The sequence below is a fragment of the Brachionichthys hirsutus genome, chromosome 5 (genome assembly GCF_040956055.1).
Source record: "Brachionichthys hirsutus isolate HB-005 chromosome 5, CSIRO-AGI_Bhir_v1, whole genome shotgun sequence".
NCBI classification, from domain to species: Eukaryota; Metazoa; Chordata; class Actinopteri; order Lophiiformes; family Brachionichthyidae; genus Brachionichthys; species Brachionichthys hirsutus.
In genome coordinates, this window is record NC_090901.1 from 12,549,618 (window position 1) to 12,608,812 (window position 59,195).

Consider the following 59,195-nt stretch of genomic DNA (forward strand, 5'->3'; position numbering starts at 1 on the left):
AAAGAGCTTGTGAAGGAACTCACCTCGGAACCCTCTTCTCTCATCGGCAGGAAATGAAGCACCAAGGACCGACCGACTGGGTCCTTGGGCTGCTTTTGTAGCCACCTCTATTCTGTGTGTTTGTGCGTACGTGTGATTTGTGTGTGTGTGTGTTTGTCGACACTCAACTTCTCTCCTGGTGTTTCCTGGTCTTCTGCCAAAGCTAGAACTCTTGAAGATAAAGCTTTTGTGTTACAAAGACAGGAGGAAATGGAGCTGAGCTCTTTTGGGAAGCGACACTCAAAACTGTATTTCTAACATTTGGGAGGAGAGTCTGGCCACGCCAAACTCCGAGGGGGGGGGGGGGGGGTCTGCACGTGAAGTTGTCATTTGTTTTGAAGGCCTTCCCTAAAGGCATGAACCAAAAAAAAAATTGTGTTTGCCTCTTCAGCCAGCGACCTGCATTCAAGCGAAGTGTGGAGTGGACGACTTTGCTGCAGACCAGAGGAGAGGGGATGAAGGCTGAGACGAAGGCGATTCTGGCAGCATGGTGATAGAGAAGGAGACGAGGGGACATTGCTGAACAATGGACCTGGACAAACATTGTGGAACCAGGACACACAATTCATGCTACAATTGAGGCTGGTGTCAGCAGAAGTTAAGTCAGATTAGAATTCAGTGAAGGGTTCATCTTCCTTAATTATTTATTGATTTGTTGCACCATGCAGCAAGTTGCCGAGTGACCTCCAAGAGAAACACCAATGGGGATTTCAATGCTAAAAGCTAAAATGCTCCAGAGCTTCGGCCATAAATGAGTTGCATGAGGTCTCTGAACTGCATCCTATTACATGTTGGTGTTTATCATCCAGACAAAGTAGTTTCGGTACCGTAACCACAGGTTTAAGTTTTGGACCGCAACTGTGGAATATGTTTTTGACCCTCCAGTTAACCGTGACCTCCATTTCTCTCTTTTCTTTTAACCATGTCATGTTGTAAATTTGCTCAGACAGCGTAGCACTGTTGTGGTTGTGTTTGTATTGGAGGTACATTAAAGAACGATGTCATCTATCCTGTTCCATGTAAAATAAGCGTATGAACCAAGGGCTGCATGACCTCGGTGATCTCCTTCTTTTAATGCCACAAGTTAATGAAGTCAGTGGTTTTTTAAATGTTGGAACAAGATCCAAGTAATTAAGCCTGACTGCAGAAAAGGCAAGTGGATGAATTCAAAACCACATTCTTTTTGAAGGGAAACTTAGGAGTCTTCAGGTCAGATATTTTTTCTGAGAATTTGTTAGTGTTGCAGGAACACAGGTTTGTCAAATACCTTCAGTTATTTTAAAAGATGCACATTTTGTTTCAAGGATGGGATAGGATATGATATTATTGGATATGATATTATAGGATAGGATAGATTATTAGATGGAGCAATGACAGACTACCATGTATGCAACCTGCCTAGCATCAAGAGGCTGCTGGTGAATATAATGGAGCTGTTAACAGATGAAAAGGCATCTCAGGAGCCGAGGGAAATATCACACCAGAGAAAATTCAAGACTGAGTATCAGACCCAAATTCATCAGTTTGCCGACAAACACAACTTCAAATAAATGCTATTGCGCTGGGATTTGTGAATAAATAACTGTCCACTAATAAGTTTGGCATAATTAAATATGCCGGTGTTGACATCGTGGCTTTTTCTGCTGTTGCTTCCAAGTGGGACAAATTATCAGCTAAAAAGGCATGTGTTGCTCAGAAATCCACGCTGCATGTCCAGAAGTATTTTAGAGGAAAATGTCAAGCTTTCCTTAAGTGATCATTGCAGCTTTATATCTCCATCCACTCTGAGATGCCAAAATCTATTCAAAAGACATTTTTTAAACCTTATACGCTACACACCTCTGTGTTTGGCTCCCAGCTCAAAGGCTAGCTGTTATGTCACCAGTTGATCCCAAAGTGTTCAAACAAGGACAGGATGGATACTATTCCCTGAAGTGTCAAGTAGGTTTGCTGCAGGAGTACAAATGCATCTAACAGAGAGAAGTGCAGATGCATGGATGCACCAATCTGTTCAACGCTGTCTACCGAGGAAGAGGAGCGAGGAAGGACATTCACAGGTTACAAAACACATGGTTACATGTCTTCATGTCCCAGCTGTGACAATCCCCCCTGCTTCAGTCACAAGCCATCATGGAGTACAATACTTCAGGTTGTGTTGTGATCCGACGTGACGTCCGGGACTGGAATCTGTCATAAAGCACAGAAAGAAAAGTTGCATCAACAACAGCTTGACTGTATTCAACTAAAACTGTTTTGCGTTAGTCGACTCTGCTTGCAGACACAAGCAGTAAAAAAAATAATAGTAAAATACCGACATTCCTTTTATCAGTTCCTCATCTTGTGTTTATTTCAGACTGAAAAAAAAACTTTGCATCAATTTTCAATCCTCGCCTAATGATTTTAATGCAGCCAATCGGGTTTTAATATAATTCAGAGTTGCCATCCAGTTAATCTAATGCTCTATGTGCATGTTGGGATTAAAAGATGTGAACAACTTTCTTTTTTTAGGCAAGGCGGGGAGAAAAGAGTCTGGGTCACTCTCTACTTATTGGCTCACCACGAAAGAGTCGTCACCGTCAGGCGTGCAACACACTGGTGATCACATGACGATGTGTTGCTTGTTTTATTGGAGTGATTAAGTACATTGTCTGCAGTTGCACGAATATTTTGAACATGTTTTTGTCTTCCCTCTCACCATAGCAAGTGCTAGAATTCGGTTATACATCAACATGTTCAACATAAAGCGCTTCGCCATCCAGCCTTGAGTCAACACAGTATATGCATGAGAATGGAGTCCGTTCGTCATCGCTTGTTGCTTCTGGTCTGTGACCCATTCAGGAAAATGTTCTTACTTATTGACAGTCAGTAAGTTACATTTTGTCCATAACGAAGACCTTGCTCAATCACTGGCATGTTCACAAGTGTGGCACCAGGACACCCTTGGCCAGAGGTCGATGATCTTGGACACTCAGGGGAAGAGAGGGGCAGAGCTGTCAACTAATCACCACCTGGCTGGCAGGGAAGGAGGCCGGACAGCCTTGGCAGGCCCAAATGTGTTTTTAGGTTCTGTCGGGAACGTCTCCTGCAGGTCCGATGGCACCTCAGACCGGAGCAGTCATCTACTGGTGTGTGAAATTGTGAGTGAATGGGTGAATGTAAAGCACTTTGAGAACCATGGAGGTGTAGAAAGCTCAATATAAGTGCAGTCCATTTACTATTTGTTGAGCATTTCTGTCAGTGTGGTCTGTCAGCCGCTCTCGCCAGTGTCAAAACTCTGAGAAGCTTTCAGGCCATGCAGAGATTACAGACATCCAGCAGGCAGAGACAGATCCCCAGAATATAAAGAATATCAATGAAACCATGATAGATTCAATGCAATAAAACAAAAACATCAAGGGAGGCGTGGCAGCTCTAGAAAAACGCATATAATGCAACTTCACCAAAGATGAAATCATGATGGAGGTAATGCGAAACTTCAAGGCAGATATAGCGGCTCTACAAAAACAGACAATCTGAACAAAGATGTGAAAGATAGCAAAAGAACTGAGAAGCTTTCGGGCCATACAGAGATTACAGACATCAAGTAGACAGAGACAGATCCCCAGAATAAGAATATATCAATGTCGAGCAGTGCATGCAGCAAAATAAAAACGTGAAAGAAGCAAAGAAGGAAAGAAAGACTTCATTTGAAAATAGACAGATGGACGACAACCTGCAAGCCATGGAAGAAAACATGGATTCTAGCAGCCAAAGTGTGTCAACGGAGCCCAGAGTGACGCTAAGTGTTTGCTGACACACATTACTCGCTTATATACCTATCATTTTTCTTTCATCTGGTTTGCCTCTGCCATCGTCAGTCGTCGTTCGATGTGACGTGAGAGCTTCATACAACTTAAGCGTTTCCTTCACATTCTGTGTTGAGGATACTGATAAATGCCGATGGACGTAAGATGGAATAATTGGTCTCAACAATCACTGCTGCCTCCTGATTGGGTGGAAAATGACCAACTTTCCCGCGTGTCAGTGCTACAAGCGTTTCTAAAAATTATTACTTTAGTCTCAGAATCATGAATTGTTATCGTTTTTTATTTGTTTGCACTGGGAAGTGCAGATTGAAAGATAGCGTGGCGTTTAAAGTGGTTTATGTGCTGGTGGTGGTGACTTGAGACACATTCATTAATTACTTGATACCTTAATGTGAACACTTTTGTCAGAGTTGTGGCCAAATCAGGTTTTATTCTGACATCCCTTCCTCACAAAAACAAAAAAAAGAGCAGTAAGGAGGAATATAAGCAGATTTTATTTGATTGAGTAAACCCCCAACAGTTCTCGGCAGACTAACTATCCTTTCCCTAACCTATTTATCATTTGCTGAGATATACAATCCGAGAAGATAGATCACAAGTGGGACATATCTTCATTTTAAAAAGACGCTTGATGAAAGCCTTTCCGTGGGTTCACACCCCGCAGCGTGCGCCGTACCTGCCTGCCACTGGACTGGTCACGTAAAGCGCCTCTCGTTTTAGCATCTGCTGAACTTGTGGAGCTCTTTGAAATGCTAATTCCATTGCAGTGGTCATTAGCAGAGAGCCTTTCTCCGCTGCACATTCTGATCATTTAGTTATCGTTCACTACAAGTGCACAACAAGAAACACAACAAGAAGCTCGGATAGCTGCAAAAATCTAACAATGCATCTTACAGAAGGGGATATATTTACATTTCAATCAGGGATGTCTTCATTGCGTTTAAGGCCAGGTGGCGGCAGGTGGGTGGGTGTAAAACCACAATGAAGAGATGTGATTATAGCGTTGTGACTCTTATTGTGAGCCGCTGCTCTGAAGGCTCTGGCTTTGAACACATTACTGTTATTTCTGTCATTTCCCAGGTAGTTTCATGGATTAGCCACAACCAAAATAGAGACAGTCACTGGAATCGCCATCCATCATGTTGGGGTGGGTATTAAATCCTACTTAATTGCCCCTCTGCATCAACGTTCTGTCCATCCTCCTGCAGCTAATGAGGTGTTTCGGCCTTCCAATGAAAAGAAAACACACATTCTAATGCTCTTATTTTCCCCACATTCCTTTGATTCTTCAAGTTGTCTACCTGAGATGAATTAGACCAGACATGGGCAAACCCAGGCCCGGGGGCCATATGCGGCCCATTGGTCTTTTTAATCCGGCCCGCCAACTTGTCCAAATTATATCATTAAATATAATTGTATTATAATTAAACCTCATTCATTTGACCTTTTCTCTGTAATGCTACCTGTAAAAGGCCAAATCCTTTAATGCAATAGCTTTCATGTGTCATTTATATTAGCTCACACAAATACTCCATCCATCTGTTCTTGGTCCGGCCCCTCTGTCGAATTTTAGAACCTATTGTGGCCCGCGAGTCAAAAAGTTTGCCCACCCCTGAATTAGACGGTTGCATAGCAACAAGGTAATGCAAACAGACCTTGAAACCTCATTATCAGTGATAGCTGGTAGCTGTGCTTTGTGTTTGCACAGAAGTACTTAAAGCTCGCTAATATCACCATATTCACCCTCAGTGCACTGAACCAGCAGTTATGCTAATGAGGTCATTAGGTAGGATAATTATGCATATGTTTACAAAAAACACACCGTGATATTAATCATAATGACCCACCTTAAAACATTAAGAAGCTGCAGTTCATTGATAAACAAATGTATGCAGCTTGTAAAGAACTATGAACATTATGAACTCTGCATCGGATGCTTGTGATGCAACTACAACTTTATTTTGTGCAATGTGTGTGTCAGGGTTCCAATGAATGGGCCACCGTCGTGTCTCCATGTAGGCATGCATGGGCAATGGTTTAACATCCGGTGTTCTAGAACCTAAAGCATCCGTTTTTAGGAATAAGAATGACATTTGCAATGAGATTGCGTTGCTTTCAAAGGCACTGGTGGGCCTTCCGTGAGGAGTTTCCTTCTAAATACAGTCTGCACTATCCATTCATTCATTCATTCTCCAACCACTTTGTCCGTTATCGGGTCGCGGGCCAAGCTGGAGCCTATCTCAGCAGTCAATGGGCGGAGTACATCCTGGACAAGCCGCCAGTTCATCACAGAGACAGACAACTCACACCTGCGGGCGGTGGGAGGGTGAGGCCTTATGATCAAAGGCTGCTCAGCACCTCCTCACAGGTGAAGCCTTATGATCAAAGGCTGCTCAGCGCCTCCTCACAGGTGAGGCCTTATGATCAAAGGCTGCTCAGCACCTCCTCGCAGGTGAGGCCCTATGATCAAAGGCTGCTCAGCGCCTCCTCACAGGTGAAGCCCTAAGATCAAAGGCATGAGTAGGACTTGCAATGTGGCTCACACAATGATGCTTCTTTCCAGTCCCCACGGGCCCACAGGGATGAAGGGCATACGAGGACCGGTAGCTGGAAGCCTTTCCTCTGCACTAAACGTCCCAGATGCCGTGATGTGAGACAGCTGGATGTTGTGGCCCACAGGCCTGTTGGGATCTGAAGAGTCTCCAGTTTGGAGCTGATTGAGCCTGGGTTGCCATGACAACATTGTGGGAAGCATTGACGCTGAATGGTTAAGGGGAAAAGGGGCTGAAGTCTGAGACAGACATGGAACTGGAAGCTGGGATGCAGGCCCGCATGGATCCTGTATTCCAAGTCGTGATTCCACATTCAAACATTGCATCATTAATTCATGACTGTTTAAAAGGCTGTTGCACTGACTGGAAGCGATTCCCACAGGGACAAAGCAGCTGTAAGGTGGAGAGGGCAGATTGTTTTTCATCCACATAAAACGACAGTTTTCTTATTGGCCCTCTCGAATCGCTCTTTATAGTTGCTGGTTGGTTATTTTATGAAAAGAACTCATTTGAGGAATAAAAGTGCAGAATGGAGTGAATCACAGCCAGGAGACGTTTAATTCAAAGCTGTAATCTCATTTAAATGTGGGGAAGGTCCTGCACACAACAATTTAGCCAAACCATCCCTGTTTATTTCCCTGACACTTTTATTTGAGACACTACATTGGACTTTTACTTTTTTTTTCTTCCTTGTTTCCTCAGCAATTGATTAAATGACAAGATGAAAAAGAATTTAAGGAGAATTCCCAGTTAATTAGCTTGATTCTGTTTGTGGCTTTATTCTCTCACCTCTGCATGTGTGTAATGAGCCTGGGAATTATGTTGGATTAACTCTGGCTAATGAGATTGCAGTCAGAGTTTCAATTAGACTTCAGCTATTCAGTTTCGTTATTCCTGCCATGGTGTCGGTTCGATGTCTGAATTTGGCATTCGTGTTAATCTTCTCGTTCTCACTTCCTATCTCTAAAGTTGGGGAAGTTTTCTGTGAGGAGAGCATAATTGTTTACCCTATGCTTTGTTAAAGTGCTACCGAATTATCTGATCAAACAGGAGATATTAGCCCACAAACTCAAGGCTGCAAGTGGTACTGCAGGATTTAAGTAATGTTTATCAATGCATGGGGCATACAGAGGGGAATCTCTTTTCTCCTTTACTGTGAATGCTGCTATATGTAAGTCATATCTGTGTGTAGCAGCGCTCAAACACTCACAAAGAAAGGAAAAGATGCCGCAATTGGAAGTGATAGAAACATTTCTAATGTCACGGGCCAGATAAAATGACAATGGTGAGACTGAGCTTCATGTCCAAACTGTCAAAAAGCTACTAAAGAAAGCAAAAGACCCATATCTTGCACTTTTAGCTTACAGAGCTACCCCATTGGCCAACGGATATAGTCCAGCACATCTACTAATGGGACGGAGACTATGTAAGCCTGCATTCATTTCAAAGTAAGGGGTGTGTGGTATAACCTGTTTTAGATACACTATTGTTTTATTGTGAAAGGCCTAACAGTTGGGCCGGGTATGGCGTGGACGGGTTTGGATTGTGTTATCTTGAAGTTCCAAGATGCTGAATAAATGCGGTCCAGTTGCTCTAATGCATTTGTGGCCCCCCCGAGAGCTGTTTGTAGGCATCTGTTTTTGTAAAATGCTGCATCTGTCACATGTTCTTAACAGCCCACATGTGTTGGTTGTTCTGCAGTTCTGCCCCTCTCAACTGTGACAAAAGAGTTTTGAACAAAGTTAATGCCATAACTTGTGTTGGATGATATTTTTCTTTCTTTATTATTTAATATTATTTACTTGAATAAGTTTGATTATTGATCGATGGAGTTGTGTGGTTTTCTTAACCTGATCAATTGAAATGATTTTTGTTATAATAACAGCAATAATATATCCATATATTTTTACAACTATACAATTGAATATGCAATGTTTGTACCTTAAGTAGTGAACTGATCAAACGGAACAATTCAGCAACATGGCAATAACAATAGCAACACGCTGCAGTCAGGAATTAATAATCTGCTGGCAGTGACTATTGAAAGTTATTTGAACTTTTTTGTTTTTTCCAGCATGTGTTGATCCCGGCTACAAATGGAGGAGAATCAGGATCAGCACTGAACAGCTCCATAGGTAGTCGGCTACATATGGAGCTGTCCAGTGCTGATCCTGAAAGTGAAGTCTTTTCTGCAGCATTGACTCGGGGAATGTTCTTTATCTTGCCCACTTCAGTTGTTTTTTTTGGTTTGCGCATGTCCATGACAAGACAAGGTGGTGGCTTTTTGTTTTTGCATTGATTTTGTATTGATTATCTTTGTTCCTGCGTGATGATTGCATTTGAATGGAACTTTTCCACATTATTAGATGTGTTAATTTATTCCCATCACAAACTTTGGTTCATACTTATGATTTGTCTCATTTACAGTATGGCTTTATCTCTAATAATTTTTAAATTAGAACCTATTCATTTGCATTTAGTTAAATCTTTTAACTTGTTCAGAAGATGGCGCTAATGCGCTTCGTAAAGGTGGCCAGCCGCCGATTAACCCCACGAAGAAGAAAAGGCAGGGCAGTGTTACGCTACATGCTAGGCTATCTGGTCGATAGCTTTAGCTACAGTGTCGCTGCTGTTTTGTTTTGATTACGAAGACCATTCAGACTGGCAGATTACAGCGACGAATTATTTCATCCGAGGTTAGTATTCATTCGAGTGTTTTACTGCGTGTACTCTACATAGTTTTTAAAGACTACTTAATGTCGTATCTTGACAAGTTAGCGTTTACTAAAGAAGAGCTCTTGCTGTTTGGCTGCCAGCTAACATGCTGCTAACGTTAGCAAGCGGCGCCGCTAACTAGCTAAAGAGACTGATGCTTGGCTGGTTCTTGGCTTCTGGATCCGATACCAACACGTTCGAAAAGTCTTTATTCTTTTTGTTTTGGCACTGTGAGAAGGATCCAGTCAGCAGATGTACGGCACCAAGCCATGGTGCATTTCATACAAATGTGTTGTTAGATCGTTGACTAGCTCCTGATGGGTGGCGTCAGTGTTATTGACAGCTAAGATGAACGCGGTGTTCGTGACGGTTTAGCTCTTGATTCGTGCATTTACATGAACCAACATGTGCGCTAAAGGCAACCGGGACAATGTATTGTGGTAGCTTATTCAGTTGTGTAGAGGAATAACAAGTGTTTAAATCCCTTGCACAGAGTGATCTTATTCTGAAATGTATAGTTTGGAATAATGTTATTTAAATTGCCTAATGTGCCGTATTTTTTACTTTTATTTAGCATGTTTGTTAAATATTTAAACCATGAACTAACAAATTTTCTCCCATTGCATCTTGCATTCTCTCCATTTATTATAATAAAGGTTATGGTTTCATCCATCAGGGGGCGCTAAAGTACTCAATTTATTCCTCATGTTTGCTTTTTGTACATTTTCTTGCCTCGTCTTTGCATGGGAACTGTATTTTACAGGATTAGCAGAGAAACACAGAACCCAACTTGACCCACAAGAGCAAGAACTTCGGCAACGGAGGCAAGAAAAAACTTCCCTTTAACAGGCAGAAACCTTGGACAGAACCTGAGACTCATAGAGGGCATCCATCTGTCTTGACATGTTGGGTTGAGAAAGAGGGAGAGGGAGTGATAGAGAGAACAGGCGCAGACAAAAACATTCTGTTTACATCTGGTGTTTTACAATATATAAGCTTCTGAGCAAGCCACTGACTAAAGAGCTGCTGTATAAAACTATAATTGCACATAACAGCGCCCACCATTGTCCTCCAGGTGTCCCCTGCAGGCGTAGAAGTCATGGAGGAGCAGACCGGCTCACCTGGAGCCAACGCCGAAAACAACGGCCAGAGGAATGGCGACGAGGTGAGCGTGGAGGTTATTCGGTGACGTGTCTTCTCATGAAAGCAAACTCAGAATGTAAGGCTTGAATGAGGATTTTATCGCCAATATACTGAAAACCTCAGAAGCCTCGACGCGGCAGCTGGACCAAGGGGAGGAAGAGGAAGAAGCCGATGAAGGACAGCAATGCGCCCAAGGCCCCGCTGACGGGCTACGTTCGATTCATGAACGACAGGCGGGAGCAGCTACGGGCCGAGCGTCCCGACGTGCCCTTTCCAGAGATCACGAGGATGCTGGGCAACGAGTGGAGCAAGCTGCCCCCCGAGGAGAAGCAGGTGAGCCCAGACGCCATCCTGTTTGGCCCCGCTCGCATTTATTTCCTTGCCTCGCCTCGCAGCGATACTTGGACGAGGCGGAGCGGGATAAGGAGCGCTACATGCGGGAGCTGGAGAAGTACCAGAAGACCGAGGCCTACAAGCACTTCACCCGGAAGGTCCAGGAGAAGCAGAAGGGCCAGCGGCACAGGGGAGGTGAGGTGTGGAGAGACGTGAGCCGATCTGCAGCCTTTCGGGTGGTCGGGGTGTCGTGTTTGTTTCCTGCCCGGCTTGTGTGAACAAACGAATCGTACGCAGGGAGTTTGTAACGCGTCTGACCCAAAGGCTGGTCACAAAATGAGCCGTTACGTGCCTGAAACCAGACATTGTTCTATATTTAAAGCGCTAAAATGTTTCCCTGTGTGATTTATCAGTGATTTATCAGCTCATCATTTCTGCTGCTGGACTGAAGCGCATCCATTTCAGAGTTGGGCTGTCTTTGGTCTTCAGTTTATGATTTACTCGCGGCGACATCGCTGTCCTCCTCCTTTATGCTTTCCTTCCTTTCCAGATGGTGGAAACCAGGTAGCCAGTGAGACCCTGCACGAGGTCAGTAACCCTTTCCTGCCCTCAAGAGGAAAACAGATTACAAGCGCTCAATCTGTGTCTTCATGTAGGACAAACTAAATGGAGGATGTGGGAGAGGGAGCTAGCACGCTAACAGATGACTGTATACGTGCAGTATGACAAAACCTTATAATGCGTTATGACTACTTAGACTGGCCTGTACAATCAGCTGTAGTAGAAACACAAAGTATTCTGCAAAAACTCGTCTATTTCTTACGGGAAGAAATTGTTACCACCAGGTGTGACAGATTTTCAGAGCGTCACGTTATGCAGTAAGAATGAACTTTGATTCGGGTTCTCCTCGTCCACTAAACGGCGAGTCCGTATGGCTTTTGTCTCGAACCCGGGTCAATCCGTTCGTCTCTGCGTCTGTGTTCACGATGCAGAGACGTTTAGCTTTCACCAAGCGTGGGATTCCTTCTCGTTGGGCTTCGGGTGCAATCGAGAGATTTCTTTATTAGGTCCTGAACGGTTTCTGCAGAACTTGGCCCGAGGTGACTTTTATCGCGATCAGCATTCCGTCTTTAGGACTCAGCCAATGAGGAAGGGACGTTCGTCAGGGGGAACAAAGTTAAACCTGATGCTGCTGCAAACGTTTGTACTGCGAATGCTTCGCTAGATCTTTAATTGATGTTTTTAAATAGCCCTGCAGCGGCTTTGATGACTTCTCCTTCACCTCTTAAAACTGCATCCCTGTGAGAATCATTGAGCCCACCCACCTGCCGTCCGGGTGGATGAATGGAGCGCCTCTCGCTCTCGAGGCCAAGTGTCTCCACTCATCGTTCCTTTCCTTTTTCTGTCGACAGAAAGATGCGGAAGGGAAGGACAGAACTGTGTTTGACATCCCGATCTTCACAGAAGAATTCCTGAACCACAGCAAAGGTGAAGCGCGTCGACACCAACCAACCGGCCGTCCGGTTCAACCCCCATTTGTCCAAACGTTTCCAAAGGCAAAGGCTCCTTTCGTAGCGCTCCTCTGTCCCGGAATAGTCCCGCAGTCCATTCTGAGGTGGCGGCGATGTCCGAAAGTTTAAAAAGAGCTCTGAGCAGCCGTTGCGCTTCTCATCCGGTCACTTTCCTCGCCCAACAGCGCGGGAGGCTGAGATGCGGCAGCTGCGCAAGACCAACATGGAGTACGAGGAGCGCAACGCGGCGCTGCAGAAACACGTGGAGAGCATGAGGGGGGCGGTCGAGAGGCTGGAGGGGGACGTGATCCAGGAGCGGGGGCGCAACGGCCTCCTCCACCAGCACCTGGAGACCCTCCGCCAGGCGCTCACCTCCAGCTTCTCATCCTTGCCTCTACCAGGTGAGAATGAATCCTACGTGAGTTACTCGCCGCGTCAGAACGAGTCTCTCAGGCGCTTGCGTTGTCGTCGCGCAGCCAGCGGGGAGACGCCGTCTCTCGACACCATCGACTCCTACATGAAGAAGCTCCACGGCATCATCGCCGGGAACCCCCAGGAGCACGAGACGCTCATCAACACCGTGAGAGACGTGGTCAACCGCCTGGACAGGTGCGGCTCACGTAGGTTGTCGTTTGCTCCGGCGCCGAACGGCTTCTGAGAATCTCTCGCCGTCTTTCGTTTCAGATAAAACCCGGCGGACGTGTCGGATCGAGAGTCGCTGATGAATCTTTGTGGCCCAAACTGATTTCCTAACATCTTTTCTGCCTCTGCGGAGGTGAAGGTGTTGTCCCGTGATTATTTATTACTTTTTTTACATTCGAGAGTTCTGTTCACACTTTGTTGATCTAGCTGTAGTTTGTTTTATGAAATGACTTGGTGAGAAGACGTGAACGTTTTCTGTCGCTCCTGTTCGTGTCTTTGATGTCCGTTCATAGCAGCATCTGAACCAGCTTCTGATCAGCGGTTATCGTATCCAAGAGATGTCGATGAGATTTCCTTTTTTTTTTTGTCTGTTGAAGGAAAATGTTTGGGGTTTTTTTTCTACGAAGTCTTTGATATCAATAAATGTGTTCTCATTCTGGGAAAGTGATTGTTCTGAAATAAAAAGTTCCACACCTGAGGTACCGGTGTCTGAAATTGCTTCTTACATTTTATGACACAACCAGGGCCGTCCTAAAAATGTTGCCACATTTGTCAAAATACTGAAGGACAAACAGAATTAAATGTGGCACTGCGAGACAAACTGACTTTAAAACATTGCTTTTTCATTTTCCAGATATGTGTCTATTTCATATCATTTTTCAGTTTGCACATGGGTGTCCCACTATGATCTCAAATGAAGATTTATAATCGAAGGTGTAGCTTGTATAAACCTCCACAGGTTGGTGTTAATAACAAACACAGATCTGAGGTCAGTAACCAATGGCGCACGCCTCCGACTCCATTGAGGCGATCCCTCAGTTGATGGTGAGCACGTCGCTCTGGATCTCGTGGCTCAGCTGAGTCTGCAGATCGCTCAGCTTCTTCTTCAGAACCGCCAGCGCCGACATGACGATGGTCTCCGGCCGCAGAGAACCACACGACTCCACGTTGTAATAGAACCTGAGAAGGGAGCAAACGGGATTCGTGACGCGAGCATTGTTGCTTCGTCGTAGCTGAGAAATGTTGCAATAAGAAATATCCGGCATCGTGTTATTACAATGCAAGACTCAACCTGTGCAGTTCATTCTACCAGAGAAGCAATCATTCTATTCCTGGTGGCAAACATGTAAGAGTAGAGTGCAGCAAGTACATTCATCACCTCAAGTATCACCCGTCTCCAAAAGGTCAAAACAGAACAAAGACGATCAGATCTGATCAAATTAATTCATTTCTGTTAAAAAGAAATATTTCAAATTCTTAATTCCATGCCATCAACGCATCTAAGCAAGGAATCCCAGAATAAAAATAGCATTTGTTTATCCCGAGGCGGAACTGATCACCATTGTTGAGACATTTGGGTATAGGTTCTGGATTTGTTTTTATTGATCTTCTCCCCATTGAAAATACGTGGAGAACCAAATAGAACACCAGACACCGAAGTCGTGCATAAAACACAAGTGAGACAGAATTGTACTTTTTAAAGTAAAAAAAAAATAGACTGCTTTTAAAAGAAGATACCCAATTAACTATTTCAGTGCCAGCCATTTTCAGCTCAGCTATATGCATTGTGCCTCAGTTTTCACTCATTTCGCCCGATATTTCAAGCCCCACAGAATATTTCGTACTACGACTATGCAAACACTGAACCGACCAAATGGAAAGATTAAAATCTCTTCTTTCGTTCCGGAGTTATTGGCCTTTGAAGAGAGGCAGATTTCAATGCCAGGGTTGGCCGTAAATGTTTGGGTTTAGATAGACGTAATTGGCATTGAAAGAGTTATTGAAACATTTCTTGTCTTTGTACGTAAGCATTTTTGCTCAACAAGCTTCGCGAGCCTCTTTTCCTCACCTTTCTGGCTTTCCATTTGGGTCATAGGGAGCCTGAACCTCATCCTCCTCGATCTCTGAGTATTCGCTCTTTGGCCTGAGAACCAGCGACACAGAATTCAGTCGTTGTCTTTCATTGAACCTCCGTCTCTATGGCGACAACAACATACCACTCCTCCGGTCGCGGGAAGACCGTGTGCCTCAGCGCATTGTCCGGGTCGTACTCAAAGGACACCCCCGCTGTCGGGTTCCACTTGGCGTGTTCCTTGCCGAAGCCCTTCTTGGCGTAAGCCCTGAGACGCAGCTCCTGGCCTTTACGAAGCTTCACCAGCAAAATGTCTGGGTTATGTAGGGGGCAAAGTAGCAAAGGAGATGTTTCCAAAGCGGGATAAAGAGATGGAAAGACAGACACTTGTCATCGAGCTTACTTTCCTGTTCAGCGTAATCGTTGGGATCGCTGTCTCGACTCCTGGAAGTCACCTGAGAGGTCCAAAGGAAAGGCCGTCAAGCTTTAAGGTGCCCGTCTGAGGAGTTCAGCCACGTGAGGCGGGACTCACCGGGATGACCCTGGGGTCGGTGGACAAGAGGTCGTGCGAGGTGACTTGGCGGGTCTGGTCCTCTGTACAACGGACGTCCAGCGTCAACTCGACAGAACAGTCGCGACAAAAATCATCGCAGGTACAGTCCTGCAGTGGAATCAGGAGAGGAAACTCGTAACGGCCACGGGGAGCGGTCCATCGTTCCATCGCCGACGGCCGACTCACCCGGGAGTACTGCATTTTGTCCACGATGTCGTCACTCGTGAGCGGTATGAGACCTGACAACGCAAACACACACACACACGCACACACACGCACACACACACACACACACGCACACACACGTCACGGACGCCTTTACAACTCCGAGGTCTCCTCTGACCATAAAGCAACGACAAATACTTTCACGTGCACGCCGGCGGCACGTACCGACTCTGTGTGCGATGAACTCGTCATGCAGCACCGACGAATTGGCATCGATCTGAATCCAATCGATCGCTGCAAATCAAAACAATGCAAGGTGAAGTTCGTCATCGACGAAGGAAGAAAAAAATGACATTTTGAGATAAAAAAAGGATTTTAAAAAATAAATCTAGAGCTTTTTCCAGATAGTTTTTTCTCGAGTAACCATCAAACCAGTGCCCAATGTGATTGCAAAGCCTACATGCAGGTTTTCAAGGTTCGAACCCGGGACTGGACCTCGTGGTTCGTGTGACAAGTCAAACTAAAGTTCACTGTACCCATGGTGGCAACTTCTGACATGAAGACGCGGCGGATCGAGTTTGCAACCCTGAAAGGGCGAAAGATGAGCAGGATTAGACGCGAAGTTCATGATGAATAACACAAAAAGCAAAACATCAACCCTTCAATCGATATTTACGACCGACGATCACATCGCTGGGGAGGATCGGAGGGTTCGCGTCCAGTTCTTATGCCAGCTCACTTCCCTCTGTTTTTGGAGCTTATTGCTATGCTAACAGTTACTAGTGCGGCCATTGAACACTTTGTTCGAATATAGAAAATAAGAAGTTACTTACGCCAAATCAGTGTTTTCTATGACAAACTTGACATTTTCGTCCGTCAGTTCTGTGATCTTTACAGTCGGCTGATTAGCATAGGGCATTGTTTAAGGTGAAATAGCCAATATCTCAACGCTGTGAAGTGACGAGTTCGCTCCGCTAATGCTGCCCCGGCTAGGTGGCCTTTCCGGGAAAACACCATCCGCTGATTGGCCAGCTGATCAAAACCCGATCGCTAATTGGTCTCCATAGGACAAGAAGGGCGGGGTTTTTGTTCACATCCGGGTCAATGAAGCCCGGACGATTATTTTCAAAATAAAAGCCTTCATTCATAGAAGTATTCATTTATTCTCTACCGCGTTTCCGCTTCGCGGTTCACGGGAGTTGCTGGAGCCAATCCCGGCTTGCTATGGGCGAGAGGCGGGGTCAATTTCATGTTTTTGGAACCCGGGGGGAGGACACGGGGAGAACATACAATCACTCCCATTGCTTGGATGGTAGAGACAACTTAACTGATTGTTGAAGTCTAACAAAACCCAAAATGAAAAAGCAGTTTATGGTTTATTGTGATGTATTTTTCAAAAACCAGCCAAACGTAATATTGAACATTCAAACATCAAAACTACTTTTGGAGTTGTGCTTGCCTGAGCTCATCTTTGTAGGTGGACAAATGTCTTCATTTAACGCAACTAAAGAAACTCTAGCCAATCGCTACACACATAGCAAGAGTAAACACCATTTCATTAAAGACCAGAAACAAGTTTACAGATCTACGGGGGGAAATGGTCTGAACAGGCCAATTACATTTTTGTCCATGAAACAAAGAAGGATACTGGTCTTACTGGTGAACACAAAGACCCATCATAAATCATAGTTTGCTCTTTATGAATGAATGAGGTCAGCACTTTCAGTCTCAATACAGTTAATCAGAAATAAGAGAAGAAAGAAATTGATCTCCAGCCGGTAACAAGTCGAAGGCTCAGAATGAGGATCAGCACGAAGGAGGGCCGTTTGGCCTCATCGTCTCTGGTTCAGGCCGGTGAGGTTCTTCAGCTGAAAAGCACAAGACAAACGTCAGACTTCAACGTCTACAGTTTAACAATACACATTGTAAAAAGAGCATGCAGTAGTACTTTCTTCTGTTTAACCTGTGTATAAGATTACAAGGTGTGCTACAGACAAAACTCCAGAGGCCTAAATCCCAAAGTGAGAAGAGACCTACTGTGACAGCAGCTCCTAACAGCCCCTGCACCACCGCTTCACCCGTCGACTGCACCTAGAAACAAGTGAAATAAAGTCAAAACTAAGATCCTCTAAATAACATGTGTCAAACTCAAGGCCCGAGGGCCAAATGTAAAATGTTTTTGTAAAATGCTGCATCTGTTACACATGTTCTTAACAGCCCACATTTGTTGGCTGGACTGCAGTTCTGCCCCTCTCAACTGTCTCAAAAGTGTTTTGAACAAAGTTCTTGTAACTTGTGTTGGATGATATTTTGCTTTATTTTTTCTTTAATATTATTTACTTGAATACGTTTGATTATTGGTCGATTGAGTTGTGTGGTTTTCTTAACCTGATCAATTGAAAGGATTTATGTTATAATAACAGCAATAATCGAAACATATATTTTTACAACTATACAATTGAATATGCAATGTTTGTACCTTAAGTAGTGAACTGATCAAACGGAACAATTCAGCAAAATGTCAACAACAATAGCAACACGCTGCAGTCAGGAAATGAATAATCTGCTGGCGGTGACTATTGAAAGTTATTTGAACTTTTTTGTTTTGCGTGATGATTGCATTTGAATGGAACTTTTCCACATTATTAGATGTATTAATTTATTCCCATCACAAACTTTGGTTCATACTTATGATTTGTCTCATTTACAGTATGGCTTTATCTCTAACAATTTTTAAGTTACCTTTTCAAAAAGTGATTTCAAAACGGAATATTTTATTGCAATTACTAAAGAGTTTTAAAAAAATAGTTATTTAACAGCATGTTCAGGAGTAGTTACACTCATTTTACATTAAATTACATTAAGTTACATTTTTACTGTGTTAGTTTACATTTGGCCTTAGTTTGGAGGGCAAACATAATGCTAATGTGGCCCTTGGAGAACATGAGTTTGACGCCCCTGCTCTAAACGCTGGTAAACATGGAAGCCTTTATGTTCATTTCTCTGAACTCCTTGTATGGAACTTGTGTTTCATAAATCAAAGCGTTTTGACTTGACCCAATTTTCACGGCAATCGCTGAGAGCAGATTTAAATGTTTATTCACCCCCCCCCCCCCCCCCCCCCGCCCCGCCCAACCTGCTTAGCAGTGTCAGCCATGTTGACGACATCTTGTATGCGGTTGTCAAGGAAGTTCCAGGTGTCGTTAAAGTCTGGTGAGGAATCCTGAAGCATCACCAGCTCGGTGGTGTTATAGATACCAGTCAGGGCTGCCCGTTTGGTGTACCAGTTCATCTACCAAGGGGGGGGGGTATCACATTTTAATCAACAAACATGTAACGTGTGCAGAATTAAACATCAAACAGTAAGACAAGAGAAAACTAAAACACACACCAACAGCAGTAAAACATTCAACACCAAACGCAGCTGCAACAAAAGCTTTAGTTTTGCGCTCCTTGCTAGCAGGTACGAGACGTACAAATGATTGTACGAATGATTGTACGAATGATGCAGCCACTGATTTCTGCAGCGTGTGGTGCAGAGGACGGAGAGCGATATTGTATATCCTCCTGGGGAGGCCAAGCTGGCCCGTGCCTCACCGCACGTCTCTTCTCAGTATCTGAACGATTAATGTGAAAATTTAGATTTGAATTAAAATTAATATAAAACTGTTGCAGTTAAATAACATCTTAGTACAAATCACTGGACAAATACCTTTTATTTTTGGCCTGATCGCCGGTGAGGCACGGCATCACCCGCCTCCCCTGACTGCACGTCATTGGAGTAAATGTTTTAAACCCTTTAAATGCTGCCTAATGTGAGCCGAGCATGGCTTTAGACATATGATATAATAATTTACTTTGATAAGAATACATTTCCGAGAAGCAGCAGCCATCTTATCAGTCAGAGCAGGCAGGTGTTGGCGGGGGGGGGGGGGGGGGGGGGGGAGTAACCTGGGAGGTGGTAGGCCTGATATTTCGTGGGTGGTGATGAACAGGGGACAGGAACGTGTGGACGGGAGCAGAAACAGAAGGGTAGCGAGGGAGACGGGATCCACTCACGTCTGTGGATCGGTCTCCGGCGTAGTACCAGATGTCGTCCACCAGCGAGGAGAGGTGCTTCAGGCTGTCTGGGATGTTGTGAGGAAGGAGGAGAATGCTCATTGCCTGGAAACACACACACACACACACACACACAAAGTCAAATGTGGCTCCTGACCCGTCTGAGAATAAAACAGAGTTCCAGTCGACTGTACCGTGCGCTCATCATGCACTTCATACCTGCGGCCATGATTCGACGTATGGGATGTGCATCCTCAGTCTCGTCTCGACAGCATCTCTCAGGAAGTCCGCCGTCCGCTTCGGTCTGCAACGCAGTGGTTTAAAGCAGGCAATGAAATCAGAATATTCAGAGCGCTAACTTTATCAGAGATTATACATCTCATCAAAAGACAAGTTAATAAAAGGTATTCATTAAAGACAAGGAGATGGTGTTAAACGTCAGGCAGGAGCTCAGCAGCACGCCGGGCCTGGAGGTGTGTATACGTACTCGGCTTGGCCCAACTGGACCTGCTTCTGCTGTTCAGACAGGATCTCCGTCAGCTGTGAGTTGCACTGGGCGACGAAGTGCAGGACCAAGTCCCCAGCGCCATTTCCAAACATACCAGCGGAAGCGGAGGAGAGGCCCAGCGTCTGGCACCAGCATGGCAGCAAAAACAGGAGACAGACAGGAAGCGCAACATGAGTGAGAGCAACAGACAACGACCCTGAAGTCGCCCCCGCGTGTGGGTCATTCAGTATCCAAGTTGTTTTTCTTGTGTCTAAACGTGTTGAGGTGTTTCGTCGTCTTTCGGTGCGTTCTGAGCCAATGACGGCCTGACAGGTGCGAGTGGTTGGGCGCTAGATAAAACGCATCCCAGCATCACCCGTCCCCCGTGAATGGTGAATGGGGAGCTGGTCAGCCAGAAGAGGAGCAGACTGAAGCCTGCCAGGGTGCAACAAAAATGATATTTCAAAATAAAACCCTGCGAAGACAAATAACGTATAACGTAATAAACATTCCTCCTCGACCACAGAAGCCCCCCAAATGAAAAGACCTTAAAAACACGGAACAAAAAAGCAATCCGAGTTCAAACACCACGTTCATCGTCTTGTCTTGTCCTTGTGGGAGTGTCTGCATTTAGTTTCTTTCTTGTAATTATTTTAATTTTAATTGTGTAATTATTATTTAGAATGATGGAACGAAACATTCATTGCTGACATGGGACTGAAACTGCCGTGTTGGTGAGAGGCTGCTATGACTTCAGTTGTCCACCAGATGTCACTGAAGCTTCGAACCTTTTCTGTGCTTCACGCAGCTTCACCTGCCCCACCACTGGTTCTGGGTATTTTTCTGGCTTGTAATCCGAGAACAGGATCCGTTTCCTTTCCCGCTCACCTCAGCGCCGGCTGAAATGGCCTCCGGCGACCAGCCGTGAACCGGGACGAACTCCAGCGCAGCGGTCAGGATCCGAGCCTGAAGCTGGTCCTCCGTTTCGTATTCCTCCCCCTCCTCGCCGCCCTGATCCTGGTAACTAACCACAGGAACACAAAAGGTCGTGTTTCAGTAATCAGAGTGAGCATCCGACGCAGAGTGAAGCCCGAGAATAGCTCTCGCACGTTGGGGGGGTGGAATAAACCTTCCGTATCCAGTACAATCGTGTAATAAGGGTTCAGCAAGCAACACCGTTCTGGTGCCATCGACAGAACCCGCATCTCCAGCAGTGAAAAGGCTCAGATCGGTGAATCTACTATGAATTATGACGTCAACATGGATTACTTTACTTGTAGTCGACTGGCCTGGTGTTTGGCCTCGAGGCCTCCTCGGCTGCCGGCTCGGACGCAGAGGAGTCAGCCTGGTAGTGCTCGTGGTAGGCGGTGGAAGAGGAAGAGGAAGAGGAAGAGGAAGAATCGGGCGCGTCAGATTTGGATTTGTCCTGAAGCTTCAACGCAGCACGGTGGAAGCCTCTTCTTAGGCTGCTGAGCTGGGGGGTCGTCACCGTCGGTGCAGCCGCCACTGTTTGTGGGAAACAAGCGTGTTATTTCTGAAGGATGAAAAAGAAATAAATCTACAGTGAAGCATTAAAGCTTGAGCTCGCCAGGACACGGATACCCACAGACTAAACGTCCAGGACTTTGTTTCAAGGAAGTAAGAAAAAAAAAAAAAGAATCACATTTCGTGTGGAATGTTCTCGTTTGGGAAAGCAGATTTAATTAGCTCTCAAGGAGAGATTTCAATATTTTCCCTTCTTATGATCAGGCTTGGTTTCAGTCCCAGATGAATTCTAGAATCTCGAGTCTGTCGGCCCCCCGACTTTAAACCCAAAGAGACACCCTGGTGGGATTTGAATAAATCGGATGTAGCATGTAAACAGGAATATTACAGTCAGTGGCCTTTTCCGTGATGGGCTGTGATTCCTCGTGTCCAGTTCAAATGATTTGACGGAATCATTTAAAAGACGCAGCGATCGATAAAAGTAGCATTCGGTTTATACACCTTTGATATCTGAACTATTTAAACTCTCTGTGATAGCGTTGCATTAGCTGCAAACAAACGTCAACACCACATTCAACTATTGTTAGGCAGCCATTTCAAAGGATGTAATAAACAAATTGGAATGTTGGTACCAGAATCTAAAAATTATGAAAGAAATGTAAGTGTAGGAAATCTCTTCCATCTTGCATAACCCAGCTACGACTATCGAGCTAACAGTTTCCATGCTAGTCTGTCCTCCACATTCACCTTCCGTGGTGGATGACGTCAGCATGGGCTCGTTTTGACGTAACGTTGTTAAATAGATTATTTTCCTTAGCTGTTAATTTAAAATACGAGGCAACATCAACAACAACAACAGAAGCAGCGGGCCTCACTTACCGCTGCCCAGCCCCCGGAGTACCCTTCCTGCACGGAGCCCCCTCAACAGCGCCGCCATATTGAGCTGCACTGGCAGGTCGCTTTTTTCTCATCGGACGCATTACGTCACTTTTGCGCGACACGGCTGAAACGAACCACAACAGGCAAAAAGGACATGACGCAGCTTTTTCTAAATAGCATTCAAGAAACAACGTAAGTAAATAGCTGTGTCCGGTTTTTCTGTCAGAATTACTCAACAATTTGTCTATTAAAACTATATTGTGCTAAAGTTTCACCGACTATGGGCGAACGTAATAAGAAACATTTTATTTTGAAAACCTTAACCGGAAACCATTGGTCTTATTTTGTACAATTGTACATTAAAACTTCCGCCAAGATTACGTCTATCCTTGCGACACGACCGGTGGATTCGATTGAATTGTTGTCAATAAGCTCAATCATACAAAATAGTGAGTATATTTGTATTATTATTTTCTCTGTAGCTAATTCCCGTGGCCTAAGAAAGCAGCATGTATTTTATGTTGCCGGTTTCATCTGCGTTCTCTAAATCTAATCGAATGTTTTCACCTGTCAACTAACAAGCTAATGCTAACGTTAGCCGACAAACTCATTTAAGACAAGATCAAGCTCAAATATGTGGTTGACTGTGCAGTGACGTTTTAGATTGGGTTCGTAGGAACATGCTGAGTCACGACTAATATGGGTTTTCATAATAATAATAATAATAATGAGATTACGACATGGCTTGTCCCTTTGGATTATAATTATAATAAAATTGTATAATCTATTTGGTCTGACTCTATCATCTCCACCAACTGCATGTTTATTCACTTTAGGGATGACTCAGCAGAAATCTGAGTGTGTTCCGTACAGTAATTCTGCACATTTCCTCAGGACGCCATGACAAATCTCGGCATCAAAGGAGGAGACAAGGTGCTGCTGGTTTGGGCTCAGCCCTCAGCACCTGCCGCCCTGAAGCGGTACGCAGAAGAGCTGGGCGCCATTGTTGGTCCGGGCGGGAATCTATCGGTGGAGAACAGTGAAAGGTTGTTGCTGTGTGAGTGACTCTTCACCTGTTTGCCGTTGCGTCGTAGCAGCCTTGACGCATCGTGAACTGATCCTCTCTCCTCTTCGCAGCCTGCCGTCCCTCGTCCTCCTTTGACTGTGCGCTGTCCTGTCTTCTGCCTGACAGCTCCTCCGTCCACACTGCAGAGACGCTAGCAGAATTAGCCAGAGTGCTCAGACCTGGTGGGAAGCTGGTTCTGGATGAAGCCGTTGCAGGTGACGGAGAAATCTTTTTACTTGTGTCGAATGTCAGTCAGCAACTCGTTGAATGAATATATTTATTAGATAGAATGTTAGAGTACAAGTACAGTCACACAGTAGCATGTATTACAGTACAAATAAAGTCAAACATCCTGTCTAAGAGGAGCATTTCAAAAAAAGCCCTTGCAGTCTTGTTTCCGTTGAAAGTCCTTCGTACATAAATCATCCACAATTAACAATACAAATTTAACAATACAAATAAAAATAAAACCAATATTCAATAACTCAATTGATGCAACGTAACATTAGAAAAACAAAAATAAAATGATTTTACACCGCCGATGCAAACTAACAATTAATCTAAAATAAATTACACCACTGATGCAAAATGACAATGAATGACAATAAATTACATAAATTACAATAAATTCCTAAGGCAATTAATATGTGCAACGTTGCCGTCTTAAGATTGTGTTGCGTGTTTCTCCAGAAGCTGGAGTACCGAGTGTGAGAACGACTCAGAAGCTAGTGTCAGCCCTGAAGGTTTCTGGGTTTATATCAGTGTCTGAGGTGAGCAGGTTCATTCAGAGTGTGTGTGTGTGTGTTTAAAGCTCTTATACGCTGTACGTTAGTGGGCGGTGTCGCACTCAGAAAGTACAGACATGTTGTCAGCCACATATAAATGTAGTTTTTTGCTTTGTGTGTAAGTATGTGGACTGTAAATCATTTCTGACCCACCTGCTTCCTTCCCACCCAGGTCAGTAAAGCAGAGCTGAGTCCAGAGGCATTGAGCTGCCTCAGGGATGCCACAAGTTACCAAGGAAACGCTGCGGTTCGAGTCCGCGTGACTGCAAACAAACCCAACTTTGAGGTGGGATCGTCCAGCCAGATTAAGCTGTCATTCGGGAAGAAGCAGCCGGCGCCAGGTGATGTTGTTAAAGCTTTACAGCATCATTTACATGCCTGTCAGTTTTACAGAGATCAGCTTGTGTGTGAACGAACTTTAGATCAATCAATAATGTGTCTCATGGTCTGAAAAAAACCTGTTTAAACTTGGGATTTCTATCACTTTATTTTAATTAAGGCTCTACTAGTTGTGTGCTTTGTGGACATTGATCGTTGTGCCAATTGGAATTTTTTGATACATTTTAATCTCATTGTTTTGCAAAGTTTGTAAAACAATGTCATTTTTGTATTCCAGCATTTTATGATGGATATTTTCAATCTTTATGCAACAGAAATTAGAATTGTCCCCTTCACAGGCACTAAAACTGGAAATAAATGGTGTCCCTAAACATTTGTATGTTTAATCCAGGAGGTTCAAGGTGACGTGATCCGCCTCAGAATGAAGACCAACCGTTTAGCGTTTGATAAAACTATATTTCTGGATTTCAGAGGATCGACACCAACGAGGAAGAATGGTGGAGCGGTCCATAAAGGATCCAATTTTCACTAATCACTAATAAAATGTCTTACTTTAATATAAACATGTTGCTTTTTGCACTATGTACAGTGCAGAGATGTTGCATTTCCTGGTGAATCTATGATTTAGCTTGTCGACCTTGATGTTGAAGCTAACATTTTGAGAGGTGTGGTTTCAGTGGAGAAGCCGCCTCTGGATCCCAACGCGGCCAAAATGTGGGCGCTGTCAGCCAGTGACATCAACGACGACGATGTGGTGAGTTCTGGATTTTAATTCTTGTTTGAGTGTGTCATTCCACTTTGAACTTTTTGCATTTACATTCCCGTGCTTGTTTTGTTCTCGTCTAGGATCTGGTCGACTCTGATGACCTGCTGGATGAAGAAGACTTTAAGAAACCGGATCCAGCTTCTCTTAAAGCACCCAGCTGTGGACCAGGATCTGGCAAGAAGAAAGCCTGCAAAAACTGGTGAGGTCACCATGCAAGCATTTTGAAAGCACAAACTCAAGCATGTCGTGTGCTTTCAGAGTACTTCCATCCGGGCCTCGGGAGCATTTGCTCATTAAACGTTTGCCGTGTGTTTGTGAAGCTCTTGCGGTCTCGCTGAGGAGCTGGAAGAGAGAGGTTCTGGAAAACAAAAGTCCAACCTGCCAAAATCTGCCTGTGGAAGTGTGAGTTCATGTCAGAACTACGCTCCTGTTACACCAACCTGTAAACATACTGATTTTGATTTGTTTGCGGCAGTGTTACCTTGGCGATGCTTTCCGATGTGCCAGCTGCCCATATGCGGGAATGCCAGCGTTCAAACCAGGAGAGAAAATTGTTCTGGATAAGAAGACACTGACAGACGCCTGAAGGACTTGGATCATACCACTCAGGATTAATGTCACATGCCCTCCTTTTGTAACGATTGCAGTTCTTGAATGAAGAGTTTTGGTAATGCAGCTTTGAGGTGTGAAAGCAGTAAACTTTAAAAAATCCAATCTTAGTCTAACTCTTATTACCTCCACCAATGAGGTTATGTTTTTGCCGCCGTTTATCGGTCTATCTGTTACAGGATGACTCAAAAAGACGGACGGGAATGTTACCAGTAACGGATTATTCGATTTGTGGGAATTATTTATCCAGAAGAGATCCTGGATTCTCGATCGCTTTGAAATTTACTTTAGCATTGCAGTAAATGTTGCTTCAAAGTTTCTTCAGTATCTCGGTTGATTATTGACCGAATTTCATATTCACATTATAAAAAACAAAATACTGGGGCTGCACTTGCGTTTCGGCCTACTGTCCATTTGATAGAGGGATTTCTAACGAGCATCGTCCTAAAGTCTGCTGGATGAAGACGGGTCTTGGTCTGACTTAGATCCCATTACATCTTGAGAGTGATCCAGATACCCGTCTGGATACAAAGAAAATAGATGGATTTTTTCCATTTACTTACAAAGGAGGCTTTTTCAAAATCAAATCTTGTAGAATATGCATTCAATTCCCTCAACAAAAATCAGTCAAAGGGGTCCGATTCTTGATCTGATCCAGAATGAGGTCAGGAAAACTGGATTAAAAATGTTAAAAATACACTGATTCACTTTTACTTTTCATGGTTGGTGTATAAAGATACCAACAATTTAGAACCTTTTGATGATGATCCAGATCACCATGTGGACCGTGTACATCCAATCAGGAGGGGAACGAGCTGCTTGGTGGAGGTCTGCGCTCAGTGCTTTTCTAGTTTATATGCAAAAAGTGATTTGTCCTGTTTGTGTTTCATTTAAATCTAACGTACATTCTAAAGTAAAATGTACAGAACATTCATCAGTACAATTTCATCAAATAAGAGAACTGGAAGCATATTTATGTATTAAAAGCTGACGATAACTTTTATTACATTTTGAAATCACTCGTGTTTAGAGACTTTTCACTGAAGATGAAAATGAAGGATGGTACATTCACAGACTGTTCCTCGACAGTCCTGTCGCACATCTATGGATGACTGAAGGACACAAACTTAAAGCAGCCCTCAGTAACCACATTTTAAATAAGCAGCAACTGTCCTCCATGAAAGCTTGACCACCAATATAAAACCTTTGGCTTTGCTAGACTGGTTACCCCAAAAACAAATCTGTCCACAAACGAGTTTTGCTTTCAGTCCTGCAGTCATAACACTGAATTCTGCTCCGGTGCAGCGATACCGGATGCCTTCAGTCAGAAAAATAAAACATTTGTGGCGTTAAATACAAACCGCCACGTTTGTTGCAGCTCACTGAGGGTCAACGCTGAAGTCCATCTTAATGTCTCCTGAACTCGGCTCAAAGGTGAAGCTGTAAGACACGGCGGCTCTGCCGTCACCCGAGCTCTCCCACGGCGACCTCAGGAAATACACCCCCTGCTTCCTGTGCCGACTCCACTCGCACTCCCCCTGCAAACAAGGACATCGGTCAGAAGCCAGCACCAACCGTCCAGCCATCGGCCAGCCGCTCTGCGTTTACCGCTCCGACGTACGAGGACGCTGCGTCCTCATCCGAAACTGATCTGTGAGGATTTTCTCCTTTCCCGGTTTAAAATTGTTCGTATTTGTTTGCATTTATTCACGTTTAGAATTTTCAGACAAATGAGCAATAATTGACAAAATATCTGGAAGATCATTTTCTCATGAAATATTTTTTTTATTAACAGCCATAAGTTAAGATAGAGCAAGGCAGACACTCCGATGGCCAGTATGTAAATGAGAGGTGAAGGGCGTGGTACCTGGTCACCGACTGGTTGAACCAGACCAGCACTGACCGAGACGTCCTCGGTTAGCTGATATTCCATCCACAACACGACTCCGTGGCAACGGCCGATCCTGAGACAGACATTTCAACGGCGTGTTAACGAGAGAGCGTTGGGTCAAACCCTCCCTCTTCACTCAAGAAGCTCTGTCCAGCAATGAGGGACAGAGTTGCTGCTGTCGTAGGCTCATAGTCCTTTAAAACAAGGTTAACGCCGGAATAACAGATTTCTGAAACACATTCTCAAAAGTCACACAATCAGAAAATAAGATTTTTTTTTCTCATCTGCTGTGCGGTTCTTGATCTCGTGGGGAAAAAAATCCTACCTTGTCAACGGAAGCGAACCCTCACTGATGACGGGATTTTCAGGGACGCATTGCGTGAAGTCAAAGGTCATGGCGGCTGCGGACTGGGTCAGGGCGCGGCAGGGGTACTCCCAGAGAGGGTGTGGCTCAGCTTCACGGGACTCCTGGAACTCCAGGGATCGCTGAAGGGACAGGTAAGAGTCATGGAAACACATTTAAAAAAGGGACTTGACTCAATGAACAACCGACGTGGGCGGAGTCCTCCATTACGCCGTGCCGTTCCACGAAGAACCCTGGAAGTGTTTTTACCTGAACCATTTCATCCATGGGTGTGACATCAAATCCTTCACATGTCCCACATGGAGCTCGAATCCTCCACAAATCCTAACAAACACGAGACAAAAACATTCTATAATACTGGTACTATCAGCAACAACGCATTAAAGATCTCAACATGACATCCGAGTCTTTCCTTTTTAAATGTTTGCGATAATTACCGCGTACGTATGCAAACATTCACCTGGAACTCGACAGCCAGCGCGTGAAGCGTGGCTGAGCAGGGCAGAACGGTGACGTCGGGCCGGAGGAGGCCGGTCAGAGCGGTCCGACAGTACCAGAAGTAGAGCGAGTGCCAGGGCAAGAGGCTGGTGGTGAAGTATGGCTCCCCCATCAGGACCGAGATCTGGAGGAGAGACGCTTTCCTCTGACTCCGTATTCCAGCTGGTCCCTCTTTCCATATTTGTATTGTATGAATGTCGACATAAACGTTGTTCAAATCCCATTTCATTTACTGACTACACACAATAAATATACGAAAGCGCAGAACAAATCTGCTTCTAAAATGTAGACAAGTTAAATAGTACTGATAAGAAGTCTTTAATAAAACCGCCTCTGACCTTTAACCCATTCTTTACACACTGTAAACTACACTTTCCTTCCCTGAGGCCGAGGGTTTCCCACCAATCACATCACTAACGCCATCAGACAGTGTCCAGCGCTCGTCTCCTTCCAATGATACCTGTCGCCCTTCTAGATCTTCACTGGTCAGCTGCTCAGGCCTGGATTTCAGCAGCTCAACGCCTCCCGTCATGGAGTTGGCTTCCAATAACTGCAGACACAATTGTAGCATCAGCACTTCTTAAACCGCTTCCGGAGTTCATTTATCGTGTCCAAACCCGAGACGGACATCAGACATCATCTGGCAGTTCCCATTTACCTGCTCAAGAACCTCCTTCGACATTCTGGAGTTTTCCAAACTGTAGACCTGAGCAGGGAGTAAAAAAAAAAAAAAGGTCCATGAGATTGTGTGAAGGGATCTGTGACGGCGCCCCGTGGTGGCGATGCGAGTACCTTCTGGGCTCCGAGCATGTGAGCGAACACAGGAAGCAGACTTCCATCGCTGATGCCCAGACACACACTGTCCTCCCTTAGAACCTGGAGACAACGCAGCAGCAATAAGACAAACAGCGCTGCAGGTGAAGTCGCCGGCGGGCCCCGGGGGGGGGGGGGCGCCACTCACGCTGCGCAGGGCGCCGACGTAGCTCTCTGTGCGCCATCGGTCGTTGAGTTCCCCGAAGCGAGGCCGGTTCCAAACCAGGTGAGCCCGGCAGGTGCAAGAGGGCCGAGAGGGGGGGCCGACGGTCTGAGGGTCTCGCTGTCTGAGGACGTCAACACACCAGCCGAGTCAGCACGATTCAGCAACACCTGAACCGACCAATACTTTGACCGAGACAAAATATTCATATTCAAACACTGAAATACGTTTCCAAGTTTTAATTTACAAGCCATCAAAGGCTTTTCTTAACTTGAATTTGACGCTGGTAGGTTTTATAATCAACTCTCGCTCCACTGATTACACTTAAATCCACAAAGAGACAGAAACGGCGGGGACGGAGGACGGAATCGGGCGTAGCTTGAGAAAGTCCTCCCCCCTCGTCGGGCTTAGCAACACGTGCTGCCGCTTGTAGACCTACAGCAGGGCGTGCGTGCGAGGCGGTACCTGTGGGACCGGACGCTGTACCACAGACTGTAGTCATCACGGCAGACAGTCAGACTCAGCTCCTCTCCCTCCGTCACTCTGCCGTCCACGGGCAGAAAGTAAACACTCTGCATCCAGTGATCCCGCCACTACAACACACACACACACACACACACACAGGGATCGTCATGGAGATGACGGGAGCAGGACGTGTATCGCAGCGGCACCGAAGCCTCACCGGAGCCGTCTTTGGCTCTGGATACATCCAGCTCGGCGCCATGGAGCACACGATGCTGCCACTGGGATCCATTTCAAGGTCCCACCAGGACAGAACGACCTGAGCCCGCCCACCAGACTGAGCTGCAAACTGGTAGGAGTGGGACCGGAAGGCGCTGCTTACTGGTTCACTGAAAGCCACGCTGAGGGGGAGGGGCAGAGGCGAGTGTTAGATGTGGAACAGTGTGTTGAGGAGAATCTGGGAGGCGTTCAGACCTGAACATGGGACAAACGGGGCCCAGCGGGCTGAAGCTGCGAGGGGACACCTGACTCAGCTGGATGTCACACACTGAGTGGCTTCCAGCGCAGCGGGACACTTCCGGAGGCGGGACCAGGCGGGCCCCCTCCACCTCCACCGGCTGCAGCCGAGCCCAGTTCCACAGCAACTCCGACTCCACCAGCTGGGCGTAGACGGTGGCCCGGTGAGGGACCGCCTCGCATCCCTCCTGCAGGGGCACGAGGTCACGCCGAGGTCACGCCGAGGTCACGCCGAGGTCACGCGGTTTACTTTACCCAGGCTGACTCCATTCTCGCACCTGGACCAGATTGTGATGAGCGTGCTCGTAGCTGGGCAGCGCCCCTTCACCGATCAGCTCCGTGTCAAACAGCTCCGTGATCAGGACATTAGCCTTCGTCTGCATGTCTCCGCCTGAAACGGCACCGGCCCCCATCAGCACACGCGCACACACACGCACACACACACACACACAATGTCCCGCCCTCATCTGCCATTTGACTGTTTTCTGTCCCACCTGGTCCCACAGTGACATCAGTGGAGTGCTTGTTGATGATCTTGATCTTGTCAGAGAAGCCGTTCTTCTCCACAATGGACAGAGCAGCATCAGCCATGGGCTTAAAAACCTGCAGACACAAAGAGGACTGGCTAAGAGTTGAGACTTAAGTTAAGGAAGAGTTGCTTAAGTTTACAGATCTGAGTGTGAATGCAGATTAGGCGGGACTTTAAATATATTTCATTGATCTCGGAGATTCAAATGCACAATATTTAAAGGACATATATTATAGCCTTTTTCTACAAGTCAACGCAGTTCCCAGACACTCTTATGAAATATCTGTCTCAGACAGCTCTGTCAGAAAAGCCTCTGAAAATGAAACTGAAACTAAATTCATAGCGGGCACGCTACCATGGTAACCGGTGAGGGGACTTTTGGGAGAAGCATGGCTACCGAGATTCAACCCTACATGTTTGAACCAGTCCTACATCAATGAAAATGAGCTCCTCACCAGAGAGGAACACAAGATGTCTCTGAATGGTTAGTTATTAACTTTTTGTTATTTGCACATCTCTTTTTGTATGTTTTTACAACTTAGTGCGGTCTGGCTGGCAGTCTCACACGGACAGCTACTCACTCGGCATAATATGTGCGTTCATGTCCCGGTTTATTTATCAAAACCGACACTGATAGCGGTTAAGTGCAAGACAGAAATGCAAAAGAATTGAATCTACTCCTGTTATAACAATGATATAACAGTATCAAGCAAAGCAGTGTCGTGCAAATGATGGGGCGACTCATGCACGAGCCACAGGTAGAGCGCGGACACGGGGAGAGTGCACACACATCTTGTGAACGTCCCAGATGAAAAGGTGCTTCCCAGGATTGTCTGGATGGTTTAATTATAGGTTTTTGAGTCGGTAACTCAAAACCTCCAAAATCTTTGTGTACAAATATAGGAAACGTGATTTTTTTTCATAATAGATCCCCTTCAAAGGAGGCCAATATGCATAAAGACAAGTTGACATGAGACAGTATATAAATGCCATCATGGTGACAGTAACAATGGTTGTTGTTGCTTTATATATATAAAAGGTACATCCTGTTCACATTCACAGGTTTGCTCATTCCTTCTTTCAGATGTCGGAATGCTGATGGAAAATGCCAGAACTATCGTTTTGGTCGTTCCGATTGGAGCAACAATGTCGTGAGACAGGACAAGCTGTACGACGGAGTGCTCCTCATCTGTATCAGCCATTATACCGAGATGCTGCACATCCAGGAAGCGTCTCTACCTCCACAGCGTAGCAGACGTCAGCGCCGGCACTGACAGCCATCATGGACAGCAGGCCTGTTCCTGTCCCGATGTCCAAGACGATGACGTCCTCACCACGAGCCTTTACCCTGGCAACAGCAGCCTGGATACCCTGGCAGTACTTCTCATTCTGGAAGAAAGAAAACACATGTCAGTACTGAAGAAAGAGGCATCAGTAAGTACACAGGTGAGTTTCACAAAGTGTTCTTCAGAGGAATGGAGAGTAGAAAGGAAAAGAAACACAAAACCATGCTCACCCTATCGTGGTCATGGAGCATATCCGCATAACAGGACCTGAAAGAGACACGACAAATTGAACAAAGCATGGATTTTATGAGGATGGGGTTCTTTTATTAAATTACAAGATCATAGCCGCCATTGTTACATGTTAAATGTCCTGTCATTTTCAAATCCCGTTTGCTGAGAGAAAGAGAAAACCAAAGCGTCCCTCTCACACAGACAACAGAAAAAGCTTCTGAGGCCACTACACATTTATAAAAGTAATCTCTAATGACTAATTATATTACATTTTGCGAGTGGAGCAGTAATTTAAAGTAGCATTTGTGCTATACAGCATTTGGTATACTCTTGTCTGTTGTACTGAGCCACTAGAACCGCTTTAGTTTGATTTGGTTATTTGCATTTTGTTATTGATAAACAGTACATTCAACTTGGAAAATATTCACATAAAGACTTGCTTGTTGCCAAACGTACAGAATTATGTTTGGTCAAAGTACGTTATTATGTTTGTAAATTGAATTTCACGACGATTTTCCAGCGACACACTTTAAACATGAAAGAAATGTGGCTCCTCAACATGATGTGATGCTAGGGATGCTAAGCTACCTGGCTATCTCCTGGTGGTAGTCGTACTCCTCACTCTCCTCCACCCAGTCTAAAGCGCCTGTGGTCGTGTTGGCTCTTCCACAGAAGGTCTTCATCTCCGCCATCGGCGGTACAACACGACGGCCGGATAAGAGCCAGATAAAAGCTAATATTTAACACGCCAGAAGTCCAAAGGCAAAATGGGCTAAGAAAAAAAAAGCATTGAGCCTGAGGAAGCGGCCATCTTTGACCATGACGTCATCGTTTGTTGGGTCACGTGATTTATATATTCATGGGTAATATTTTTTGCCGTGAAATAGAAAGTGAATGACGAAAGAAAAATATATTTGCGACGTTAATAAATATTTTATGAGAGAAAATTAATTAAAAAAGATATATAATAATAATAATAATAATAATAATAATACGTGTTTATTTTTACAAAACATTTATTTAGGCATTGCATGGGACAGTTTACAAAGTGAATCAGACTTTGGCTTTAAGCCTAAACAACGGGAGTCTCCTTTGAAACACAACACAAAACACTACTCTAAAGGAAACAGAAGAAAATGAAATACTTAAATAGAATAAATACATTTTTAAAATCCGATGAAAAACACCCATTATCAACAATAATTCAAGACAGAATTGAAGAAAAAACAACACATGTATGAAGAGAAATTGACACACACAAAAAGGTGGTGTTACTGCATGAGCTAGCAGCTTGAGTTCCTCAGATTTGATGGTTCAACCGGTTAATAACATGTTTTATCTTTGGTCCAAACTGTAATATTTTGATGATTTAATCATGTAATAATTATCAATTGTATTCTGCAGCCTAACTGACAATTCTACTTTCATCTGCTACATACTACTGACATCCCTCATGAACTGCAGATTTTTGTTTTTCATGTTACAGATTTGATTTTTCATTGAACAGAAATTATTTAGATTTGATTTCAAGCCAGTGACTCCTTTCAGGCCTTCAGCATTGCATCATATGCACAAACCGATTCCATAAATTGCTGCACAGATGTTGAATATCTTACCCGCACATCCACTGTTGACTGGCAGATGTGTTTCAGGTGCTGGTCAGGATTCAGAGGTGATCAAGAATCACCAGTAGCTTCACTTATGTGACCTCACCAAATCACAAAATCTGTACGTGTTCCAAACTCTTATCAGGAACTGTCAATCTGTTATGATCAGGCCGGAATTTGAACCTCAAAAACTGCATCATCCATCCTCTGACAGTTTGGTCCACAGAGATATTGTGTCTACTGGCATTGTGTTAAAGGACTTCTGAGAGATGAAGAAATCTGTTGGAGCAGCAGAAAACTGCTTAGTGCAAGCTTTAATGTCAGCTCCGGTGAACTGCTCTGCTGCATTATACACGGACACACTTGTGAACAGAATAGGGCTTGCTGTTTTAACAAACATGTGCTAAAAAGCATCAAGTCAGCACAGAAATAGCAGGCGAGAGAGTTTAAAAGAAGTTGGACCTGAACCAGCAAGTCACCGTCTCAAATTCCTGGTAAACTGTTGAAGGAAAATTCAATGGAGGCGGCTGGGGGAGGAGGAGGGGGGGGGGGGGGCTTCAGCACGGCCTTGAACCTTCAATGTACTTTTTCGGACATCAGCGGCAAACAGTGATTTTTCACTGGGCAGCTCTCAGTTCGAATGTTCCTTCACATTGTGAGTGTGACGGAAAAAAGCAAGGAACTTTCTGAAAACCCGATCCAACCCGGTGTCTTTTGTGGTCCCAGTTCCAGGTCATGCACATTTGGCAGTGGGCAGACAGAAGGCCATGGTGGGGGGAGGCACCAGGATGTCGGTGAAGATGGGTCGGTACCCTGCGGGCAGAGGCGGGGCGCTCTGCTCCAGCAGATCCAACACGACCCCTCTGATGTCCCGGGACACATCACCGCGGATGTCCAGCAGCACCGACACGTGCTCTTCACTGAAAAGAAAATATGTACGACCCGATCATGAAGAGCCTCTGTCTTCAACTAAACGTTCAAGTTCTGCATGTTCTAAATGTATAACTCTGGGGTTTAAGTTTGCTATAAGGATTTAATATTATCTAGTCATTTAACAATGACAAGCCCTGCCAAAAGCGATGCATTCACCCGTCTTGAGGGTGTCCATTCAGTTTTTTTTATTTTATTTTGTAGAAAACAAAGTAGATCACGGACAGGCCACAAAACTGAAGTCATTCAAAACAAAATGGCAACTTTCTGGATCTAAGAAACACTAAAAGAAATCCAGGAGGGGGAAAAAAAAGTGCGGAAGGCAATAACAATTGCTTTTTTAGATCAAGCAGACGGGAAACATTTGTGGAATCACTCAATTCTGGAGGAAATAATGATGAAATCACCCTGTAAATTTCCATTTCCAAAAACAACACCTGCATCAGATTAAATCTGCTCATTAGTCTGCAGTTAAAAAGGAGTGACCACACCTTGGGGAGCAGTTCATCACGGCTCCAACACCAGAGATGCCAGTTGAAACAAAGGAGAGGATGATCAAACTTCTTAAAGAAGGCAAATCATCACGGAATGCTGCAAAAGATGTCGGTGGTTCACAGTCGGTTGTGTCGAGAATCTGGACCGAGTATAAACAACATGCGACGGTTCTAAAAGGCAAGCGGCAAGACCGAAAACGTAAAGCACAACGTCTGGAAAACAGAAACTGCACAGCAAAACAACAAGTGGAGTCAACGTCTGTGACCGAACTGGAAGAAACCGCCGAAAGGAAATGGAATTTACACAGAGAAGAGCTGAACGAAAGCCACCATTAACACCTAAACAGAAGGAAACAAGCTTACAATGGGCTCAGGATGGAAGTCATAGTCAGTGATGAATAACCAATCTGCAATGGGCGAGGTGTTTGATGCTGGAACTTTACTTTGGTGCCGTTCCAATGAGATCTATGAAGATGACTGCCTGAAGAAAACATGCACATTTCCACAGTCATTGATGCGATGGGGCTGCATGTCAGATAAAGGCAGTCATTACGTCGTTAATAAATGCACACCTTTATGCTGACACCTTGGACACGTTTCTTATCCCATCAGTTGAAAGGATGTTTGGGGATGATGACGTCGTTTTCAAAATGATGATGCAGCTTGCCATAGAGCATGTGTCAAACTCAAGGCCCGGGGGGGCCAAATGTGGCCCGCGAGAGCTGCAGACATTTGTTTTTGTAAAATGCTGCATCAGTCACATGTTCTTAAGTAGCTCACAATTGTTGGTTGTGGCAAAAGAGTTTTGAACAAAGTTGATGTCGTAACTTGTCCTCCACCAAGCAGCTCATTCCCCTCCCAATTAGATTTACACCGTCCACATGGTGATCTGGATCATCACCGAAAGGTTCTACATTGTTCTTGGTATATTTTATGCATCAAACATAAAAAGTAAACGTGAATCAGAGTTGATGTGTATTTTTAACTGACTGTTATTGCCTACCGCAATTTTCTTTCTTTCTGGATTTCTTTGAGTGTTTCTTAGAGACAGAAAGTTGCCATTTTACGTGACTTCAGTTTTGTAGTTTTGTGGCCTATCTTGTGTTCTGCTTTTTTCCTTCTTCTCCAAAATTAAACAACTGAATGGACGCCCTCCAAGACTTGTGATTGCATCATTTATGCCAGGGGTTGTATTCTCCAGCAGGCAGGGAGGTCTGCTCACCTGATGTCGGGGTATTTAGCTGCGAGTCCGGACACCTCCAGCGTGAGCATACCGGGGTCTTTCAGTTGGACAAAGTCAGCCAGGACGGAGAGCAAGGCCAGCGGATTCACTTCAGGTACGGACCCTTCACCCTCCTACACGCACGGGTTTGACATGAGACTAGATGAAATGCAGGCCTCTGCCACCATAGTGGCGTAAACCATGAATCCTAAAGGTGTTCACGCGTAATCCAGTAAAGAACCAGCCAGAGAAATGGCTCTCGCCAACCGCTCGGATGGATCACTGCAACGTCTGAAATGCATCAAGGAAGGCCATTCTCACCAGGCCGTGGAAGATTTCCCTGAACTGCTGGTCATCCTGAACCATCTGCTGCGCCAGCTGCCTCCGCTCCTCAGCACTGCGACACACCAGCTTCTTCTGCATCAGCGCCCGGACATACTCCACCACCATCAGCCACTGCGCCTCCTCCTGCAGGCGCTGTGGACACCAAAGTAAGATCCCCAGCCTCACAGCTACATTCAGAGCCTGTATTCAACAAGTATAGGGTGCTTTCGCTGCCGTTTTGGAGGACGGACTACAGGACAGACCTTGCGGCAGGGTGGTCGGACACGGCCGTACAGCTCCAGGTTCTGCTCCAGGATGTGGCAGAGTTTGGGGGTGGGCTCTCCCTGGACCAGCCAGGGTCGTGTCAGCAGGCCAGGGAAGAAAGGCTTGAGGTCCATCAAGAGGTGATCCATCACCAGGCGGCACGCCCGTCTCACCGCCCGGTCCAGAGCGGCTAGAGGGTTGGGAGGAGTCCGAGAGAACCGACCCGCCGATTGGGAGGAGTGCTGCTGCTGCAGGCTCTCTGTGGACTTCCTGCATCAAACACGTGGAACACATGGACGCTATACAGCTGGTACTATACTGTAATACTGAAAGGGTCGCTTCACCAACTCTCTGCCATGATCTCACTTGAGGATGATGCAGTTGCTGATGGAGGCCAGCAGGTAGTGGAGGTAGAACTTGTTTTTGTCGTTGGTCGGATTCTTTCGGTGATCCTTCCCGGATTCCACCAGAGCTTCTCGAAACCTGTCATTTGGAAGAATGGAGGAGTGAAGACATGACGGTGAGTTCAAGTACCTCGGGGTCTTGTTCACGAGCGAGGGAAGGATGGAGCGGGAGATGGACAGACGGATCGGTGGAGCGTCTGCAGTGATGCGGACTCTGCACAGATCCGTTATAGTGAAGAGGAAGCTGAGCCGAAAGGCGAACCCCCCGATTTACCGGTTCCTATCCTCACCTGTGGTCACAAGCTTTGGGGAGTGACCGAAAGAACAAGGTCGGGGGGTATAAGCGGCTGAAATTGGCTTCCTCTGTAGGGTGGCTGGGCTAGAGATTGGGTGAGAAGCTCAGTCTGGGCTTCCCTGCTTAGGCTGCTGCCCCCGCGACCCGGCCCCGGATAAGCGGTTGAGAGGATGGATGGATGGATGGATGGATGGTGAGCATTGTATGAGCCCTCACTTGTTCAGGAGGTTTTCCATCTCATACAGTCCCATCTGGATGGTCTGATCTCGTAGGGATTCTCCGATCATCAGAGCCACCTGGACATTCTCCTCCAGCATCTGCCACAGACCCACAAACATGACAAATCCACAATCAGCTGGATGATGACACACGCCAAGACATGAAAAGCACACTATTTTACTAACATCCCTCTTCTGTGACCACAGACAGGCGACCACAGACAGGCGACCGCAGACAGGTGAGCAGACGGCACCGAGCATGCTTTGTTTACCTGCGTGATGATGGTGGGCAGGCTGGTTTGGTAGAAACCTTCGTGGTCTGTATCCGGCTCCTGGTCTCTCTGCCAGTCTTGCAGCTCCACCTGCAGAGCCTTGTGCATCCACTGTGATACACTTTTCTATAACACACACACACACACACACACACACACACACACACGTGCAGAGTATTCAAACATTTCCACAGCTATTCAAGCATGAAGCAGCAGGAGTGCCGTCGTTTAAACGATCACCTCCAAGCGGCTCTTGATTCTCAGTCCCAGTTCTACTGCTGATACTAAACTCTGCAGGGCCTCTTCATTATATGCTCATCAGTATGAAGGTCACAATCCTTCAGCGTTGAAAAAGACAAGAACTGACCCGAACACTCTGCACATATTTGTTCTGCAGCTGCTCCAGCCCGTCGGTGGACAGGAGGCGTCCCAGGTCTTCCTTCTTCATCTCAGCCAGCAGCTCTGGATGACCCATCATGTCCGGGCTGCCAAATCAAGGCTGTCAGACTCTGAGCTTTTAATACTTAGCACTGTTCAAATTGGGCTTCTCAATAAAGCTCAACAAGTCCGATTAAAAAACCCAAAACGCATTGCCTTCACTGAAATTGGTGAGCAATAAGGTGACGGGAGTCTTTGTAGCCGAACAATGGCCTCTTGTGGCACTCTTTATATCATTTCACACGTGATGTTTTCCATTTCTTATCTTCTAAGATACTCACATAGAAAGAAATACCGGATAGTATAATCTTAATTTAAGATGAGACTCCCATTGTCCCGAGTGAAATGTTAAGAGGTCACTTGGGCCACAACCTAAAAACGTGGACCTATAAGATGCCTTCAGCCTCCTCCACCTTGACAGATCATGCTATTTTTTTTTAACCAAAACTTCGATTTCCCTTAAGTTACAATTAATTACATATCACATAAAGTAATGTAGAGTAAGCGCACATGGACAGAGGAAGAAATGATCATGTCAGAATCTGCAGGTCATGGACCTCACCTGTTGTAGACGTGCAGCACCCAGTTGAGCACAGCAAAGATTTCCCCGCTCTCCAGGTCCCAGCTGCTCACCTAGACACAGGTATCATGATGAAGTCATCACCCGTTGGGAAAACGACCGATTAAAAGGATCCTAAGGCTACAAACTCCGGATTTCAAAATAAAAGCGGGGCCCATGAATGAAAGATGTAGAGCAGAGGTAATGATGAGAGCTCTGCTACTGCAGCAACGCTGGTCCACGTCTCTGACATCACTGACCTGCGTCAGGTGGGCGTGTAAACAGTGGTGGCTGGCCCTCAGGTAGGCTCCGGTCAGCTGGTAGTGTGGCGGGACGCAATGCTCTAGCAGGTGGCGTACGGTGGCCAGGTCTCCCATGATGCTGTGCTGCAGGGCGGAGAGATGCCCTGCCAGACCTGGACCACGCGTGTGCAGATAGGACACGCTACGAAACCTGGCAGAAACCGCCGCCTCTAGTACCTGATGGAGTGGGAGGGTCACAGAGGGCACGCTGCCAGACATGGCGACGCCGTAAGAAGTCGTCTCTGCTGACCTGGAAGAAGCGCGCTCTCCAGCAGCGAGGGCGTCCTGGAGGCAGGGGCCTGCTTCTGCCTCTGCTGCCCCCTCTTTCTTCCAGCAAGGCTCGGTCCACGGCCTCCTCCCGCTCCACGATGCGCACCGCCGATACGAATGGTGTGGGGTTTTGTCTGGCCAGGGCCAGAGCGCTGCTCACCACCGCCCACAGCTCTTTACCTGAAACGACCGGCAGAGACATGGAGTGGACATCCTACAGCTGGTGATCACAGAGAGGCAGACTGATAGGACGAGCAGTTACAGAGAGCGGATGGATACGAGCTAATATGGCACAAACGTTTCTGAAAGTCAGGAAATTCATTTGAAATAAAATTAAAATCACTGAATTCAATTTAATAAAAAAAGAAATTATATAGCGCCAGATCATAACAGAAAGTTATCTCAAGGTACTTTACAGGAGTAGCAGGGAAAGACAGAACCCAACTTGACCCACAAGAGCAAGCACTTTGGCAACAGAGGCAAGGAAAAACTTCCCTTTAACAGGCAGAAACCTTGGACAGAACCTAAGACTCATAGTGGACGGACATCTGTCTGACCGGTTGGGTTGAGAAGGAGAGATTGAGAGAGAGAGAGAGAAACAAAGGGAGAGAGAGCACAAGACTACGGGGAAGAGAGAGATTACTCACATATATTTATAACATGAGTATTCCGATAGAGAGGGAGGAGCTCAGTGTGTCTTAGGAGGTTAAGCCACCAGTGCTGGCCTATGACAGCATATTGATTATTGTATTGATTAACTATAAGCTTTATTAAAAAGGAAAGTCTTTAGTCTACTCTTGAACATAGAGATGGTGTCTGTCTCACAAACCAAATCAGGGAGCTGATTTCAGAATAAAGGAGCTTGATAACTGAAAGCTCCGCCCCCCCGCCCCGCCCAGGAAGCGACCAGGAACTATTTTCACCCCAAGCATGAGAAAATGATCCACCCCCTAACATTTTAGCACATGACTCATGAGAGAGCATCGATCTGTTATCACACATGGAAAGTCTGCTTCTGCTGATTTGACTGATTGACCTGTGACCTCCGTCCTCACCCAGGGCGTCCGCCAGCTTCCCCACACCAGAGAAATACTTGGCCACCAGTTCCTGGTCTTCTGTTGGGAGTGCACTTCCTGCTATCCCAGCGGTCCTGTGGATCTGCCAGAGGATGTCGTCCTGCCAGTGCTCCAGGTCCATCAGCCGGGCGTGGGCCTCGAGGAGCCGCCGGGACTCCACCAGACGCTCAGTCTCCGACACCAAGGCTCGCACTGCAAAGGCGAAGGAAGGGAGGGGGGGGGGGGGGGGGCGTTCATGCAACCTTGAGGCTCCTGACATAGACACAAGACTGACTGAAGCCAGATTTAATTATATCATCTCCAGTGTGAACGATTGCAGGGGGGGGGGGGGTCCCACCAGAGTGAAGGCGAGGCAGGTTGCTGACGGCGGCGAGGAGCTGGCTGTGGGTGACCGACGCCTCTCTCAGCTTCTCCAGAGACTTCACCCCCTCCGCGTTTAGGCTGGACTCCAGGCCGGCTCGCTTTAAGTCATGCGACACCTCCCTCAGCTCGGCCCTGGCCTCCCGGAGCTGCTCCAGACCCCATCCCACCCCCTCCAGGTAGGACTGGACCATGGACTGGAAGGGAAGCAGCAGCACATTGGCTTCCAGTGACTCCCACTCGTGACTAACAGAAACACTTTCCTCTTAAATACTCAGCTGCAAACATTTAGGCATTCAATAAACTGAGGTCATTGTGTGTGTGTGTGCGTGTGTGCGTGCATGATGTCACCTTGAGTCTGGTGTGTATGGAGATGGTCCTCTGACTCTCTCTCTTCCTGTACTGGCTCAGACGCTCCAGATGCTCAGGTCGACAGAACACCCCCGAAGCCCACTTCAGGGCGGCGCCGCGGGCCAACCGTTCAGCCCTCTCTACCTCTGGCCACGCCTCCACCACGGGCATCACGTCTGAAGGAGAAAACAAATAGATGAAGCAGGTATATAAGAACTACAATAACACCAATGCAATGCTGAGAACATTAGATTCGTGATCCCTCCTCACCGCTGTGACACGGGAGGAGGTTGGAGGTCTTCACCTGCATATCAGTACATGCTTCAGTGGCTTGGGTGTTTCATCACCTGTGTTCTGTTTGATCAGAACCATTCAGGCACGAGGGCTTTAAAATATTTAGCTTTTTAAAATCTCCAGCCCTAAAGCCGAAGGAAGAGGATATTGATTTTTGCAGCCGCGGACAAATTAGCTTCAACTTTCTCATCAATTATTTCTGCTTCTGCTGCAGCTCAGCCTCCGAGAAACGTTTGCAGAAAGGAGACCGGCATGTTGCTGAGGTTTGCTCTCAGATGGAGCATTTTCCCATCAGGAATGATTCTATAATGCCTAATTTAATATATTTTAAAATCTGTTTCCCATTTTTCCAGCACAAGAGAAGTACATCAGGATTTTGTTAGAGCTAAAAAATATTGTCCTCAAACGGCCCCCGTGTTCTCCGGCGCAGTCGCTGCTCACTGTTGGGCTGCCTCGCACGCTAAAGAGAGATGATGGGGAGCGTGCCACGTATCAGCGTTATTGATTTTTTTTTAGGGAATGCGAGAGGCTGCACAGTTTGTCTGCAGCATAATGGAGACATGAGGTCATTCAGGTGAGCAGGATACCCATTGCTCATCCCTGAGCCGTGCAGGCAGCCATCAGAGTCACGTGACTGCACTTCTGGTTGAATGACGCGTCCTAATTGGCCCTAACTGAATAGAGTTCTTGCTGGTGACTCAACAGAGAGGATCCTGCTGTGCTTTGTGAGAAACATTCTGTTTGACATCTGGATTGAAAGTTTATTGTGTCACGGGTCAGGCATATATCATCAAAGTATAGCTATCAGGTATGTGTGTGTGTGTTTAGGACGCCCCAACAACACACACAGGGCTCGCTCTGTCTCAGCAGAGATCACGGGACACTCGCCATCTACCCCAGCTAAGTCTAAATCTGAGTGCTAAAATGCCGCCATCAGCAAAAGAAGCGGAGAGCTCACGTTCAGGAGCGCATTACGTGAGACGCAGCAGCAGAGCGGCTGACGCAGAAGTTCCTCGTCGCTCTACAATGCTGCTGTAGGGATGGGTTGGCATGGAAACCAGCATCACCTCTGGTCATGATGCTGGGGAAGCATTCGTGTCTATTTACTGATCGCCCGTGTGGAATGATGTCATCGCTGAAAGTCGGGGACACATCTGTTTCTGCTGTCCCCTGACATTAGGCCCCTTTTATTCAAATGCTGAAACACATTCTTATCAGCCCAGACAGATGTTGGAACCGTTCTCTAAAGCCGACACAGAGTTCATTCAGCAGCGGCGGGTGGGTGTGCATCTGGGGGGGGGGGGGGGGGGGGGTTATCCATGCGATGCATTTAAAGGATGCACACAGAACAGAAAGCTGCGTCTGGACCTCCTCACCAAGTCGTCAAATGTGCACGGATGTCATCGCGAGCGTGTTCTCTGACACCTGACTGGGAGGAGAAGGAGTCAGGACCGGCGCCGGCCCACGAGCCAAACCACAACACGAGAATGCGGCCATTCATTTATCGGATAGACACGGCAGCCTGTTTGTTCCGCTGGCTGCTGACAGTCTCTGAGAAGAAGTGGGCGTTGGCTGCTGAGCAGTGTCGTCAACAGGCTTCGAGTGTCCGTGCGCGTGTGCTCAATAAGTTACCTTCTGGTTTGGCACCACCATTCTCCTGATCCCCTCCTGACATTGAAGTTCAGTTTTCAGCCGACTCCCCACCTGACAAGCCTTCTTCTCCCCAGGGCCCCGGCACCGAGGGTGCACCGCTGGCGGACGAGGGCGAGGAAAGACTGAGGTGACACAGAGGAGGAGGAGGAGGAGGAGAAGAAAGTATGGAGGAGAGAGGGCACATATCCATTCTACTGACGGCTTCCCTCTTTTCCCCTTACACACAATCTCTCTCCCAGACACATCCTCTGCTGAGAGGCCGGCAGGAAAGGGAGGGAGCTGGGGGGGGGTTAAGCAAGAGGGTGGGAGGAGAGGGTGAGGGAAGAAGGGGGCAGGGGTAGGGAGGATACAGGGAGATGCTGCTTTCAGGGGCTTGTTGAAAATATGGAATACATGGCATTCGAATCTATCCACCTCAGCTTTGTGATTCTAAAGAGGGATAAAAAGCCAACAGCTAAATCGTTCCATAGTTAGATCCTCCGCTTGTGGCACTCGCAAGTTCCCAAATGATGAAAGCACCAATAACTGAGGAGGATTTACAACAATTCCCAAACTACTCAGGCCCAATAGAAACAAGCCGTAAACAGAAAACTGACTTCCCATCATCTGTTAAGCAACAGGACCGAAGTCCCGGTTCTGTTCACAGTCGTCAGGTGGAATGTGAAGCTGCAGCTCTCGCTGATGATGAACAAAGATAAATGAAGACGTTTTTATTTGGTGTAATTTCAGCACAAACCTGAGAGGTGAAAGGGGAAGAACAGGGTGCTATGCAGACCGTTGTTATTACTGTTACTAGGTAAACGTCGGGATGTCTTATTATTAAGAGTCTAAAATGTAGTTGTTGTTGTTGGTTTGTAATGCAACACAGACCAGAGAAGATTATTTCTCTTAAAAACAAAAAATAAGAACAATTTCCCAGAAATGAATCATTTATTGCTTGAAATTCCTTTCTGGCAGTGATGCGTGTTTAGGATTGTGCAGAACATTCTGAATGTTTGTTCTTAACGGTCCAACATTTTTATGGGTAGAGGATATTTCTTTTTGGATGTGCCATTTGTGCAGGTGGGTGCAGACAGGCCCCCTAGCCCCCTCCTCCCAGAAGACTGTGCCTGCTGTCATATGAATATCGCTAACGTGTTAGCATAAATATCCAGCAAATAAAAAGTCCCTGCTTGGCCCGAATGATTAGTGCTGATCAAGCTGACTAATTATCCTACAAGTAACATCATATATATATATATATGCAAGATTGATCATCTTTCAATCTTCTCACTGAATCATGTCTGTGTTGGAATAAAGGTGGCTTTATAAAGCTTGACAAAAAAAAACAAAACGTAAAAAATGTTGGAAATATTCATAATAGAGAGTAAAAAATCTAAAGTCAAGGAACAAAAAGTTACTTCTCACTGAAGGAGCAATACTTTTCAGATGCCATTGGCAAAACCTTTGTCAAAGTTGTGAGATGCGGCAGCCAGAGTTTCTCCCTGAGAATCTGATCAGAACCACATTTGATGGTTCTTGTCAGCTCCTATTCAAGAAAATGTGTCTCAGGAAAATCACTTAATTCAGATCAAATGTGTCAGTTCTGATCAAGATTATTCTACTTCACACTCCTGCTGGCCTGAACTGTGCGAGTTCTGTTTGACGATGATGACAAAGTTTCTCACCCGGCAACCAAATGGATGTGAGGACAGAGACGGACACACACACACACACACACACTTGCACTGCATGCACATATCAATAAAACCCTTTTTTAATGATCCCTGGACCCCAAAACACAAAAACAGCATCATTGACTTTCTGTGATCGTCTACAGCTGTTCAACCGGCTACCGCCAACCAAGGGAAGTGTGTTTGTGAAGTCCTCTGACCTCTCCACCCTGTTTGTGCCTCCAAGTTTCCCGGATCTCTTCAAAAAAACACGGCTAAAATGGTGCCAAGTGTGTCCCGTGGCTGGAGCCAGCACAAACACGCTGTCTGCAGGCAACGTGGGGACAAACACCCTTCAAGAGATTTTAAAATATGTGTGTCGGCGCACGCTGAATCTAAACAAAGAGAACCGACTCTGGGAAAGCTTGTCCTGGATGCAGCTGTTGAGCGTTCGGGACCGCAGGGATGCTTTTGTTGTGAAAGTCGTCTCATGTCCCAACCAGTCCCACAGCTCCCAGTGTCTCCAGTGAAATAGGCCGTCCATTTGAATGATCAATAACTCGTATCTTGACCACTTGGGGCATTTGAGCTTGACCCCGACATAAAACAGGGGAGCTCATTGGTGCACACATCCAGCAGGTAAACAGCGGCCTCTGTTTAAAATCTGATTTCGGCACACGTGGAGGATTTAAGCGAATAATCAAACCCATCTTTAGCTTTCTGTTGTTCGCTATTCCTGCAGCAGAGACAGCTTTGGCTCGCTCTAGCTAAGTGCTAATTTTTGTCTGATGCTTGGCCAGGTAGCTCACAGCGGACCCTTCTTCTGTCCTCAGAACAGATGGAGACATCAGTGAGCATCAAGACAGTGAGACAAATCAAAAACAATGAGCTGAAGGAGGCTAAAATGCAGAAGAGGGGTCTCGACAGACATCACGCTACGCAGTTCACCCGTTTCTACAATGAGACACTGAACACATTTCAGATGTTAAATGAAGCATTCATTGTATGGAAAAGTCTGGGGACAAAAAAAAGTCTTCCCAAAAATCCCCCCACCTCCAATAGCCATTAGACCCTCCCCCTTTTTTGTTTATCATAACCGTCCCTTCATTCTCGTCACCTCTTTGTTCGTCGCACTGGCACGGCCACCTTCCTCGCCATCGTCTCTTTTATCTTCATCGCACGGGAACAATTTCCTCCAGAGCCACGGAGGACCGGAGCAGATGTTGACACACCAGGATGTTGTGCTGAATGTATCCCTGCCAGGGTGGGACCACATTTGTAGGGACAACAAGTCCACGGGCGTGCTGTTCTTTAATCATACCCTGCTGACAGACCGGCTGTTCTGTCGCTCCCTCTGTTGTCCGATCTGCATTTACTGTTAGAGAGTTAAAGATTCAATTTTATTTTATTTCTATAGCGCCAGATCAGAAAGTTATCTCAAATCATTTTACAGGAGTAGCAGGGAAAGACCTGCAGAGAAAGACAGAACCCAGAATCCCACAAGAGCAAGCACTTTGGCAACGGAGGCACGGAAAAACTTCCCTTTAACAGGCAGAAACCTTGGACAGAACCTGAGGCCCGTGGTGGACGACCATCTGTCTGGACCAGGTCAAGATCAGGTCGAGCATACCGATAAACACTCGAGTCTAGGCTCTAGGTTTTAACGCTCCCCTTTCTGGTCCAGGTTGGATAGGATTAGAAATGAGACAATAAGAGGGACAGCGAAGGTTTTGGAGACAAGGTCAGAGACCCCAGACTTTGATGGTTTGGACATGTCCAGAGGAGAGACAGGGACTATATCGGTAGAAGGATGCTGAGGATGGAACTGCCAGGGAACAGGGCTAGAGGTCGACCCAGGAGAAGATACATGGATGTAGTGAGGGAGGACATGAGAGTGGCTGGTGTTGGGAGGACGATGCGAAAGACAGGGTGAAGAGGAGAAGGTTGATTTTCTGTGGCGACCCGTCACGGGACAAGCCAAAAGTACAGTAGTAGTTTCCGGTGCACTAAAGTTCTGCTGCATGAGTGCTGAGTGCACCAAACCCAAAGGTTCCCTCCCCTTTTGTATTGATTTTTGAAATTCTATCATTTCCATGCAGGCATTGCACCAGACTACAACTCAGATATGCTTCTGACTCACGGTGCAATGAGGTAACTCAGATCCTGTGGTTCCTCCGTTTCAGACTTGAAACTTTATTTATTTGGAGGAATATTTATTAGTCAGAACTATTTTTATTTCATCATAAACATAGCTTGATCAAGTCAATCCCATGTGAACTCAGTCTGTTGTATTCTTGAAAGTGGTTCTGTTGACCACATGCCGCAGTCCCCGAACCCTTAATCAGAACTATAATCCAGTGAGATGGACACAGCCGTCACCCAGGGTGTCCGGATGCATGTTCTAAAAGCAGCATCGAGCGCTCCTTGTTATCACCTTGAGCTCTGTAACACCTAGTAGTGCCTCCACCCAGAGGAGCTATGGGCCAGACAGGAAGTCTAATTCTAGACCACTTCCTGTATGACATTCCTGACCCGAGCCACCTTCCTGTCGGATTCTTTCAGACGTATGGCTCCAACAGTAAATATAAATATCTATGGAGGAATGGGAAGTATTTAACCCCCTTAAATTCATGTGTCTGGGGCCTCTGTTCAAACAGCAGCACGCAGACTTTGATATTTAAAGAATCTTCATATTAAACCGGTCAAAGAGCTAATAGATCATCTCGAGTAATTCTTAGCTCGGCATGTTACCAAATGTAAAACCCCAGCCTGGTTAAATTCAACATTACAGACTATTGTTGCAGCCATTTCAATCAGTTTATTTCATTGTTGCCTTCAGTTTAAGAGTACAGACATGAATTACATTCATAAAGTGACAGAGTGATCGGTGGAAATACATAGAAACAGGGCAACACAGACCAGGGTGAGATTATGATCCCATTCTCCTTTGTAGCTGTAACTCATTTCACATCTTTGTACTTTTATACAAACATACTCTTGCTTTCAACAACTTAAACATTAACAAAGAATGTATCTTTCTTCAAGAACCATAAAGCCCCCCCCAAAAAACCTAAATCCATCTCCTTCAATATTTATAAGTGTTAGATAAAAATGTAGATACCCTTCCAGTTGAAACAAAAAGATTATACGGATGTAAATGTGTATAAATCGTTTCAGAGATATGACTGAAAATGAACAAATACGACCAACAAAGGCTGAAGCAGCTGATCGATACAGAAAAACAAGTTCAAATCAAATCTGAAAACGTCGGTAGAGAAAAACCAAAAGTATTCAAAAGAAACTAACTCGGCAAATAAAAGAAAAACTAAACCAACAATAAGGATTGGATTCAAATTAAAACAAATAAAGAATAGGAGATCTCCCAAAGATGCACCAACATGACGTGCGGAGCCCCCTCCGAATAGACAGAAGCAGATCTCTGCCAGCTGGGAGACGAGGAATCCAAGCCCCGCCCTCGGCCGAGCTACAGTATGCTCTCTCTCAGGTTGCCACCGCTGGACGACGGCTTCGACTGCAGGCCTTCCGTTTGAGGCGCGGAAGATCGGTTCCAGGTGTGAAAGTCCAGCAGAGCCTGGTTGAGTCTCTCCATCCAGTCCAGTCTGTCCTGTTTGGTGTCGGCTGAAAACCGACACCTGAACGAAAGCAGCAACCATCAGTGGCACCATGAAACGCTGCGACCACAGCGCCACCGGAAGGGCGGGGCAGTTCGCAATGACGCGACTGCAAAATCCGAAAAAAAATAATTCTACCTCGAACAACTGAGCTGATGAAATTATTCTACCATTCCAAAAATAGATTTTAGACACAGCCCAGATGCCACAGGAGTTCCCCACCCAAAGTAAAAAGACACCCTCGATGACATCACCGGTTAGCGTTATAAGATACAGAACCAAGACCCTTCCTTCTGCATTGGCTTCGTCTGTTTACCCTGAACGGTGGTACAGTGTCAACAGATGGAACCCATTACTGGACCCCCCTCCCATGGGGGCGGGGGTAAGCGACCTGGCACACTTCTCTAACGCCAACGATGGTTGTGGCCTTTGATTTTCTGCGCAGGCTTACTTGGCCACGGCGTCCTGGGAGTCATCCTGCTGCTGCTGAGGGGCGTCGCTCGCCAGCTCGAAGGTGAAAGGCCGAGCGCACGAGTCCCTCCTCACGGGTCTCACGCGACGACTGGGGGAGCCGGACAGAGAAACGCTGCCCTCTGCTGCCTTGGGGTTCACAACCACGGGCACAATTAAATCTACCGGGACTCGCGTTGCCTGCAGACCTGCTGCAGTTCTGTCCTGACCTTAGTTTCTTTGTCGTTGGGATGGTTCCAATAGAGCATCATGCAACCCTCCAGAACAAAGTAGCGGCGATGCCACACCCCGTATCCACTGATCAACTCAAACACCGTCTGAGAAGAGAAGCACAACATGAGGGGGGGAGAGAAAAGCAAACAAAAGTTCAGCTCTTATTGCAATGAATGAAAATGTCTGCTTTGAGATCTAGAAAACAGAGTCCAGCAAAGACGAGCGAAACGTCCCCCCTCGATGGAGCGTCTACGTCTCGTCAGTGTGACGACACATTTGACCGATTGACCACGTTACTTACCAGGAAGCCTTGGTGCTGGACATTAGAGTGACTTTGGCTGTCCAGTCGCAGGTAGACGTTGCCCTCTAGAGGAGAGAGAAAAGGCACCTGTCGTCCAGAGAAGACAAGGAGGACAGTTAAACTGGTCCGACGTGGAAGACACACTGAACATGGAGCGGACGACAATTCATTTCACTCCAGCATGCTTCATCTATTTCTGGAAATAAGAGCTCAGCACGCCAAACTGTCTCCATGTCTACCCACCAGACGGATATGAGCCGCTCTCACTGTGGGAATCGTCCCTGCATGGTCCATGTTAAATTGTACGCTGTCCTTGTATAAATAAATATAAAGACAGCTGATACAGGAAGTAGCTCATTCTCGTTGTCCACCCATTAACGTGAACAGAGAAAGGTAATTAATATCCGCGTGGCTGGACTCTTACAGAGGTTTCATTATTACAGCTAACATGCTGTGGAACAAAACGCGCTAGAGACATTCACGCGGCACAAACACCGTCCTGACGGAGGTTAGGCTGATTGGAGCGTTAACGGCCAGGTGAAAGGTGAAAGGTGAAAGGGGACAGTGTGGTGAAAGGAGAGAAACCTTTTCCTGAAATTCATCTCCCAGCAGTCTCCTGATTTTGCCTTCAAGCTTCATCTGAGTGGAAGTCGAGAGGGGAAAGGGAGACATATTACAGCGAGCCCACCCATGTGTAGAACATTCAGATGAATAACAACAACAATAACTCTGTGCTGGTGTCTGAGGCCAAACCGAGCTGCGCTGCTCCCACACTTCAGTCTCTACGGAGACTGCGTATCCATTTTGTTATTTAGTGCTGCCGTCACCAACGCCTCTCCTCAGCAGCGTACATGCTCTCCGCCCAGCGTGAGGTTTGAACCCATGACCATGTGGTGAACAGAGACGAGCCCTTCATGGTGGGTCTTTACCTTATCCAGAGGGAACCGGCCCAGTCCCAGCGAGGCCAACGTGATCTTATGGGAACCCACCAAACAGAAGTTACTGGAGCGACGAGCGACGACGGCAGGAAGGCCAGAGGCTGACGGGCAGAACGGAGACGCAGAACGACGCGTTAGCAACATCTCAGTAAAAGCCTGGCGGGGGAAACCAGCTTTTTTTTTTCTCTTTACATTTGTTGCAAACAAACATTTTCCTCTAGATGTGCTGATCAGGAACTAAAAACCAAGCCTCAGCATAAATGTTGCCCAGTAGAGAAGTGCACTTACACGTCAGGCTATGATTGGATCTCTGCTGAAAACAAAGACAAATGACATTTAGGCAACGCTTCTGTGAGGAGAAAACAACAGATCCTGCAAGTTTCACCAAGTTAAACTCTGGACTTCCGGGGAACTTCTGACCGTTTTTACTGGTAAAATGAGCAGAGGACTGAATTTATTCCTTTATAAACCAACCAAAAATCAACCTGACAATTGAAAGACTTGAACTTGACATCGAAACGATGAGCCGCCGTCAAGTCTACGTCTGTTGGATCAGAGTCTTTTTAAGGACCTGCAGGAAACCTGCCGGAAGCTGAAAGCAGGAGACGCACCTCCGATACTCACCGTGATCGTGTTGAGGAGCTTTCTAGGTGTGACCTGCGTCGGGTAAACACAGCAAACATGAACCAAACTCATTGATGAACACTCACAATGCTCCTGATGACCCTGGAACTCACCCGTGACTTGGTCGGGGGCCGGTCCACGCTGCAGGTCCCACCTGAGGACTGGGACTAAGAACAGGCTAATTACAACTCTACACCAGATCGCATAGCGCTGTGCATTTAACATCGTTCTACAACGGAAATAATATAGGAAAACAATTTCAAGGAAAAGCAGGCTTCAGATTTAATGCTCGAAATGTTAATGACAAGCAAGTTAAAGAAATCAAACTGAGACCGACAACTAAAATATTTGGTGCTGGTCCTTTAAATGCACCTGGCGTTACCGAGAAATGGATGGACCACATTCCATTTCAAACAGAGGAACTCTGTATGATCTCTTTAATATTAAAGACAAACCTCCCTTCATACAGATCCACACCAAAATACAAGGCCTGAGACCAGATGTGTCAGTCGGGACAGCATGCAAAAGAATTCCTAAAAACCTGAGCTCTAAATCATAAAGGATGAATGTGCATTAAAAACACAAATGTTTGGTCTCACCAGGCTGTAGACTTCCACGTCGATTTCAAAGGATGAGCAGACATCCTTCCTGTCAAGGAGACAAAGTGAACGAATTCAGCAAAGCAACGAGAGAGAGAAAGAACCGAGGTTTCTGATGAAGAGGTGTCTGATGAAGAGGTGTCTGACGAAGAGCAGCTTACAGAGTGACCGACGTAGCGAAGGAGACGGTGTCTCCGTTCTGAGCATCAGCAGCCGTGGCCAGCGGCGTGGCAACGATGCTGCCGGGCCCGGAACGGATCAGGATGAAGAAGTAGTGACTCGGCCGACCTAAACGGGTCGATGAGCAGATCAAGCCTTTTTCGGGGCCTTCGTTTTGAAACGCATTTCTTAAACTAGATATCAGATACCTGTTTTGTTATGCGAGGAACAGACAAATTCAACTTTAAGAGGCAGCCGGATGTCCGAGATGCTGACGGTTCCCCTGCAGGGCTGCTGGGAAATGTAGGCCCCCTCTGCCTCTGCCGACTCAGACCCCCTTTCCTCCCTCAGTCTCGTGACCTCTGCCAGCAGCGCAGCGCGTTTCTCACCTGGGACATGCAAACAAACGTCAGTAAACGTGCGGCAGGGAACAGCCGGACTGTCGGCGTTTCCCTACAGGAGACCAGCAGCAGCTTCTCGGCTTCAGCCTCCTCCTGCGAGCCTCTCCCGTGCTCCTCATCGGTGCAGCAGCTCAGAGCCTGCAAGGTCTGGTTGATCACCGTCTGCAGCTTCCCTGCTTCTTCACCCAGAGCCTGGACAAACAGGGCGCGCGACATTTGTGCTGCGTTCTACTCAGTCAAACCCTTAACCGAGTTCAAGGACGTACATCAGATACCGACATCTCTAATGAGAAACATGCTGTAAGCAGCATCAGCAAATGGATTCGCCTCCTCCTTCAGTTACAGATACCGAACTCACTGCGATCGTCTCCTTGACGTTGACCGAGGGCGGAAGCTGCGTCTCCTGTCTCTGGACGGCGGGGGCGACGCTCTGGGCGAGGGACGGCTTGCTCTGTCTCTGCGTGCGGTAGGCATCAACGCTGGCAACGACAGGGGGACACCAGAGCACACACCAAAGTGAGAGTCCAACCAACAAAAATCTGTGAATCCCGACTAGACCCAAAAACGCTAAAAATAAAATAAAACTCAGAGTCCATGTCAGGCCGATTGGTTAAATACTTGTTTACTTGAAATGATGACTGTAATATCGTGTTCGATTACCTGTAGAGAGGAGCAGAGTCAGCAGGCGGGGTGGAGGTCTCGTCTGGTCCCAGGAGCAATGGAGGATTGGACTCCCGACTCACTGCCAGTCGCTGATGGCGTGAAAGAAACATGATTATTGGAATATTTCTATTCATCAACTTTTCCTCTGGAGTTCAACCCAGTGAGGTTGCCTAAAGTCAAGTCCGTTTGATGAAGCCGTCTCACCAGAGGGGTCACCACAGCCTCCACAGACTTGCCGAGAGGAGAGAGGATGCCGCTGGACGGGAAGGTCAGCAGCTCCTCTTCTTCTTTGGCCTCCTCTTCTTCACTTTTGTCCTTTTCGGACTCCGTTTCCACCTTGTCTTTGTCTCCAGAGCAAGCGCAGATGCCGCTGTCATGGCCCTCGGTGTCGTCATCGTTGTCATTCCTCTCTTCTTCTGCCCTCCCGGCGCAATCCAGCACCTCCTCAAACATCTGGTCATTGTGAGAGCTCTGTTCAGCATCTGGTCGCAGAAACAGTCACAAATGTTCCATATTGATGAATGAAAAAACAGGCAAGTAGAACACCCCCCCCCCCCCACACACACACACACACACAGTCTTCCAGGCACCCTGTGAACAGTGGAAGCCCAGCCCATGTGGTTGCCCCGTGTCTCCACAAACACAACCAGGTGCTCAGATCTGCACCCTCTCCGTGCTCGTCTCACCTGCCCTGGACTCCGTGGACGTATCGATCGGAGACTGAATGGAGTCATTGATCAGCTCGGGCTCCAGGAGGAAGGAGACCCTCTTTGAGCTTTCCCCTCCATCACTCAGCCCATGAGCAAAGGGCCGACCTCCCCCGACAGCGTCAGGCTCCGGTTCCTCCGTCAAACACTGAACTCCAATATCCGATACCTCAGCACGAACCTCTGACTTGGAGCTGGTTCCATCTTCATCATTTGTTGCCCCCGTTATGTTTTCCTTTCCGTCGTCTTCTATATGAAGCGTCAGACTCTGACTTCCTGCTGAGACGCTCGGTTCTTGCTCTGTAGCGTCTGCGCTATCTGTACGTTTAGAGGAATCTACACCCCCCAGGTGTTTATTTGAGGTTGCCTGGTCTCGACTGGTCACAAAGACATCCGGAGGGCTTTCGGACTCAACGCCGTCGTCCCCGGGTCGAGGTTTACGTCCTTTACACACATCACCTTCACCATCCTGGATGCCCCAGACTTCACAGCTACCCCCAACACTGCCTTCCTCCATTCTAGCAGACATGTCTTCCACCTGTCCTTCCGCTGAACGAGACTCGTCCTCTTGGCACCCCAGATCTCGAGGATATCGCCACGACCGTAGCTCCTCGTCGGTTGAAGGTTCCATTTCTTCCTCACCGTATGAAAGACTCTGAGATTGATCCATCTCGTCAAAAGAAAATACCTCAGAGCTGCCTCGCTCAGCTCCTTTGGGAACAGAAACCATTTCCTTAATGTTTGATTCCTCCCGAAGAGTCGACTCGAGAAAGCTCTGCTCATCGTTCTGATCCTCCCTGCAAGGCTCTCTGGAGAAACTCTGCTCTTCACTGAAGGACAACTTCAGCAGCAGTTTCTTTTGCTCGTCTCCAACTGAAGCTTTGCTCTCTTTCTCCTCCCTGACCTCTTCGCCTTGAAGATAAATCTGTTCCCCCTGTTCCGTTTGCAGCTTCCCTCCATTAGAGCTTTCATTCTCTATAGATGCTGCCTGGATATTAGAGTCACAGAGCATCCTCTCACCTGTGGAAGAAAAAGTCTCGCATCTTAACATCCGTTATACTTTGAGGCAGGAACTCACTATTTTAAGAAGGTGCTATCTTTAGCACAAGTTGAGAAGAAGACATTTTTATTATGATACTTGCTGCTATTCATGAGTTCACGCTGTTGACCCGTTTTCATCGCTCATTAATGATCTAAAGTTCCATCAGAGACAAGAACTCTTACCGCCCACATCTGCAGATCGCTTCTCTGCGCCTGATGCAAGAACTTCAGTGAAGCTGCCATCTTTTATCTCCACGTCACCATCAGCCTGGTGAGCAAAAATGTATCAGCAAAAAGAAAGAAAAAGAGAAGAAGAAAAGAGCATCACTTTATTTCATGTTTATCAACATAACAGAATAAACACGAACGGTTAAACCATATCCCACAGAATAGAAGCCAAACAGCACAAAGCAGCTGCTGTGAGCAGTGGGATGAAGAAATAAAAGGAGGTGGAGCACAACTTCAGGAAACACCCACCAAGCCCTTCGAAGCGACACCGTGCACTACAGTAATAATATATCTGACCCTACTAAAGGAGTTGAACACAGAAACCTCCTGTGCCCCACACACACACACACACAAAAGTGAAATATTGACCTCCAGAGGTGACCTTCCTCCCCTTAAAAGACAAGAATCTCATTCACTCAGAATCATCCAGCTGTCCTCCCTTCCCACATCGATACTTCTCATTCTGTTGTGAAGTCTCGCCCCTGACTCACATCCCAGGGCCGGATGGGGGGCCAATGAACTCTCCTCCTAGATCTAGGAACCCAGGAGGCAGATGAAGACCCAGGAGGAGTCCTTCCCTGACAGGGAAGTTAGTGTGTAAGAATCTCACAAGCTGGGAAAACATGACATTTTCACTATTCGGTACCGAGCCGGTCGTTGACCTGTGGAGTCCGTCGCTGCAACACGATGGGAAAAAAAACTCAAATGTGCGCGGTTACGAGCAAACGCTGTATCCTTTGTATGAATCAAGAAAAAAAACATATCATCAAATACTTCAGCGACTTCTGATCCATCGGCCACTTCTTCAGCAAAGAACATCGTGAAAAATAAACAGCGTCTACTTCGATACAACAGAAAAATGATGACCAAAAGAACTCCTCGAGTAAAAGGCTAAATATCCCACCCACAGACGCACCTGACTCAACATGGAATCAGAGCTGCTCCGTTTCAGCCAGGCATTCTGACTGATTGGCTGCAACTGGCTCAGCTCCTGCTTCCGCTCCTGAGCAGCAAAAACCACGTTAGACAAAAACTCGAGCAGCAGCTACGTATGGTTCAAACACAAATCGGTTCACAAGATGAGGATTAATGCATCCACGACTCCTAGTTTTGCTCTAAACATGTTTTTATTTAGATGGCGGTCACTCTGCTTACATCACAACCCAGCTCGTCATCGGTGCATCCCAGTGATAACGAGTGTTTTAGCAACAGAAGCAGCAGAACAAACCTCACGCATGACGCAAGCTTGCTGGGAGCTTGGTGTCGTCGGGCACTGGAGTTTCTGCTGAATGCCAGATATGAAGTTGGCGGAGACCTGAGGGAAGGTGCCGGTGGGGCTTGGCATGGGGGCGGGGCTAGGCTGGCAGAGTGGCAGCTTAAACCGCTCCAGTCGCTGATGAAATTCTCCCTCACCTGGAGACAAACACATTTATATAAATGAGCTTAAAAAGTGAAATGAAACAAACTCTTGATGCCGTTTAAAGGCGTTTAATTTGTTTTTTAATTTAATATATTCCTTCGTAAACTGATTGACTGGATTCCTATTTGCCCGATCCAGCTGTGAAGCACTAATTTGAGTATGAATGCTACCCCAGGCATCACACCCGGGTATCCACATGTTCTGCTTACTTCTCAAGTTTCCATAGTAGAAATTAGACAACGGGTTCATTTAATACATCCATTCATTTTTTTAAACGCACACATGCGTATTTACTCCTTCACCTTCTTAGTGATACTGACATCACTAAATCATGCCACAATCTCTATGAACTCTATTCTACCTCTCTGCTCTTGCCCTCTATATCTAGCTAAAGTCCATTTTATTTTATTATGATGACTTCCCTCTATAATTTCTCTGGATGCTCGGACTTTGTACGCCGTTGTATATTGTTTCATCTGCAGTGCAGGGAAGACTGTTTCACATCGGAAAGACTCCCACATAAAAACATTTCTTCTTTTTTTTTTATTATGGATCCTCACCAAGGAGATGCGGTCTGCAGCCCCTGTTGTCAAAAACTGATGGGCTGTTGTCAGCTCCGGGATCAGAAAAGCACCTCTGGGCCGGAGGGACGCCTGAACCAACAAAGACTTTGTTAGTGTTTATCTAACAGCAACAGTTATTATCTTGCATGTGGATAATCCAGGTTGACTGCTGATCTTGATATAATCAGTCACCGTCACAATTAAATGCAATACTGTCGTACAGATACTCACACACGTATCTGGATGCAAGCGGTGTGTCTAACATGAAGCCTACGCTTATATCAGAGGGAGGATTACCATCTCGTCTTTGAGTCAGCTGCTGGACTCGGGAGCGGACCGAGGGAACGATCGGCGTGTCCGGCTTCGCCTCCAGCTCGGCGAGGCGTGCGGAGGAGGATGCTTTAGGACCGGATGCTTCCAGACGAGGCCGCTTCTGGACATCATTCGTCTCTGAGATACCAGATGCAAAGACGCGCAAAAGTACACAACTGTTTACAGAGACATACTTTTTTGAGTCTTCATATTTTTTCTCATGCAAATGGGAAAGAAAACAAACCTGATGACGTGGAGGCGTCGTCTTCAGAATCTGACAGAGGTGCTCTTTGTCTCTTCAGGTTGACGTTGTCATTGTTTTCCCCGTCAGTTTCCATGCTGTGCAACAAACACGGAGGGAATACTTCCTGGGTGTGTTTTCACAAATAAGCGATTTAAGCACAGCATTGTGGGTTATTAAAAACTGCCAAGGCCATTAAATATATACTATGTGTGGCTAAAACAAGTAAAGCCTGCTCTCAGACTGGCTTCATTCAGAAAGACAAACCACAAAAGGTGCGCTCGTGCGTAATTACGCACACCTGATACGGTCTTCGCGCAGCGAAAATCTACGTCGCGCACCAAAAAAAAAAAAAAAAATCTTTATTTTTATACTATTGTGCACTTTGAGATTTGCTTTCAAATGTAAAGTGCGTTTAAAATAAAATGTATTATTATGATGCTGCTCAAAGGGACTGCTCGGGGAGTTTGTGTGTTTGCGCAGACGCATGAAAACTTGGCTACTCTGCGTAGCCAAGCTAGCCTAGCATTAGCAGGCACGAGTTCAAACGCGTCAAAAGCCGCGTAACAGCATTCATTCATTCATTGCATGCTCACGGAGTCGATGGCGTCGTCTCACCTGAAGCGGTGTCCGCTCGACACAACAGTGTAGAAACTATTGTTACAGTCCGCGGAGCAGCTCGACCCGAACTAACCGGATTCGTTTTTCCGTCTTCCGTCTCCTCCAACTTCGAATTTCGGCGGCTCCTCTGACGTAGCCGGAAGGAACAGGATCCCGGAGTTCCGTAAATACGCCGGAGTCCGGCTGATCCAGGACCAGATCACATCCAACGGGGACGGGACGAGCAACGCTGGCGCGTCGGCACCGCGTCGAGTGCGCAAGCGCTTATATTAGGCTAATTTACTATAGACTGTTAAAAATAAAAATAATTCTAAATTACAGCAGCAGTGTTTTTGACGAAACGCCTCAAATGTCTGTCATCTAATCAACAAATCTATGTTTAATTATTTTGTGCTGCATGTAGGAGGCGGAGGATGAAGATGCTGAGGTTCTCCTTGGGAGTGACCAGGTTGGATTAGAAATGAGACAATAAGAGGGACAGTGAAGGTTAGACGTTTTGGAAATAAGGTCAGAGAGGCCAGACTTTGATGGTTTGGA

General features: G+C 46.4%; 7 protein-coding genes across 10 annotated transcripts; 2 read left to right on the forward strand and 5 right to left on the reverse strand.

The window, feature by feature from the left end:
* Positions 1–9,001: 9,001 nt before the first annotated feature.
* On the forward strand, positions 9,002–13,213 carry hmg20a (high mobility group 20A). The gene is made up of 9 exons (XM_068739166.1): positions 9,002–9,093; positions 10,188–10,277; positions 10,379–10,588; positions 10,651–10,783; positions 11,139–11,176; positions 12,001–12,076; positions 12,285–12,500; positions 12,576–12,708; positions 12,784–13,213. Exons 2-9 carry the CDS (start codon positions 10,212–10,214, stop codon positions 12,785–12,787), a joined length of 876 nt encoding a protein of 291 aa, XP_068595267.1. The 5' UTR covers positions 9,002–9,093; positions 10,188–10,211; the 3' UTR covers positions 12,788–13,213.
* Positions 13,214–13,236: 23 nt separating this feature from the next.
* polr2c (RNA polymerase II subunit C) lies at positions 13,237–16,280 on the reverse strand. The gene is made up of 9 exons (XM_068739167.1): positions 16,145–16,280; positions 15,848–15,897; positions 15,537–15,605; positions 15,333–15,385; positions 15,126–15,254; positions 14,997–15,048; positions 14,739–14,907; positions 14,591–14,665; positions 13,237–13,701 (listed from the first exon to the last, which is right to left on the reverse strand). Exons 1-9 carry the CDS (start codon positions 16,228–16,230, stop codon positions 13,557–13,559), a joined length of 828 nt encoding a protein of 275 aa, XP_068595268.1. The 5' UTR covers positions 16,231–16,280; the 3' UTR covers positions 13,237–13,556.
* A 388-nt stretch (positions 16,281–16,668) lies between these two features.
* Positions 16,669–22,290, reverse strand: coq9 (coenzyme Q9 homolog (S. cerevisiae)). Of its 2 annotated transcripts, none has more exons than XM_068739365.1 (9): positions 22,222–22,290; positions 21,147–21,363; positions 20,746–20,881; positions 19,858–20,000; positions 19,590–19,674; positions 19,371–19,475; positions 18,448–18,603; positions 17,349–17,402; positions 16,669–17,179 (listed from the first exon to the last, which is right to left on the reverse strand). In XM_068739365.1, exons 1-9 carry the CDS (start codon positions 22,277–22,279, stop codon positions 17,144–17,146), a joined length of 990 nt encoding a protein of 329 aa, XP_068595466.1. In that variant the 5' UTR covers positions 22,280–22,290; the 3' UTR covers positions 16,669–17,143. The 2 variants fall into 2 exon arrangements, with proteins under 2 accessions (XP_068595466.1, XP_068595465.1); XM_068739364.1 differs by having other exon boundaries at positions 21,132–21,363.
* A 48-nt stretch (positions 22,291–22,338) lies between these two features.
* ciapin1 (cytokine induced apoptosis inhibitor 1) lies at positions 22,339–26,789 on the forward strand. 3 transcript variants are annotated; one of them, XM_068739060.1, is made up of 9 exons: positions 22,339–22,413; positions 23,116–23,278; positions 23,359–23,502; positions 23,978–24,057; positions 24,245–24,413; positions 25,089–25,165; positions 25,258–25,376; positions 25,498–25,579; positions 25,653–26,789. In XM_068739060.1, the coding sequence occupies exons 2-9, from the start codon at positions 23,122–23,124 to the stop codon at positions 25,761–25,763; spliced, it is 939 nt and encodes a 312-aa protein (XP_068595161.1). In that variant the 5' UTR covers positions 22,339–22,413; positions 23,116–23,121; the 3' UTR covers positions 25,764–26,789. The 3 variants fall into 3 exon arrangements, with proteins under 3 accessions (XP_068595161.1, XP_068595160.1, XP_068595162.1); XM_068739059.1 differs by lacking the exon at positions 22,339–22,413 and adding an exon at positions 22,581–22,670; XM_068739061.1 differs by lacking the exon at positions 22,339–22,413 and adding an exon at positions 22,581–22,670 and having other exon boundaries at positions 23,981–24,057.
* A 132-nt stretch (positions 26,790–26,921) lies between these two features.
* On the reverse strand, positions 26,922–33,222 carry prmt7 (protein arginine methyltransferase 7). The gene is made up of 17 exons (XM_068739058.1): positions 33,128–33,222; positions 32,539–32,575; positions 32,262–32,411; positions 30,988–31,096; positions 30,772–30,884; positions 30,452–30,681; positions 30,198–30,378; positions 29,981–30,108; positions 29,501–29,639; positions 29,332–29,415; positions 29,198–29,245; positions 29,000–29,089; positions 28,502–28,663; positions 28,291–28,365; positions 28,003–28,163; positions 27,654–27,750; positions 26,922–27,324 (listed from the first exon to the last, which is right to left on the reverse strand). The coding sequence occupies exons 1-17, from the start codon at positions 33,220–33,222 to the stop codon at positions 27,166–27,168; spliced, it is 2,058 nt and encodes a 685-aa protein (XP_068595159.1). The 3' UTR covers positions 26,922–27,165.
* A 1,657-nt stretch (positions 33,223–34,879) lies between these two features.
* Positions 34,880–43,894, reverse strand: exoc3l1 (exocyst complex component 3-like 1). The gene is made up of 15 exons (XM_068739739.1): positions 43,852–43,894; positions 41,926–42,101; positions 41,552–41,771; positions 41,194–41,406; positions 40,119–40,318; positions 39,827–40,045; positions 39,570–39,640; positions 38,937–39,054; positions 38,570–38,695; positions 38,296–38,396; positions 37,747–37,863; positions 37,380–37,650; positions 37,114–37,269; positions 36,793–36,926; positions 34,880–35,066 (listed from the first exon to the last, which is right to left on the reverse strand). The coding sequence occupies exons 1-15, from the start codon at positions 43,892–43,894 to the stop codon at positions 34,880–34,882; spliced, it is 2,352 nt and encodes a 783-aa protein (XP_068595840.1).
* Positions 43,895–49,008: 5,114 nt separating this feature from the next.
* Positions 49,009–58,134, reverse strand: anln2 (anillin, actin binding protein 2). The gene is made up of 23 exons (XM_068738953.1): positions 58,041–58,134; positions 57,782–57,934; positions 57,482–57,574; positions 56,730–56,914; positions 56,418–56,504; positions 55,457–55,541; positions 54,212–55,252; positions 53,730–54,007; positions 53,523–53,614; positions 53,221–53,341; positions 52,919–53,054; positions 52,671–52,850; positions 52,464–52,590; positions 52,303–52,351; positions 51,817–51,870; positions 51,704–51,736; positions 51,368–51,392; positions 51,071–51,180; positions 50,727–50,780; positions 50,142–50,228; positions 49,837–49,944; positions 49,608–49,756; positions 49,009–49,177 (listed from the first exon to the last, which is right to left on the reverse strand). Exons 1-23 carry the CDS (start codon positions 58,132–58,134, stop codon positions 49,009–49,011), a joined length of 3,510 nt encoding a protein of 1,169 aa, XP_068595054.1.
* Positions 58,135–59,195: the final 1,061 nt, after the last annotated feature.

What these genes read in the sequence shown, in the direction of transcription:
- hmg20a (XM_068739166.1), top strand. Translation starts at nt 10,212, where the DNA reads ATGGAGGAGCAGACCGGCTCACCTGGAGCCAACGCCGAAAACAACGGC. An exon ending in TGCCCCCCGAGGAGAAGCAG is followed by an intron (nt 10,589 to 10,650) that starts GTGAGCCCAGAC and finishes CTCGCCTCGCAG; the next exon opens with CGATACTTGGACGAGGCGGA. An exon ending in GGGCCAGCGGCACAGGGGAG is followed by an intron (nt 10,784 to 11,138) that starts GTGAGGTGTGGA and finishes CTTCCTTTCCAG; the next exon opens with ATGGTGGAAACCAGGTAGCC.
- polr2c (XM_068739167.1), bottom strand. Translation starts at nt 16,230, where the DNA reads ATGCCCTATGCTAATCAGCCGACTGTAAAGATCACAGAACTGACGGAC. An exon ending in GTTCATCGCACACAGAGTCG is followed by an intron (nt 15,386 to 15,536) that starts GTACGTGCCGCC and finishes TTGCGTTGTCAG; the next exon opens with GTCTCATACCGCTCACGAGT. An exon ending in CGATTACGCTGAACAGGAAA is followed by an intron (nt 14,908 to 14,996) that starts GTAAGCTCGATG and finishes TACATAACCCAG; the next exon opens with ACATTTTGCTGGTGAAGCTT.
- coq9 (XM_068739364.1), bottom strand. Translation starts at nt 22,279, where the DNA reads ATGGCGGCGCTGTTGAGGGGGCTCCGTGCAGGAAGGGTACTCCGGGGG. An exon ending in TGGCTGACACTGCTAAGCAG is followed by an intron (nt 17,403 to 18,447) that starts GTTGGGCGGGGC and finishes ACTTGTTTCTAG; the next exon opens with GTGCAGTCGACGGGTGAAGC. An exon ending in TGTTAGGAGCTGCTGTCACA is followed by an intron (nt 17,180 to 17,348) that starts GTAGGTCTCTTC and finishes TGTGCTTTTCAG; the next exon opens with CTGAAGAACCTCACCGGCCT.
- ciapin1 (XM_068739060.1), top strand. Translation starts at nt 23,122, where the DNA reads ATGACAAATCTCGGCATCAAAGGAGGAGACAAGGTGCTGCTGGTTTGG. An exon ending in CAGTGAAAGGTTGTTGCTGT is followed by an intron (nt 23,279 to 23,358) that starts GTGAGTGACTCT and finishes TCCTCTTCGCAG; the next exon opens with CCTGCCGTCCCTCGTCCTCC. An exon ending in GAAGAAGCAGCCGGCGCCAG is followed by an intron (nt 24,414 to 25,088) that starts GTGATGTTGTTA and finishes GTGTGGTTTCAG; the next exon opens with TGGAGAAGCCGCCTCTGGAT.
- prmt7 (XM_068739058.1), bottom strand. Translation starts at nt 33,222, where the DNA reads ATGAAGACCTTCTGTGGAAGAGCCAACACGACCACAGGCGCTTTAGAC. An exon ending in TACCACCAGGAGATAGCCAG is followed by an intron (nt 32,576 to 33,127) that starts GTAGCTTAGCAT and finishes TGTCTCTTTCAG; the next exon opens with GTCCTGTTATGCGGATATGC. An exon ending in TACAGCGTCCGGTCCCACAG is followed by an intron (nt 29,640 to 29,980) that starts GTACCGCCTCGC and finishes TGACGTCCTCAG; the next exon opens with ACAGCGAGACCCTCAGACCG.
- exoc3l1 (XM_068739739.1), bottom strand. Translation starts at nt 43,894, where the DNA reads ATGTCAGGAGGGGATCAGGAGAATGGTGGTGCCAAACCAGAAG. An exon ending in CCTGCCTCGCCTTCACTCTG is followed by an intron (nt 41,407 to 41,551) that starts GTGGGACCCCCC and finishes TCGCCTTTGCAG; the next exon opens with TGCGAGCCTTGGTGTCGGAG. An exon ending in AGCAACTGCATCATCCTCAA is followed by an intron (nt 37,651 to 37,746) that starts GTGAGATCATGG and finishes TGTTTGATGCAG; the next exon opens with GAAGTCCACAGAGAGCCTGC.
- anln2 (XM_068738953.1), bottom strand. Translation starts at nt 58,134, where the DNA reads ATGGAAACTGACGGGGAAAACAATGACAACGTCAACCTGAAGAGACAA. An exon ending in TTCGCTACGTCGGTCACTCT is followed by an intron (nt 52,352 to 52,463) that starts GTAAGCTGCTCT and finishes TCTCCTTGACAG; the next exon opens with GAAGGATGTCTGCTCATCCT. An exon ending in CCAACGACAAAGAAACTAAG is followed by an intron (nt 49,757 to 49,836) that starts GTCAGGACAGAA and finishes GTGAACCCCAAG; the next exon opens with GCAGCAGAGGGCAGCGTTTC.